The sequence below is a fragment of the Xenopus laevis genome, chromosome 7L (genome assembly GCF_017654675.1).
Source record: "Xenopus laevis strain J_2021 chromosome 7L, Xenopus_laevis_v10.1, whole genome shotgun sequence".
NCBI lineage: Eukaryota > Metazoa > Chordata > Amphibia > Anura > Pipidae > Xenopus > Xenopus laevis.
Window position 1 is genome coordinate 91694163 of NC_054383.1, and position 72089 is coordinate 91766251.

Here is a 72089-nt window from a genome sequence, read left to right on the forward strand (position 1 = left end):
TTCTAATACATCTATACATTAAACCATGGATTCCTCAAGGTGTTCCGAATTACAGCCATCAAGGGCAGTAAGCTTAGGGTTCAAGGATCTGCAGTAAACCACACTTATTGGACAACTGCGCAACATTCTTGATCAAAAACCTTTAGAATGAACACACACTCCATGCAGACATTAGGCTTGCTCAGGCCATTCTGCCAAGACAGCTTTATTTATTTGCGACAAATAATAATTCTGTGCTTGACATGGATCAGTCTCTGAGCTATTACTTTGAAATGACCTGATATAGAAATAAAGTATATACTTTAGACAATGTATAGTAACATGTTAAAGTGAAGGTGTACATCTGCAGCATATGTGTATGTACATTGTAGGATGTATGTGTAAATATGCTGGTACAGGCTTATAGGGGGGATTCTCAAAAATAAAACTGGAGATTGATTTCCCACCATATTAACAAACCTTTACTGCTGTGAATTTTAAACAGAGAGTTTTTTAGATTAGTTTTTTTTATATGACATTTAAGTTGTCTCTCGCTCCTCCCAGTGTAGGACTGGCTCACAGGGATACCAGGAAAACTCCTGGTGGGCCCAGGGGTCAGTGGGCCTCTTACTTCTAACCATTTGGCCTATTTCATGGTCATTCCCTATTTCTTTATGGGAACAAAGAGGCTTAATAATGGAATAATAGAGTATAGTATGTAGAGAAAAGAGACTAGCAGAATAAAGAGGTTGAGTGAGAAGAGTAGGTATAGTAGTTTGGAAAGTGGGCCCTCAGTCTAAGGTTTTCTGGTGGGCCCCTGGCATCCCAGTCCAACACTGGCTCCTCCTCTAAGGGTCAGGGCACACAGGCAGATTCAGGGAGATTAGTCGCCCGGGGACAAATCTCTTCTACAGGGCGACTAATCTCCCCGAACTGCCTCCCCGACGGTAAAATGTAAAAAAAAATGTGGGATGGCACTCGGGAGTGATTTGTTTTCCGAAGTCGTCTGACGAGGAAACTTCTAAAATTAGAGACACAAATGATGAATTCCTGGAATATGTTTACTAATGGGCTGGCCATAGACGCAAAGACGAAGTCGTACGAAATCAAGGTTCGATCGTCGTTTAATAGATAGGACAGGTTAGATAATATCTCTGCATTTGCTGCCAATCTGACAATATGAGTGGGTGACTGTCGCTACTATTTGTCAGTTATAACTTTTGTGCGATTGTGGTCTTTGAATAAGTGAACAGAACATGGTCTGATTTGTGCGTTGTACAGGTATGGGATCTGTTATCCTGAATACTCGGGACCTGGGGTTTTCCGGATAATGGATCTTTCCTCAATTTGGATCTTCATGTCCTAAATCTACTAAAAAAATCATGTAAACATTAAATAAGCCCAATAGGCTGGTTTTACTTTCAATAAGGATTAATTATACAAGGTCCTATTTTATTATTAGAGAAAATCATTAAAAAAAAACTGGATAACGGATTTTCTGATAATGTATCCCATACCTGTACTACTTTATTTAATCTGAATGGTTTAGCTGTAGGTCGGGAGATTGCAATGTCTATGGCCAGTTTAATGCCAGTGAACAAATTCTCTAAAGGGGTTGTTCATCTTTAAATGAATATGTTTGTGAAGATTCTCATTCATCCAGGTCATGGTATATTTTTAGAAATAAATCAATTCAACTGGACTTGCTGTGTTTTTTCCTTGAAGACGTTACCGATCTTGCTAATACAATCAACACCTAACTTAATGACATCATTGTGGATTATGATAAACAGATTATGCTGATTGGAGCAACATTCCAGAGGAGAGAGAGTGTGTGTGTGTGTGTGTGTGTGTGTACACACATCTATAATATGGAGGATTATATATATATATATATATATATATATATATATATATGTGTAATATATATATATATATATATATATATATATATATATAGTGCAGAAATGACCAGCAACTCCAGGGTTCAGTGAAAAAGCAATATATTCACATGTGCATATGTAGCCAACGTGACGTTTCAGTGCCGTCAGGGACCTTTCTTAAGGCAACCACACCTCTCATTAGAACAAGTTTAAATAGCCAATGGTGAATGACCAATTAGGGAAGTGACATCACCTTATCATATATATATATATATATAATATATATATATATATATATTTATATGCCTTTTTTTACGCTTTCCAGCTTTCAAATGGGGGTCACTGACCCCATCTAAAAAAAGTTTGATTACTTATCTTTCTATTAATACTTCAGTCTCTTATTCAAACCAATGCATGCTTGCTAGGGTCATTTGGACCCTAGCAACTAGACTGCTGCAATCGCAAACTGGAGAGCTGCTGAATAAAAAGCGAAATAACTCAAAAACCACAAATAATGAAAAATGAAAACCAATTGCAAATTGACTCAGAATATCACTCTCTACGTCATACTATGAGTTAACTCAAAAATGAACAACCCCTTTAAAAACAACAAAGTGTTCTGTAGACAGCCTTTTTTTCACCAAAAAATAAAAAAAAGTGGAGGTTGAGTAGGAATTTTGAAGGATGTGAATACACATATATACGACAGTTTTAGCACCACTTTAGTCCAAAACATGCAATCTCCATGTTTGTAATTTCCCCTTGTAGTGTTGTACATATGCACCATTATTTAAGACAACAGAGAACAGCTGAAGAATCTGGTCACAGAGAACATCCAATGACTTTCTTGGTAACAAAAAGAATATTTGCTTTATGGGGTTCACAGATTGGTCAAGTACTTCGCTGCTCTCCTGACGTGGGTCTATATGGTGTTACACCCAATTGCCATGACAATTCTATACTATGCAGGTATGGGACCAATTATCCAGAATGCTTGGGACCTGAGGTTTTCTGGATAAGAGATCTTTCTGTAATTTGCATCACCCTACTTTGAGTCTACAAAAATAATCATTTAAACCTCAAATAAGGATTAGTTGGGATCAAGTATAAGGAACTATTTTATTATTACAGAGAAAAAGGAAATAATTTTGGAAAAAGCGTGATTTGATTCAAATGGAGTCAACGGGAGATGGCCTTCCTGTAATTTGGAGCTTTCTGGATATGGGTTTCCAGATAACAGATCTCAAGTGATTTGTCTTCAAGGCAACCATGTCTGTGTTCCAATCACATACATATACTTTAATACTGTTTTATATTTAAAACAGAACAAATTTATGCCTTAAGCACTAGTCAGTTTATAGCATACGTCACTTTAATTATGTCACAAATGATAATCACACATGTTGATGATGCCACTGTTCACGGATTGGTTTACTTAAAGTATATGTATGTGATTGAAATACAGACATGGTTGCCGTGAGAAAGGTCCCTGTAGGGACCAAAACGTCACGTCGGTTGATTTGAAAAATCCCGGTGTTGCTGGTCTGATACTATATCTTGGAACATTTTTACCTTGCACCCGGGGACAAGGTGAGAAACAACAGCCTTTCAGATACAATACACGCCGCTACAGGGAACGTCGACAGCGTCCACGCTCTCTGCAAACAGTTGATTCAAGTTCGGGAGAATCGGATCCCGATGAGAATCTTCAAAGCACCTTAAACAATCCAGCTGGTGGAGCGCCGAGTGATTCTTCACAGATATCGCAACCAGCCCCTTCTTCTTTTTTAGAGGACGAGCCGGTCACTGCACGCCCTCCGATTCCTCCAAAGGCAACCCGAGGAAAAGATATCCCACACGGCGAGGCAGATCACGCCGGCAATGACAACGCTGATTTTCAACCTGTCGTCGCACACTTTGACGGAACCTGAATCGTCACTATTACAAAAAGATTTGTCTTTCGTGAACGCTTTGATCAGTTCAAATGGGAAATTGATCTTTTCAGGTTTATACGTTTACTAAACCTTAAGGATCATTTTGGATCAACTATAAAAGATACCTCATATAATGTGGGGGAGTTGAAACTTAAGAGCAATTTTTGCCCACCTACTCAGAATTTGGCCATTAAATTATTTAAAACAGCCATGGAAAGAGATGTAAACGCCCTGTGTCAAATACAAACCCGTAAGCAAAATAACTTAACCCATGCTGAACTACATGCAATTGAGACTCTTCAGGACGATCCATCGTTGATTATACGCCCCGCTGACAAGGGGGTGGGATTGTATTACTTCATTATTGCGATTATAGGACTGAGATTTTGTCACAACTTGCTGAACGTCTGGTGTATAAAAAATTGGATGGTGATCCAGTTTGGATATTTAAGCGACAAATTGATAAATTATTACAAGCGGCATTGCATAATGATTGGATTACTAAAACATTATTTGATTATTTAAACAGGACCACCGAAAGTGTCCAATTCTTTATACACTCCCCAAAGTTCACAAGAGTTTGGTATCACCCCCAGGCAGACCGATAGTGTCTGCCAGAGACGGTCTGTTACATCCATTAGGTATCTATATTGTATATCGTATTTTACAACCTGTGGTTAGTTACACTACAACATATTTAAGAGATACACCTCATTTTATAGACACCATTAAGAGGATAAATTTACTGGATGGAGAATCATATTTATTGGCTACAATAGATGTTGTTAGCCTATATACCAGTATTCCCCACCAAGATGGTTTGTCAGCTGTTGAGAGGTCCCTTTTGAGCTTTAATGAATATGATGGCCCACTGGTAAGTTTTGTAGTGGAATTGTTACAGATGTGTTTGCAATTTAATTATTTTCGGTTTGAGGATGATTTCTATCAACAAATATCTGGTACCGCCATGGGGGCGCCCTCTTATGCGAATCTTTTTATGTATCAGTTTGAGATGCAACACATTCTGTCCCAATATTCACAAAACATAATTCTCTATAAACGGTTCATCGATGATGTCATCCTGGTCTGGTGCGGGGATGAAATAAGCTTTACGAATATGATGGGGTCATTAAATCAATGTTCTGATCATATCAAGTTTACCTTTAACTGTGGCATTGAAATTGATTTTTTGGACCTTCATCTTAAATTGAATAACACAAAACTAGATTTTTCTGTATATCGTAAGACGACTGATCGCAATACATTGCTACATGCAAATAGTTGCCATGCTCCGACGTTAAAAAGTTCTCTTCCAATGTCACAGTTCTGCAGGGTGTTGAGGAACAACTTAGACATATCTATCAGTGAAGTACAATTGTCACAAATGAGGGAACGCTTTTTACAGAGAGGTTACAATGCTGATTTACTTGACGCTGCATTAGAGAAAGCTAAACAGAAGGTTCGATCCCCTAATATAGTGGATCGATCCACGAACCCCCTCATTTTATCTACCTGCTTTAATAGTCTTTCAAAACCTATTAGTAGAGCCCTTAGATCTAATTGGATTATAATTATGGCAGATGACCGTTTGAGACAGTTATGCCCTAGACCTGCAATGGTTGGGTATCGAAGGGGCTCTAATCTTAGAGATCTCCTTGTTCACACTGACCCTGTTAAAGAAAGAAAAACAAGAGACGTCTTGGCTATCTGCAACTAAAAAGTTGGGATGCTTCAAATGTCCATCTTGTCTGTCATGCCGATACATGATACCCACTGATAGTTTTGTACATCTGTGTGCTATTAACTCAGCACACAGAGAGCTAAAGAGTACTAAACCTGTTGCAAAACACTTTTTGGAAGCTTGACATAGGTTACCTATGTTCAAATACGTAGCTATTGATCATATTCCAATGCCCAAACGAGGCGGTGATAGATCACGTCTTCTACTACAGCGTGAAAGTTTTTGGATAAAAACTTTAGGCACTTTGACACCTGCAGGATTAAATGAACACTGCTCTTACAGTTGTTTCCTTGAACCGCAGTAGACTGCTACTTTTGTTTTATATGTATCTTTTTTATCTTTAATTTGGTTTGCAATTTTTGTTACTTTCTATATTGCCACTACGATACAATGTGTATATGTATAGATACATTTTTTTGTAGCATATGAGTTCTAATCTGCTCATCTCATACTGTGTAATTTGAACCAATTCACCTGTGTGAGTTTGGTAAACGTAGAGGTGGTGATGTCATTGATTGGGCAGGGCTTCACAGTCTTTAAATTTTACTGCTCATTTTAAACTATACATTGATTAAGTAACACATCTTGATAAAGGTTATAGAGCACAACCGAAACGTCTATGTAAATCCGATGTAAATGCTTTTTGTATTCTAATAAATCCTTTGGAGCAAAGAAGATACGGTGTGTGTGCTTACTCTCTGGTCCTGTACAACGTTCAACTACAGCACAGCACCCGATACTTATTCAATACCAGATAGCGTGTGCGGATATTGGAGTCTTATATATATATATATATATATTTTTTTTTTTTACTTTTATGCACTGTACAGCGATGCGGCTCCTTAACAGCGCTTTACAAATAAAGTTATACATACATACCTGTATAGAATACACACATTATTATACTTACTTGGAATTTCAGAGAAAACCACCCAAGAAAAAAGGCTGTGGTGTAGCTTGCTTTATTGTTTATGTCCACAAATATTTCCAAAAAAATTACAAAATACTCAAAATGGAGAAAACACAGAAGTCACGAATTTCTGGGTTTCTACCCCCATGGCAAACTACTCCTATATACATTAAAATCTTCAAGATATATATAGAAATGGAGCAGTCTGAATGTACATTCTGCTTAATGGTGCCATGAAACAAGTAGCCTTACATTTTTTTTAATTTTAACACGCTGAACGAGGTACGTCAGAGGTTACAAAAGGAAATAAAAAGAAACGTAACAAAGGAAGCTGGGGAAAAAACTGAATGAAACAGAACTACTAAACATATACTCTGCCATAAGGATGTGCTGATCTCTCTAGCAGAGAACATATGCCTGTCCACACGGGAGACGCCTGGATCCCAAACCCTTGCAGGCCTCATCACCAGAACAGGCTTTACACAAACAGCCATCGCAGATCAAGAAACCAAGCACCCCTAAACTCAAAAAAAAAAAAAACATACAAAAATGATGTGTATATATACTGCAGAAATGCATACAGTCTTGCTTGATACTGAGAACATGTAAAGTGATAAAATGAGGTTGCCCGTAGCATCAGAAGACTTCAACTGTTGTTCCCGATCTCAGTGTAATGTAGGTTAAGTGACATATGAATAATAATAAAATAATAATAATAATAAAATATAGCATTGCCATTATGTTGCTACAGGTGAACAAAGGCGACATTATTATTAAAAATAAAGGTTTGGCAAAAGACATATCAGCAGTGGAGCAAACTTCCCCTAATATCTGCCACCAATAGGCGTTGTCTACTTGTTGAAGAGTGAAGGGGTGCTTGAGCCTTTATCCCGCGTGCCAGAAATAACAGTCAGAACAGCAGGGACAGTGCCCTGATTGGGGGTTGCTAGGAGACCGTGTGAAAGAGGATTCTTCAGCATCCGGACAACTGTTCTCATGCATGAAGCTTCTAGAAGCAGCTCCCAGGCCTTGCCTTTTACTTCAACCTCTGCCTGCCCTTATAGACCTCAGTTGCTAAATGTGCCTTTATATTTGTCAGCTGCACAGCTAAATCATTTCACCTGTGTCAAAACCTGCTATTGTAATTTTGGAAGAGAAGTGTGGGGGGGGGAAACAATTAGATAAACAGACAACAGGAAAAAAAAATGACGTGAAATAAAAAAATAATAGCCCAGGTTAAATAGAATCTGTACAAATAAAACCCTTGGCATTAGGTATAGCAGGCCCGAAACACTAAAATATAGGACGTTTTCCTTATAAATTAAATAATAAAAGTTCTAACCCTGCAGAAACTTCAATGCTATAAAGTGAAGATACGCACAAGCCTGTGTGCATTTTGCATCTACAACTTAAAACGCTGTAGCCCCTTATCTACAAGTGACGTACAATAACTTGTAAGGAGAATCGTTTGGGAGTAAAACAATTAGAATAAAACAAAAAAAAAAACAAAAAACCCAAAATCTGTCTCTCCACGGATCAAACACAGTCTGGAGAAGGGGAGAGCAGTGAAGTGGTGGAAGTTGGAAAGAGGTGGGAATAGGAATCACTTAGGTTTATACAGGAAGAAGCAGTTAACCGAATAATAACGCAATAGCATGGATTTAGGATCATACCATTACCACTGCATTCTTGGTAATGTCTAAAGTCTTTCCTCTTCTGTGTATCTTAACCACCAAGCTGGCACAGGATAGTGCTGGCAGGCAGTGAAGTGATTAAACAATGGTGGCCTCCAGTTGGTTGAGCTCACAGCTGGTAACTGCAATACAGGGACACGTTTTTGAGAACGTTCCACCAGCCCTTGCTCTCAGAATGATTGTAGTCAGTGGACAGACAGGAGCAACTTTGTACAATGATCGCAGTCTCCTGACAATGTAATAAAAAATGGAATTATCTGTATCACAGCACTAGAGACCCCTGGGTGCGGTTGGAGGGTAAGAAGTCTGTCGCATCAATCACACACAGTAAGTGAATATATGGGTCTTTGTACCTCCAGAATGTGAGGAGAAAAAGTCTAAACTGTTCCCATTGTCCATCGACTGCCCTCCCTCTCCCCCAAACCTGCTCCCTCCCGAGGCTGGGGAAGAATGTGTGTCATGCAGGGAACTTCCAGGACGGCTTTGAGGTGTCTTCTCTACAGATGAAGGAAAGGGTGTAGCGAGTCTTAAATACAGAAGAAATCTGCGCAGCCTCTGGGGACCCGTTGTATGGAGCCTGACTCTCCTAAGGAGGGATGGAGGGGAGGGAAGGATCCATGGTCACGTTGTTACAACTGTTTGTCCCCTTCTTTCTTCAGTCGACTGAAAAAAAGGACAACATTTCAGGATTTGCTTGGGCCTTGATGTAAAAACTGTAAAAACAAGTATAAAGTGGGCTGATCTTTCATTTATTCACACCTCAGAGAGCAAAGCACACGGGACAACTAATGTGTGCATAAAATATTTGGCATATTTACCTTTGTACAGCCTGCGGGAGTTACTATATTGCAAATGCTACAGGTACAATACCACTAAAGGTCAGTGATTTGGGGAGATTTAGTTGTGCAGTGACTAATCGCCTCTTTATTGGGGCGACTAATCTCCCCAAAATGCTTCCCTGTGTCTTCCGTCTGCTTCAATAAAAAAACGCCTGCGCCAGTGCACTCACGGCTCTTCGATTTCCGGAGTCACCTAAAGTTTACTCGTGAGGAAACTTCAGGCGACATTCGTAAATCGAAGTGTCGCAAGTGCATTGGCACAGGTGTTTTCTCACTGAAGCAGTTCAGGGAGATTAGTCGCCCCAAAGTAGAGGCAATTAGTAGCCGGGCGACTAAATCTACCCGAATCTCCAGGTATGCCCTTACCCTAAAGAGAAAGTACAAAATCAACTTCTCTATAGGGCGCATGATTAAAGGGGGGTGTTCACCTTTAAATTAACTTTTAGTATGATGTAGAGCAGGGATCCCCAACCTTTTTTACTTGTGAGCCACATTTAAATATAAAAAGAGTTGGAGAGCAACACAAGCATGAACAAGTCCATGAGAATGTCAAATAAGGGCTGTGATTGGCTGTTTGGTAGCCCCTATGTGGACTGGTAGCCTACATGAGGCTTTGTTTGGCAGTACACTTGGTTTTTATGAAACCAAAACTTGCCCCTAAGCCTGGAATTCAAAAATAAGCACCTGCTTTGAGGTCACTGGGAGCAACATCCAAGGGGCTCCTGATCAAGATGCTCGCGAGCTACTGGTTGGGGACCACTGATGTAGAGAGTGATATTGTGAGACAATTTGAAATTGATTTAGATTTTTTATTATTTAAGGTTTTTGAGTTATTTAGCTCTTTATTCAGCAGCTCTTCAGTTTGCATTTTAAAGCAGTCTGGTAACTAAGGACCAAATTACTCTAGCAACCATGCACTGATTTGAATAAGATACTGGAATATGAATGGGAGAGAGTCTGAATAGAAAGAGAAGTAATAAAAAGTAATATGACAATACATTGGTAACATTACAGAGCGTTTGTTTTTTAGATGGGGTCAGTGACCCCTATTTGAAAGTGTCAGAAGAAGAAGGCAAATAATTAAAAAAAAAAAACTATAAAATATAAATAATGAAGACTAATTGAAAAGTTGCTTAGAATTAGCATTCTATAGAATACTAACAATTAACTTAAAGTTGAACTACCCCTTTAAAGTTGTGTGAACATGAGTTGCAGACTTGAGCTATGTACCCTGACATATACTGTGAAATTGGGCCGAACCACACAGAGCAGATTGTCAGTATTCTGTTTCAGGTATACTAATCGTAGTACGATTGTGGTGGTGGGTCATTTCATTTTGGGTGATTCAGAATATATACAGCAGCTAGCATGTTGGCAGAGACTTGCTGGAATGAAATCTTACCTGTAATAATCTTCTTGGCTGGGTAAGTGCCCTCCGTGCATGTGAGGGTGCCCGTGTAACCATTGCTGCTCCATTGCTAACCTCTGTAACTCATGAGACTGAGCATGCATAGCTTGAAGCTGGTGGGCAGCAGACATTGGAGGTGGGAGACCTGCAGGCAGGTCCCGAGGGTAAGGGGTACCTGTGAAAGAATGTAAAGAAATGAGAGTCAATAGACACCTACTTAAAGGGATTCTGTCATGATTTTTATGATGTAGTTTTTATTTCTAAATTACACTGTTTACAGTGCAAATAATTCACTCTACAATATAAAATTTCATTCTTGAACCACAAGTGTATTTTTTTTTAGTTGTAATATTGGTATGTAGGCAGCCATCAAGTCATTTTGTCTGGTCATGAGCTTTCAGAAAGAGCCTGCACTGCTTTCTGACAGGCTGTTGTTTCTCCTACTAATTGCAACTGAATGTGCAGTGGGACCTGGATTTTACTATTGAGTGCTGTTCTCATATCTACCAGCACTCCATTGTGTTAGGGAGCATTTATCGGATTACCTTCCCATTGTTCTGATGATGGGCTGCTGGGGGGGTGGGGGAAGGCGGTAATATCCCACCAACTTGCAGTAAAGCAGTAAAGACTGACTGAAGTTTATCAGAGCTCGTCACATGACTGAGGGCAGCTGGGAAACCGACAATATGTCTAGCCCCATGCCAGATTTCAAAATTAAATATACAAAAATGTATGGAAATGGATTTCAGTGCAGAATTCTGCTGGAGCAGCACTATTAACTGATGCGTTTTGATTTTTCCCCATGACAGTATCCCTTTTAAGTGTCTGCTATAGGGTATTTTGAAAACTATGGTAAGAAAGTCTAAAAATGAACAGTATTGGGAGATAAGATACACCATATATGCACAGAGTGCTTGCAGCCCATGTTCTTTGAGCTGTCAGATAAGCTATTTCTGTTTATTGCCTAATAAGGATAACATTTTCCGACTCTTCACAAAGACTTTGCATGTGTTGCTTTGCATAAGCATTTGTTACTGACCAAAAACAGGGTGTCGAAGCATTTCATGCTCATGGGGAGGTTGTCCCAGCAATGGGTTGGGAATGGTACCAGGTGGGTATGGGAAGCGTGCCAGATGAGGCCCAGCAACCAAGGGATCCACCAATGGGTGAACAGGACCTGCAGACCCTGGAAAAACAAAACACAATTAGGCATTTGTAACATCAAGCAGAATCAGGCACGAACAATACAAATTAGAGAGATCTGGACTGGGAGATTGGGTTTGCGAGCGTCAGATCGGATCTGCCCTCACTAACCAACTAGTAGCAGCAGACTTGGTTAGTGCAAATAAAGCTTTATTACAGGCACATATCTCAAGTCACACACACACACTTACCTGATTAAAGAAGCAAATAAAAAAATGGACATGATTTCTAATGGCAGAAGCTGTAAGGACTACTAATTCAATGTTATTTAGAGGGCAGGTGTCATAACGCGGTGCTGTCTCACACCTGAGCAGTGTATAGCTGCCATATTTATTTGTAGCTGCCAGGGAGCAGCTTTGCTGAAAGGGAAGGCTGTAGTTTTCAGACACATAAAAGTCTGCCCCACTAATCACCTACCCCTGCAGCAAAACTGTTTTCTTTGCATTGCACTCCTTTACAAAAAATAAAATTGTTGATATAAAGTGACCCCGACAGCTATAGTGCACAAGCCGGAGGGTGCAAATCTCCCATCAGGTCAATCTGTTTGCTGCCCTCCAGTTGTTAGTTAACAGTTATTAGTGAGCTGAAAAATGAGGAGTGGAGCAGCTGGCAGTTTCGGCAGAAGTCGTCACTTGCATTCAGTCGATTACTGGAACCTCTAGACTGACTGGACTTTATTTCATTCAATATATTACAACACAACATATATTTAAAGGGGAACGCCGGCTTCCAAACAAAAATTTTATAAAGAGGCCCACATAACACAGAAACCCCTAATATACCCATCACAGTTACATGTTTCTTCAAAAAAGTATAAATAAATGCCATTTTCTATGCTGCAATCCAGCTGTAACAGGTCTTCTCTTTCTGCATCATTTGAAATCCTAACAGGGAAGGAGGGACTAAACACCGACGTTACTTACAGAGCTTACAGACAGCATGCAGGAACTACATAACCCACAATGCATTGCACTGCGAGGACAGCTGGCTGTTGATACAAAGTAACAGTAGTCTGCCAGCTCAGCAAAGTAGTCAGACAGATCAGTAGGAGAGCAGGGGGCTAGGCTTAGGGAACTGTTCCAAACCATTAAAAATCATGATATGTCTGCATATTTTATAATTGATGTATATTGCAAAGTTGCTTGAAATTATGTTTACTTTTCAAAAAGCTTAAAGGAAAACTATACCCCCAAAACAATGTAGGTCTCTATAAAACAGCTCATATGTAAAACCCTGCTTCATGTAAATAAAGAATTTTCATAATAATATACTTTTCTAGTAGTATGTGCCATTGGGTAATCATAAATAGAAAACTGCCATTTTAAAGAATAAGGGCCGTCCCCTGGGATCATACGGTTCACTGTGCACACAAACATACCAGCAAACTATACTTGTTAGGTCACATGAGCCCCTTAACAGACAGAGTTGTGGCTTTTGCTTCCACACTTCTTCCTGTTACAGTTAGAGTTGTAGTATTTCTGGTCAGGTGATCTCTGAGGCAGCACACAGACCATCACAAAATGGTGGCTCAAGGCAAGAGATGTAGGGCAATATTTACTTAAATATTTAGACCAGTTTGCTAAGATTCTTTAAAATGCCACTTCATATGATGTAAATTATCTGTTGCTTAAGTATTCATTTTGCAGAGCAGCAGAAAAAAAAAATCAGAATAACCTATAGGTAGTTTCAGCACCCTCGGTCTGCTGGTGGCATCATTGATACAGTTGGCATGGACACTAACTGGAACTTGGAAAAGCTGCAAAAAAACCCCGCTTGGAATTTGTGCTTTAGGGCCCGATTAGGTTTCATTTGTATGTAAATAACGATGATTTTGCCTGTCCTACCCCACTTAATGATCAGTAGAGGTCACTATGGAATAGAAATGAAGTCAATGCCCCATTTTTGGAAACAGGAAAAAATAAAACACAGAAATAACCTGCCACCACTAATAGGTATCTAATAAACTAATAGGAACAAACATCAGACTGGTGTGACTGTCCGCTTACTTAGCTAGTAATAGTAGCCCATTAATTTGACCCCTACAGACTAATATAAATGGCGCCCAGCTTATAAATAGTGTAAGATAAACACTAAACCACAACACTGTATAAACAACATAAAACCAGTAATATCCATATGAAAAAAACATTTGATTTAAAAATATCAATCTGTTCAAATCCACTAAATGCAATATTTCCTGGCCCCTACCTTTATCCTATAGTTGCTATATGGGTAATGGGGGCCCTGCTAATATCCATACAAGTTGTTCAGAATACAATAGTCTTAGTGCTTACCTTTAGAAGCAAACAACAAATAATATATTAAGTTAAAAGGCATAGAAACCCTTTCATTTTGGGCATAACTAGCTCTTTAAGTAAGATAAAAACTACTCATATACAAGGCATCTCTTTACTTTAAAGAGCCATGTAATGAAACAGGAATTGACAGGCGTAAAACAAAATGTATACAACAAAATGAAAAGAAGTATGATATATAAAATGGTCCAGGGTAAAAGTACAGATGTTTCCGCTATAAAGAGATGTAATCTGAATATCCAAGTACTAATTATAGGGCAATAAATACACAGCAGACCCTACACACACATGAATGCTAAAGCGTCATTCTGGCAACAAGGGCTGCAACTTGCCCAATACAATTACATAGACATTATTTTATAATAATTTGGTCTCCAAAGAGTGGCTAACTGGCTCATAGAATGGGAAATCTTTATACTATATTATAGTATACACACAAGCACAAAGTCCTTACTTTATCAAGTCACCATTGTGGTGCAGCAGCAAAATAGCCCTGGATTTGTTTTAGCACATCGAATAACAAAACCAATCTTGTTGAGTAAATTGCACAAGCTTCCCCTAAAAAGAAACCAAGGATAAGTCCAAACAATCCTGTAGCCTGTGCCTATAGAGGACTCTACATAAAGGTGCCAAACTTAATTTCATTATCTGTATAGTCTGACATGACCTAAACAACACTAACATTACCAACCACTGCCATCATATGTTCTTTGGCTCATACAGAACATATTTACTGCAAACACATTTATTTTTGGATGTTGTCACCAGCACCCACATTGACAAAACATCACCTCTTGTCAATACCTTAAATAATCCATAATCACCAATTGAATTTTATCATTTTATATACATTTATTTACAAACAAAGCTACAGAGTATTTAATCTCTAATATATATATATATATATATATATATATATATATATATATATATATATATATATATATATATATATATCTATATCTATATACACATACATACATATACATACACACACACATAGAACAACGTCACAATTATATTGATGCTGGTGTGTTATTAAACATAATAATAATAATAATGTGTCTGTAGCTTTTATGGTGCTGACCCGATCAACACCTTCCTTATAAGAGCATCATTTAACTCAATCTATTTTAACCACTGAAGCCAGATTCATTTTATCCAAATATTCTCTTTTCCATCTTCAGTCCTTAAACTGGTCCAATGCCTGACTGGCAACTAATCAACAAGCAAAGCTAATTGGCCCGGGCCATGGGTTAATTGACTTGATCATTGTTTTATTTACACTAGAGTTCAAAAGTTTGGAACCAATAAAAAATGTCATGTTTTTGATAGGAACTGATATTTTTGTTCACCAAGGTAGCATTAAATTAGCCAATGCATTGACGTGATAACATTGTTTTTATTTCATCCGGTGGTTGGATTCACGAATCTTCAATGTCCATCTTTGTGAGTCTTACTTTATAGCCAAAAGTTTCATGAAAAGCAAGACAAATATGGCAGTTTTCCTTTTAGTATGGTCGTTGTTTTATAACTAATCATTAGACTGGAATTTTTTAATGCATGTAAACAGTAATGCTATGCCTTTTGTGTTTTAATATCTTCTACAACGAAAATTAATTGAAGATTAGATTATAATTTCAGAAAATCATAAATCAGCATTTGAAATAATTTTTGGGAACCAAGAGCGACTTGCACTGCTCTTTCCTACTGGAATCGTAAGCGTTTGGTCATCAAAACCTCCAAGCCAGCCATTCACATGAATCATAGAGTGACATGTCACACAGATTGTTCTAGGCATCTACCCTAAAAAAAACTTTAATCCATGATCATAGATCAGCTCCCATGGTGTGTAGTAAATTATAACACAGGTAATCTAAAATACAGAAAGACAACATATCCAGAAAGCTCAGGTTCTGGATAATAGATCCTATAACAAACTATTCATCAACTAAATGAAAGTACCTTATTCGCATATTTAAGGACGCTCTGCCATGTTAAACGAGAAACACACTACGGGCTATTATCGTCTATATTATAAATCAAATTTCATCCCAGCTTGTACAAAATAAAAGCAGTCATTTATGATTAGAATTGTTAGTTCAGTTGATAGAGGACACATACACTTCTTGTATAACAAGGATTATCACTAACACAGATGCAACATGCACCTATAAGAAGAGCTTATTTGCCATGCAGCATGAGATTTTGTATAACCAGCTTTAAAGTCATGCTATTTTTTTTCTAGCAATGGGTACAGAAAGTGACTACAACTGCATTGGGTACCAAGCATCAGTAAATGAATAAACAACAAAAGTGTAGGTAACAGACTTCGCTGGCACTATATGAAGATATATACTAGCTTTCCCATCAAAGCTGCAATGACGTGGTTAAGCTCATGGATTTTGTCATCAACAATCCCAACTTGTTTCCTCACTGATCATTTATCCCAATCTTTTTTTACCCATGAGCCACATTCATTGGGGAGCAAAACAAGCATGCAAACATTTCTTTGGGTACCAAATAAGGACTGTGATTGGCTATTTGATCACCTTCATGTGGACTGGCAGCCTACAGGAGGCTCTGTTTGACAATACATACGGTCTTTATGCCTACAGAACTTGCCTCTATGCACATGGTTTAAAGGAGAATTAAACCCTAAAAATGAATAAGGCTAAAAATGAATAAGGCTAAAAATGAATAAGGCTAAAAATGCCATATTTTATATACTGAACTTATTACACCAGCCTAAAATTTCAGCTTCTAAATAGCAGCAATGATCCAGGACTTCAAACTTGTCACAGGGGGGTCACCATCTTGGAAAGTGTCTGTGACACTCACATGCTCAGTCTACTCTGAGCAGCTGTTGAGAAACTAAGTTTCGGGGTTGTTGCAAATTATCAAGCAGAAAATGAGGTTTGTCTGTAATATAAACTGATGCTACAGGGCTGATTATTACATTCTGATGCTAATTGCACTGGGTGCTGCCATGTAGTAATTATCTGTATTAATTACTAATCAGCCTTATATTGTGACATTTATATTCTATGTGTACTGTATATTTTGTGTGGGTCCCTAAGCTCAGTAAGTGACATCAGCACAGAGCATGTGCACTGAATCAACAGAAAAGAAGTTGGGGAGCTACTGAGGCATCTTTGGAGACACTGATCTTCCAAGCTAAAGGGCCATGGTTGCCTTGGGCTGGTACAGAATCTCAAAACATAATGTACAACATTTCTGCCCACTTCTTTAGTTAAACTTTAATTCCCCTTTAAGGCCACTGGAAGCAATATCCATGGGGTTGGTGAGCCGCACCTCAAGCTCACTCACAAACGACTACCAATATCCCATGGGTGTGAAACGTTTACCCAAGTTGAATATAAGGGTGTGTTCCCTACAAAGTAAAACCCAGGCAAGGAAAGAGTTTCTTTGATGAATGCATGATCTATAAAAATATACTGGCGAGAGCTCTTTAGAACATGTCGTCTCTGGGAGGTGATAAGAATAATGCCAATGGAAAATGCTGGTGTCAATACCAATGTACTACAAAGATCCCAGGCAATGCCATTCTGAAAGCTTTATGTATAATTAGCCAGGGCAGATCCCAAAATTCTCAACCAACAAAGCTCTAGCCACAGGGAAGCACAATGGTGAACAGTTCTATATTGCTGCAAGCATCTACTGTACTCTACCAGCCCACTCTGTATTATACAGCTGCATGTGTTGTTAATAATTCAGATGCACAGCAAATCATTCATTGTGTCTTGTTGTCCCCAGTAAACACAGCAGGTATTACCTTGCCTTTCATAAAAGGGAAATGAGCATTTACTGAGGCTCAAGCCAAGCGAGCGGTGTTTAGTCAACAACTGGCCAACACGAGTCAGCTGCTTAAACTATGGGTCACCCTGCTATCATCTCTCACATTTAAAATTTAGGCTCGCTTCTCACTTTGGAGTGTTCTCCCGGTCTCCCAAGTCCTTATCCTCAATAGAAATCATTGTATTCATTTACCAGGAAAGTGGACTGGAACACATGTCCCGTTTTCAGCCACGCCCGGCCAAGACTTAGAGTTACAGCAGCAGTCTATTAAAAACACATAATATCATAAGATGTGTCTTTACAAAGTCACACAGATGCATCAACACAAAGGCTTTTTGGATTCTTAAAGAACAGGCTGGTTTGGCCAGAATGGGAATTGAACAACCCTACGTTTGATCTGTCAGTGTGGGTTTATTGGGGTTTGGCACTGTGAAAATTCAGGCTTTGTGATTCTAATTGAAGGTTTATAAATAACATGACACATTTGTTTCTAACATAAAATGTGAATTATTTAAGGAGAGAGAATGTTAACATTCAGGTACTGTAAACTATCTTAAACATGCTTCATTTGGAATGGTTTTACATATAAAACATGTTGTAGTATACACTCAATAAATCTGTGTCGTTTTCACTATAATGGTTCAGAGCAAAATATTTTTCTCCTGGTGCAGCCAAAAGATTGAAATGTATAAGTCTATCTTTTCTCTTTCCCTTTTTTTATATGGACACCAGATACTTACAAAGCTATAGTTGCTATTTTCCGTCTATCCAATACATGTTGAAAAGTAGCGATGCACCGAATCCACTATTTGGGATTTGGCTAAATCCCTGAATAATCAAACAGAAACCTTTACGAAGCATGGATATTAGGAATAAAAGCACAAGCTTACCGCTTTTCACGATGGGTCCGGGTGCTCATGCCCCAGACCTTCAGCAAAGGGGAGGAACACACAGAAAACTTGAGTAGCGGGCAGGCACCCCTCTGGAACACCAAAGATCAGTCAATCAGTAAAATCCAGGAGCTAAAATTTTTGAAATAGTACAAAAAGTCTTAATTTACATCATGATCATAAATGACTGATTTTTGGTGTTCCGGAGTGGTGCCTGCCCACTACTCATTTCTGTGTGCAAATCTCCGAATACTTCATGAAAGTTTCGGCGAATACAGAAGCAAATCCTGATTTGCATATGCAAATTAGGGACAGAAAGGGAAAAAGGGGGAAACTTTTTTCTTCCTTGTTTTGTAACAAAAAGTTACATGTTTTCCATACCCACCCCTAATTTGTATAGTCAAATTAGGATTTGGTTGGGCCAAATCCTGCTGAAAAAGGCCAAATCCCGAACTGAATACTGGATTTGGTGCATCCCTATTGAAAAGGCAAATAAAAATCAATGAAAAGAAATGTACAAGTCAATTGATTGCACAACGCAGGTTTGAGTCCTTACACATGGATGATACACACTACCATTACTCCTTGTAAAAACATATTACACTATTGGGGCTCTTGGTGTTCCTTTTTGTCTCCATGGATGATACACAGCACAACTTCTGAACAATCATCAAAGTTTTAATACTTATCAAGCCTTCAAATCATTAAATACATTTTGTTGATCATTCAAAAAGTCCTTGTGCGTGGGTGATCCCTGTGTGTGTGTGTGAGATCTATCTATCTATCTATCTATATATTAGGGATGCACTAAATCCACTATTTTGGATTTGGCCGAACCCTTCGTGAAACATTCAGCCGAATACCGAACCGAAATCCTACTTTGCATATGCAAATAAGGGTTGGGAAAGGGAAACATTTTTTTACTTCCTTGTTTTGTGACAAAAAGTCACGCAGTTTTTCTCCCCGTCCCTAATTTGCTTATGCAAATTCCGTTCGGCCGGGCAGAAGGATTCGCCTTAATCCTGCTGAAAAAGGCAGAATACTTTCTGAATCCTGAACGATTCGTGTAATAAATAATAAATAAATAATATTATATATAAAATATATTAATATGTGTGTATATATGTATATATAAGTGTGCTTGGTATGTGCCTTGTGGACTAAAAGTGAGTGCAAGTGTGTGTTTTCACACATGTTATTGCAAGAAAAAACAACAAATGAAAATGATCTCTGGGATTTCTATTCGGACATGTCTTAATCCACTATGAAGTTTCAGAATAGCTGGAAACATTACCATACTTCTAAGTGAAAACTTTAGCGGGTTACAAATAAAAACAAAATTCTCCAGCAAAGAATTAATCCCTTAATATAAATTATATCTTAGTTGCATGGAAGGCAGCCCAAAGGATACTGCTAAAGCCAAAAAAAGGCACTAAAGTTGCAGCAATATGACATAAAGAATAAACAAAAACTCAGATTTACAGAGTCTACTAAATTTAGGCAATGACCTGGTTAGAAATTCACACAACAAAAATGCAACTGCCTGCATACATTGTATAAATATCAATTATGTTAGCAAAAAAAACCATGGCCATCTGTATTCTGTATAAAAATCTAGGAAACCACAAAATACCCACTGAAGTGAACTAAAACACAATAACTGCCTTTTAAAAAATTAATTTATAGGATGTTGTTTTTTGCTGGTGGAAGGTCAAGATAGGGAAATAAACCAAATCCTTTGGAAGAACAATGTTGCCTCTGCCCCATCAAAAAAATAATTTTCAGTTTCAGTATTTTTCAGATCTCAAATAGCTCAAGTTCTGTAAAGGCATGAAACTACCTACATATTTATGAAATATTGCATTACCATGCTTGGCCCTTGGAGGACACTAATTGCTATAGTTATATCTGTATCAAGCAATAAAACCGTTTCCAGTATAACTCCCTAGAAAGGCTTGTTTTGTGAGAACCCCTGTGACCCAGGCTTTTAAGTACTTGAGCCCATCTCTCTCCTCTGTACAGATAAAAGTAATACCTTTTATAATGAATTACTGACAGGTCAGACAGGGAAATCCGGGACACTTTGATAGATCCAGCCTGTGCTCAGAAAACATTGCAGGTTGATTAAATTGCTAACTAGGGATGCACCGAATCCAGGATTCTGTTCGGGATGACTAAATCCAAGGGACTTTTTGTCACAAAAACAAGCTGTGATTTTTTAACCCTTACTTGCTCTGATTTGGCCAAATTCTCTATAAAATATTTGTGATTCAGCCAAATCCCAAAATAGTGGATTTGGTGCACCCCTGCTGATAACATAAGCAGAGTAAAATTGTATGTATTATGTATAATAAACAACGGCAGACATCGAACAATGCCCCTTGCTCCATTTTCCCAGGTCCTTTCCTAGCTCACCTTGATGTAAAGGGTCCTGCTGATGGAGATGGAGGTGTGAATGTATGTGCGAGTGTTGGTGGTGATGAGGAGTGACGTTGAACATCTGGAGTCTGGCCAAAGGGTCATTAGAAAGTGCTGCCATGCGCTCTGCGTGTATCCTCTCAGCTGCCAGTCTCTCAGGATAGCTCATTTCTGGCCGTAGTTGTGGTCCTGCCAGAGCCAGTCTCTCTCTCTCTAGTGGATTTAGGCCAGGATGGAAAGAAGCAAATGGATGAGGTCCTGCTGTTGAGGGGATTGTTAGTGCGCCATGCCTTGCAAAATGTTCCATTGGGTTAGCTGCAGGGTGTAGTTGGTCTAACTCAGGGGGTTTCAACTCGAAGCCAGGCTTCATCCTTTCCCGCAGTTCTCTCTCCCGGATTTCACGTTCTCGCAGCTCACGCTCACGAAATTCCCGTTCCCTCATGGTAGGATCAATGTTATACAATCCTGGCATATGGTAAGCCAATAGTGGATCGTTGGGGTTAAGATGGACAAAGAATGGATGATTGCGATTGGTGGGGGACATAACATGCGGCCGAGCGTATTCACTTAGGGTTCGTAGGGCAGGTGTGTCTGGCCCAATATAAGGGGGTACAGCAGCTATGGTAGTAGGAGGTGGTTCAAAAGAAGCTCTGATGTGAGTTGCAGCACTCAGCTGATTTTCTTCAAGGCGTCTTTCGTGTGAACTGCAAGCTTTCTGCTTAAAAACAGAAAAATTCATGTTAATTTTATTTCAGAAGTGCTATCAACATCATACAGCTGGAGTGAGCAAATAAGGAGACTGAGCAACCTTATTTTTGACTTGTGCATGGTTCCTTTTTTTAATGGTGCATACAAAACAGATCAACCTAACGTATAAACTATGTTTACGCAACAGAGTGGGTCTCTGGGTGGGGTGACCAATATTAGCAAAATTAGAACAAATTGACAAGTTTACCTCTAGAGATATTTAAGCCATTAATAATTGGCCATGTGGAAGCATACAAATTAAAAAAAACCCCCAAAAACAGAAAATACGGTAAATTTATCAAAATATACTGCTATAAAACAAAACACCTAGAATAGCCTGGGCCAAACTATGCGCTTCACATGAAGGAGGAGGATTGGCCTTCCCCAATTTCTACCTATAATACCTAGCTTCACAGTATATTACCTCCATTGGTGTTTCAACCCAGACCGCTGTAATTCCAACTCACAACTCCAGGCACTCTTGGGAGGGACTGTGCCACTTCCCATACCGTTCCCCTCAAGAGGCAGAACCTCTACCTACAACTCGTACCACACCTCATAAAACCTGGTTGTTAGCTCTTACACTCCTAGGGCACTCCCCACCCATATTATCCCCGCGCCTCCCTCTGTGACGGAATTCATACTTACCCCCCTCCTGGAACTTGCAAGACTTTACCCTCTGGCCTAACCAGAATGTCCAATGCTTGGGGGATCTCTTAAACAATTTGACCTTTCCAACATATCCCATACAGGAGCAAATGGTGATCTGAATATTAGTGCACAAAGATGACTTCTTGTTGTGTCCAATTAACCCCCCCCCCCCACATGTATTGAAGTGTTACACTACTTTATGTGTCAACTTGTATTTCATATCTGACTTTATGTAAAGCATATGGGTTGTTTTGTTGTGTGTTGTTTGTTTTATATGTTTAAAACAATAAAACTTACCTTTCAAAAAAATATACTACTATAAATGGAAAAAGAATAGATTATGTGTGTGTGTGTGTGTGTGTATATATATATATATATATATATATATATATATATATATATATATATATATATATATATATATATATATATATATATATATATATATATATCTCGCTCTCATACTGGTTTATTTGAGGCAACTTGTTTAGTTCCATGATGCCATTTCTAAATTACCTATTGTGTATAGCAACTTGACCCCCCCCCCCACACCTGTCTGCTGCAGTCAGCGTTCCAGTCTCACACATCGGAAGAGTCTGACTCAAGGGAGATTGCATTTGTTTTCAGTAATAACCAATATCTAGCCATTCATTTATTCAAGGCAGAAAAAGGGAACATTCATAAAAAATACAAGATGTACTAGACAAAAAATAATGAAGACAACCCATAAACTTAAATGGTGATTGCTCGATTGCTAAATACTCCAATTCAAATATGATGCAGTAAATTAATATGACATTTATTCTAATTTTTCCTCAGAGTTCTATGCTGAATCAAGGAATTTATCTCCACTTATATAGAAATAACTAAAAATTTAAATGTGATGACACAGCAAAGGAAATGTTTTGGTTATATGCAGTGTCGGCAAAGGCAAGCATGTAAATGAAACAGGGGCTGTCACTTTGCCTTCTGAAATGCAGAGGTCCCATTTCGTCTTTGCATTTTAAACCCTGTCATAAATAAGATTGAGAGTCCATTTGGTTACTTTGTCTTATTTGCTGTGCTCAGAATTAAAATGGCTTTTAACTTTCTTGTTTGTTGCAGGCTATGACTGCAACCAAAATATCAAGTTTAAGAAATTATCAGCATACTTGAAATAAGAAATGAACAGGTAAACATTGTAATTAACAAACACAACATACAAACACAAACATACCGCAGCTCTTTCTGCTTCTCTCTCTCGCTCCCTCTCCTTCTCTTTTTCCTTCTCCTTTTCACGTTCTCTTTCTTCTCTGACTTTTTGTTCCGCTTCCCTCTTGGCCTTTTCGGCAGCTTCCTCCCTCTTCTTAGCCAGCTTTGATCCAGCCAGAGGAATAAAGTAGAGGTCTGTTCTTGCACACGAGTTGTAGCCTCGATCCCAATGCTTGTAAAACCTGTGTGAAAACATCTTTAATGTTACTACTCTGAGATACATGAACAAAATTAGACAGCAAATTCATTTACTGATGTTACCTTGCAGACTGGCTGGCATGGCTTGGCGCATCTACCACTGTGGGCTCCGGAGATGGGCTTCGAGGAGGAAGTGGAGGACTTTCAGGTTCTTCAATTTCATCAGGGGCCTCTTCTTTGATCTGTATTGGGGGCAATGGTGGTGGATTTGGGGAGGGAGATACCCCCGGGATACAAACGCCAGAAGAAGCTGTGGCATTTGATACAGGTGGAGGTGGTTGAAGACCCGGAGATGCAGCAGGCAATGCTAATGCTGTAGATGTAGAAGCACATGATGGTGGTGTGATTGAAGGAGGCCCACCAGGAATAAATGTGTGTTGTGGAAAAGCAGGTTGGGGTGGTATGGAATGGAGTCCTGATTGAGGGTGTCCAGAAGTCTGGGGAAGGCTTTGGCTCTGAGTCAGGACTGGTGGCTGGGCTGCAGAAGACTGAAGTTGCTGGCTTTGTGGCATAAGTTGCAAAGGAGGAGGATGAGCGGAAGGAGGGTGATGGGTGGGTAATGAACTTAGGGGCTTAAGAGCAGGAGGTGGCGGCAAATTGGAATTCATGGAGAAGGGTGAGGGTCCCTGTAAATGAGGAGGATGTTTGTGGGACTGTGAAGGATTCTGAGGAATAGGTGTGGTAGGAGGTGGTTTTATATGAGGCATGGCCATGGCCGCAGAAGGCAAAGGCTGCTCACGTGGTGTTTGAGAGGGGGTCTGCAGAGGAGGCTGAGGAGTTTGTTGTCCCTGAGAAGTATGAGGGAAAACATGGGAGGGTGTTTGTGGCACCGGAGAGACCTGAGAGGCACATGGTTGAGGTGGGGAGGAACCTGGATATTGTAGAATAGGTTGTGCCTGCATATTAAGTGGCATTGAGGGTAATGGCCCATGGTGCGGAGACTGTGGGTGGATTAGGGTGGGAGTAGGTGGTTGCGGCTCTCCTTGTGACCCAACAAGGGGCTGGATGGCTGGATGTGGCGAGGGAAGCCTTTGAGGGTGAAGAACTGGAGCTTGAACAAGTGAAAGCGATGGAGGCTGAGGCAGTTGGGAAGGAGGCAGTGAAGAACACGGTGATATCTGTGCTGGAGCAATACTATGGGAAGGAGGTATTGAAGGTGGTAGAGGTCCTGGAGACACAGCAGGTGGCACCATTGTTGGAGCTCCATTTTGTGGCTGCGACACTTGCTGCTGAGCTGAAGAATCCGAGTCACTCTCATTATCCTGAGGACTGGGAATACTGGGGGATGTGCTGCGATTATCCTGATCAATGTCCTTTGGATCGCTGCTTCCCTCATCATTAACACTTCGGCTATCTGAGCTCTCCCCTTCTCCTTCACCTTCACCCTCGCCTTCTCCTTCAGATGGAGAGTTTGGTCCACTGATTTCCTGAGGAAAGAGGTTAAAAAAAAAAAAAAGAAAAAAAAAAAGGAGAGAAATATTAATATAATTTGGAGGAACATAAGTTCCAGAATCATCTTTGAAAACAGTGTCAGACTGGGCCTCCAAAGGGGCATCACTGAACCTAATATCAGCCCATTCTGTGAAATCAGTGTATGAAATGTGATAGGTGTCAAACAGACCTATGGTAGGAATAGGAAATCTGTGGCAGGTACGGTCAATTACTGGAGCCCACTAGGGCGGTGGCCCGCTAGGAGATCCACTGTTATTCTGGCCAGCCAATCACACTCAGCTTGAAAAATTATACTTGTATCACTGTCATACTGTAGATGCAATTATTTCTGAACTATATGTAGTTGTCTAAACAAAAGTACGCTGTGGTCTTTTAATAAATACATTCACAGTTTCAGGCACTGCTTTTAATAGTGAGCTAGATATTTTGTGAGCTCATATTTACATATTTGTAGGTATCAGCATGTGGAAAAAAATATTAGAGATACTGACACCATTAAAATAACCTTTTTTTATATCTATCTTAACATTATCTTTAAATGCAATTTATAATTTAAAAAAATTATTTGCCTGATGTTTTTATTTAAACTTTCTTCCCCCTGTGTTTCTGTATGAGAGTGCTGCCATATTTGTGCAGCAGGAGTCCGTTTGCATTAGAAACTTTAACTGACAGGCTGAGAAGGGACAGTCCGGTTGGCAAAACAGTCAGGTTTAGGAACTTCAAGTAACAATTACTTACAAAAGCAAAAGTAACTTTTAATGCAGATTAATATTTTGAAAAGAACATTTTTAGTGTCATTATCACTTTAATGACGAAGTGTTTATTACATTATGTCTCAGGCCATAATGTTTCAACAAGACCCAAACGAATCAAGAACTGATACAATCTGGTCTGGAACAGTTAAGACAGGCTCCAAAAGCCCCCAAAGATCTGCACCTTGCCAACAAGCAGGCATCGGAAAAGTCGTGTGTGACTCATCAAGATCATGCCTTTTGCTAAACACATAAAGGTGATTTGTCCTGCAAGAGGACCAATTATATGTAGATTGGTACCTCTGACTTTAGCCCCCAATTACATGACTCTGCACCAACTTACCCTTCATGAAGCTGGGTCATTATCTCTTGAATAGGAACATTGGCAAAAAAAATGAGCCAGTACTTATAACTTTAAAAATGATTTACTATTGGATGTGGTATAACTCTTTGTATAAATTTCAAATGTTATCTTTTTGAGTATATAAACCTATAGAAGGGAAATTATTTCGTCCGAATATAGACATAGTATCAGAAATCCTAAGACATTACAGTGTTAATTTGAAGAAGAAAATTTTACTTGTGTTTTAGATTTCTTTGCACTGGCCCTGTCAGTCTCTTCAGCATCAGACACTGGCTTCTCTCTTGCACGTTTGGCACTCTTTAGTGGGGACGAGGCCTCCTCTTTGATTTTCTGTAATCACAAAATATTCATTATTACTTAGAGGGGGGCGACCAACAAAAAATGCAGTAAAACCAAAGACACTACCTATCATCCAACCCATGAAGAGCCAATCATACGTACCTTAGGAGGTTTCTTCAAAGACTCTGCTTTGCTATCATTACTGGATGTACTAGCAGCACTAGGAGAGTTTCGACCACTGGACCGTATATCTTCATTTATAGGCGATACTCTGCCATCTGGGCTAGTAGTTTGCTTTTTACGGCCACTTCGTAGAGTTGACATCTATGTAGCAGAACAAGAATGCATTGGATATAAAAGTAAAAACAAATAGCAATACAAACTTCTATAAAATACAGAACCCTTATTCACTGCATAGAAAATTTTTAAGCAGATCGCACAGATAAAAATTACCAGGCCATCATTCTGTATGTCCCTATACACTAAGCATGAAAAGCCAATGAAATTTGTCCACAATTGTGACGCCCCCCCTTCCTCAAAAAAAAACAAAAACAGGGCATATGCAAGTTTTTGAATGGCACCATATGTCAGGAACAAAGTTAAGATTGACTAGTCAGGTTATTTAGAAGAGAAACCAAGGAGGGAAAATTCTAGCAGCCTAGAAAAGTTATATACCAGAGGAATAAAGTAGAGGTCTGTTCTTGCACATGAGTTGTAACCTTGATCCCAATGCATACAGACTAAACTAGATTGAGGTGCATACCGAGCCTCTGTTCCGCCTGGTCCTCATACTGTGTTTCCCATTAAGTCCATCCTCTTCCTCCTTGACAGGTTTGAACATAAATGTTGGTGGATCCACAGGCTTTTCAATAGGTGGTAATTCACCGTATTTCTTGAAGTGAAGTCTGCAATCTGTACACAGAAGAATGTTCTCTCTCCCTCCGTGGTGCCAGTCCTTAGATGCTACAGGGATACAGTAAGCTTTATTGGACCATACAAACAGATAGTTCCCACTGAAATAAAATTACTTCTTTTCATTATCTTCTATTTACAGAAACCATAAGAAAGGCCAAGAATAACATGTCTCGTGGCATCTTTTAATAAACATATATGGGTACACTTTCTGCTTATTCTCACATAAAATTACAACACATTTCCCAAAATGCAGTAGTTCTCTATGAAGCAGGCACCACATAGTTGACAAGTATGGAACACAGCTTCTCCTGCAGTACTCCACTGGAAAAGATTTTTATGAAACTAAGGCTGCAGGAAGCAATTTAAAGGAAAAGTAACACCAACATTTTTTAATACTTAATTCCCTCCCAAACTACTATAGTAGTACGTTAGGCTTACTCTAATTTTTTTTATTTATTTTTTTTTAAATCTTGATTCTTGAAACCTTCCAAAGTGCCTCATAGCAGAAAGGCGAAGAGGCGATGACAGGCTGAATTCCTCTATGCACAGAACCAGAGATCAGCTTCACATCGATAAACTAAAGCACCTAAGCTTTTCAGCATCTGCAGTTAATATTTATGCTCACAACATTACCCCCAAAGCTGTCTGAAGGAAAAAAACTAATTTAAACTGCAGACGCTTAAAAAAAAAAAAAAAAAAAGTTTAGGTGCTCTAGGTCATTGGTGTGAAGCCGACGTCAGGTTCTGCGCACTGAGGAATTCAAATTACAGTGGGTGTAATTTTTATACTGTGGCCATATACGGACTGAGTCGGCAGCTTATCAGACCCTGTATGAGGCCCACTGATGGCCCTGCCCAACCAACATCTGGACAGGGCTGATTTTTTTCTGTCTGACAAGGACCACATTGGTGTGATAATGATGTCCCCATCCGACAAGCCTGTTGGCTCCTCTGTAGGATACAACTTTGCTAAACAAGTGGATCTGAATTTGTATGGGCAGCTTTACACACAAAGGTAAACAGGTGTCAGATGTCCTTGCTTTTTACAGGACTATAGACAAATAGTCTCTTGCATAAAAAAAGAACTTTTTTTTGCCAAGAAATAGTTGATTTGTAAATGTTTGATCATCGGATACAAATTTTAATTGTCAAATTTTAGAAATGACTGGTCCTATAATGCAACACAAGAAAAGCAAGAGATTATCCTACTGGATTACGTACTAGTAGAGAAGCAATGTCGGCATGCATAGCCTTTCAGCTCCTGTTCACTGTCCTCGCTGTCAAAGTCATCCTCACTGGCTGAGCTTAAATCCACTGGAACAAAGGGAAAAAAAAGTCATACAGCTGTTAAGCAACTTTTCAAATGATCTTTTTTTTAACTACCAGCCATTCTCTAACTTTCGAGTCTACACCTGAAATGCTATCTGGAGAGCAGGGTCACTGGCACAGCAAAGAATAAACAAACTAAATATATATAGCATTGGGTCCTCGGTTTTATGTTTATCTTCCTTTATGAATTCAAAACACTTTCTCATTGCAAGCTTAAAGAAACCTTAGCAACCAGAGAGCAGTTTAAATACCAAGGATGTGAGCCCAACTACCAACACCTCACTACTAACACTATGAAAAGATAGTTCACTAAAGATTATGACAGCACACTCACCTAGAGCTCAGAAAGGGATAAAACAAATCAGGCACCTTTCACACTATGATTTAGAATATGCTTGAATAAACGTGGGTCATTGAAAAACTGCTAACGGAGCAATCCAAGTATGTGAGAGATGTTCTGGAATTTCTTGGGTGCCATTTTCCTTTGCATTTTTGCCCAAGAACTGTCCAGGACAAGTCATGCATACAATGTAGAGAATGAGAAATTCTGAATTGCAGATGGATACAAAGGTTAATGGAGGATAAAAAGTATGGAGAGAAAGATGCAGTCAAGAAATCTGGAAAGCGCTTAGCTGGCTAAATGTATTATTATACTATAATTAACACATTTATAAATGTAAAAAAACTAATTTTGCAGGAAATTATGAGTATATATGGCGTTGTTTTTACATATCTTTAAAAATAGCCCCTTTATTGGAGCTCCCTATAGATGTTCACTGGTCCCTGTTTCAAATGAGGAGTGGGCGTGTCCTACAGAAGCACAGTAGGGTCAGACAGGCTTCAGTTCCCCATCAGGTCCTGCTAGCTACTGAGGGTTTTTGCAGAAATATTCAATAAATCAACCTGAAACACTACTTTTTAAAGCACAATTCTTCTATATCTAAATGAGTTTAATGCACTGGTACGTTCTTATTTCTTTTACACAAAATGTCTCCTTTAAAAAGGTACTTACAGAATTCGCTGGACGGTGGGCGTGAGGGAGTGTTCACAGGAGTGGTAGCGGTGCGTGTTTTAATTCTGCGGAAGACTGCCTGACGGCGGTGTCTGCGGTGTGCTCGGGAGCTAGCTGCTTCAGGGGTTTTCTTCCAGTAGTAATAAAAAGTTATGAGCTCACCCTAGCAAGTGGGAGAAATGGGAGAGGCATTAAAATCCAGCAAAGCACCCAGTGAAAAATAAAGATTACATTTGTTTGAAAAGGGCAGAGTCTTTCCTAAGAACCTGTGATAGCTGTTGGTTTCTAGCCCTAACAATGTGCCACTTAGATAAGAAAGCACAGAAAATGTGTCGCCAGATATTCGCAGAAAACAAATCACAAAAGCTTATAATAAAAAAGAGGCAGATGATTTTAAGGGGATGTAAAGCAAAAATTAAAATGTTTTATTAATTCAACATAAAGATTTTACCTTGTTTTTTTTTATCAATGCTGTTAAAAGTTACCTGTAAATGTAGTGGATTAAAAAAAAAAAAAAAAAACATCTATCCTTTGCTGAACGCTTTGTTCTGACTCTTAAACAATAAAGCAGAATCCAGGCAACACGTCTTAAGATTTTCAAGAAATGTATACTGGAAAGTTGCATTTCCTTTCATAAGGCACATTTTTTTGACATCCCCTTTAACGGCTGTGTATCAAAAGGAAAATGAATCAATAGATTCACTAGAGAGCAAGAATAACCAGCTGTCTGAGGATGACCTTGTCAAGTCCCTGAAGTTATGGGGGCTTTATACTGACTCGCCAACAAAGGAATTGATCAGGGGGATAACACAAACCAGCACCCCAGAAAGTGAAAGGACTTGTTCCCTGAAGTGCCACTCTGGAATAACACTCATGAGGAGAAAACAATTAATAGTGCCTTGTTCTTCTTCTCTTGGTTTAATGACCCCTTAATGCTCAGCATGCAAGTTGGGAGGTACCACAAATGTGTTAAGTCTAGAACACACTAATTCATGCCAATCTAGAGAAACTACAAGCTGCTCTCTCTGTTTATGTTTTTACAGTCTGTTTCAGCTTACCTAAATAAATACAAAAAGTAATTAAAGATCCACACCTGACTTTGTCCAAAGTACTGCTCATGGCACCAGGTAGAGCATTTCAATGGATACAATGCAGCACTACTTTTCATTGAAATATAAGTGGCAGGTGCCAGGCCACCCTGTGCTTCAGGGAGCTAATCATAATGTCACACCTATATCGCAGAGCATGTGGTACCAGGCTGGACTTGGTGAAAGTAAAAGAAATCTAGCTGTTCGCCCTCATGTGTAACTGCTATGCTTCTAGACAGAAAAGAGAGCTACATCTAGCTTCATGCTTCCCCTCATGGACTAAGTTGATGTCCATAAGCCCATGGTCCGTAAACTAAGCCACTACAGTGAAAATAAGTGGATAGATCACACAGGCATTGTGTTTGCCTTACAAACAAATAGCCGCCACCCTTTGGCCAGCACTGTAAACTGCCTAACTATACTAACAAGTAAGAAACCAATCTTACGAGTCAAGCAGAAATATTAGATATTAATGGCAAGATGCCCAGACACCTGAAATAGCTAAACAGAAAAAGGATTGCAAGATGCATATAAAAGCCAAGAGCAGACCCAAATCTGAAGTAATTTCACAGCGACTGATAGTCTGGCTTGCCCCTTGCTATTTTTTGCTACTGTTTTTGCATAATTGCTTCTGGACAACCTGACCTGGACCTAAATTATTGCCATCATCATCATCCTCTGAGGGCAGATGAATGAGAGAGGTTATTGTTGCAGTCATGCTCATGACACTATGAAGGTGACAGTGTTATTATTAACAAATATTTGATAACCTATACTTTGCACACTGGCATGAGTTAAAAACAAGTCATGCTTTTGCTGCCCTATTTATAAAAATAGCTCAACTCTGTCATCAGTATAAACTCCAGTCCCAAATCCGTGTGCAGGATGATTCATTATTAATAAATATGCTGCCTTCCCTGGAGGACAAAGAAGCAAAATAATCTTATGGAAATTACAGAGATGTGTTGCTGGCCGATATGATTATCTGGAACACTTAGAAAAGATAGGATCAAATGATTCCGGGCTGGACGGCAGCATGTCTGTCATCCCAGGGCTCATGCTACTGAATCTTTTAAGTGCAGACACATATTGGGTTTCACAAAGCCAAGTAATAGGTGTACAAGCCTGCAGGGTTTACAAACATACGATCCTGATTTGCCCCCGCTGTTCTCACTTCTGATGAAATATTCATGTGGGTCCGTCACGCTCACAATCCTTGAAGCAGCTCTGTTAATTAAGGACAAATCACCTCCTGGCACTGACAGAAACCTCAGCCCTTCAAGGCCCTTCTCCTTGCCGCTTGCATCTCTTGTGCTGTGTGAAGCCAATTGTTTGCACAGTTCACTTTCCATTTGGGAAAAGCCTCGATTTGCAGTTTGGTTACAGTATTTCTGTTGAGAGCTCTTTAATACAAGCTAACTCCTAATTACAATTGTTAAAATAATATTTACTTACACTTCCCTCATGGCACCTTACCCTCCTGCTTTTATTTTAATTCTGAAATCCAGTTAGCCCAACACAAAGGCTTGAAACATGGAACTAATGTAGCTGGCCAATGATGCACACTGAGCATCATCTTGCTCTTGTGTATCTCTCAAATGTACAGCCAACTCTGCTTATACTAGATCTAAAAGCAACTTCTGAAAAATAGTGATATCTGGACAAGGCAATCTTTGCCCATGTTACTGATAAACATAGTGTTATGCAACCTGTCTATGAATTTCTCAGTGGACTATAATCAGAGGTAATGTATTCTCTTCCCCTTGATAAGGGCTGTACAGCTGGAGGCCCATGGGAGGAATGGGGCTTTTTATAGAAGATTTTTATGGCTCTTGGCCTGCCTAAGGGCTTCTTGATTTCAGGGCTCTAGTCCACAACCCTGATTAAGCTGAACGGCTTTATCCTAGAGACACATCTGTATCTATCTGTTTACACACTAAAACCAAAGAAAGACACCAACAAGGCTCCCCATGGTTGGTGATAACATCGTTTATTTGAAAAAGTAAATTAACTTGGTGGCACTGTATAAATGATACTGTTAATGATAGTGCCCTTTCTTTCAGCCTTCCATGGCAGCATTGGCTTCTCCCAAATCTTCATGCTGAGCATATCTAACCATTATCTTAATAGAATTCATTCTGCAATCCTACTCAAATGGAAGCCTCTTCTCTCAGTATAATCGGTGTTGTTGTTCTGTCACTGTTCATGTAACACAGAATAGCTGAAGACTTGTATCCTGTATTATCTTAAATGCTACAAGGATCATATATAATAAAATATAAAGGGTAAGGACACTACTCTAAAAATCAGTGCTGTAGCCAGAGCCCTTTTGCTAGAAAGGGACTAAGAGAACTATAGCTCATTGTTCACAAAAAAAAGTAATGGTGAAGCATCAGCAAATCATGGCAAAACATAGGACAAGGTAGGGGATAGAGACCAGCTTCTACAGGTAACTCATTTCATATTGAATACATAACATTTTATGACAATTTATAGCAGGGCCAGGCAATCTACATTTCCCAGCACCCCCAGCAACCTTCCCTAGCTAGTGGCAATCGAAGACGTGCAGATAAATATCTGTAGGGAATGCATGTTTCCTGAACCACCTACACTATTCACTAGGATACAAATGGGCACATTTATTTAAAAAAAATTATGTTCTTTACAAAGCTTCTTTTTGAGGGGGGGGGGGGGCTGCAAAATCCATTAAAAAAATACTAGGCACAAGTCTCCTCAGTGGCTATAAAGATGCGGTTGCTATCATTTTTTCTGGCTACAAAGAGCACAGACAACACTTCAGATAGCAGAAGCACAGAGCTGGTTAGAGATGACTGGGAGGGAGCAGTGAATAATGTGCGACATTTCTAACAGCAGCACCAGGGCACAACATCTGCTACAAGGTTGTGTGGAAAACATTCCTATCAGCTGAGCCGTCATGTCTGGTAAATAACAAAGCCTGAAGGGATGATTGCTATTAAAGTTCCAGCCAGCCGTGGATGATCCAGGAGGCCAGGCTGCTGCCTTGTTACTGGCTTTTACAGCACACGGGCCTCTGCTTAAGCATTCTCCTTGTGATTCTATTTATACAAGCAGCCACTGTAGGAATGATATGCACACAGGAGGGAAACTGCTGGCACACACTGCATTCATCTCCGACTCCCCTCTGTCCCAGAAAACTGCCTATGACTAAATATCTGCAGGAGGAGGCAGAGTGGCTCCAAAGCAATAAATGAGCCAGAGAAAAAGTTGCTCTCCAGGGGCTCCGAGCAGCCAAGGTTTTATTTTCCATGTATGTCGTTGTCTTCAATGACTGCAGGCCGTGCCATTCATAGCTCTGAAAGACCCTGCGACTCCAATCCAGTTTAAAACTGCTCCACATGCACAGTGCTGTACAAGAGAATGCTGCAATACTGACCGGCACAGAGATTAAACGGGTTAAAAACCCAAATTAACCATAATGAAAGTCATTCTAAGCAACTTTCCAATACAAATTTGCAATGACTGTAGTTATCTGTATTTGATTTTATGGGGTAGATCAATGGGTCAAACTGAAAATTCGAATTCTTAGTTTTGTTTATGGTCAAAACTGTTAAATTCGATTAGGGAGTTATTCAAATTCAATTAAGAGTTTTTCAAAAAATTTTAAAATTTTCGAGATTTATCATACACTGGCTCTTTAAGAACTCAAATTCGACTATTTGCCAACTAAAACCTGCCAAATTGCTGTTTAAGTCAATGGGAGAGGTCAGGGATCAATTTGGAGTAAAAAAACCTCAAAATTGAGTTTTTAATATACGAATCAAATTCGATTTAAGTTTTTGTGTCGATCCTATTCACCAGAGTTTAGAAAATTAGATTTTTTTTTAAAATAATTATTTTCTATTTGTCAAATTTCAAGTTTAAAAAAAAAAACTCACATGAATTTGAAATTCAACCCTTGATAAATGTGCCTCTATATGTGTGATATGGTTTTACTTAAACTTTACATGTCTGACCCTTGCTATTCCCTGCATTGCTGGTCCTGACTACATTAACTATTGAAACAACATAGCAGCTGCCAGCTCTCTAACAGTAAAGACTCCATTTCCCACAATGCTCAGCACACTCCTGTGGATCTCCCTTTCAGATCTGTTAATGAAGCACATACAAGGTCTAATTGTAACTGGAAACACAGTAGCTAAGATAATCGATGCTTGCATGATACATCTCCTATTTATAAGCCTTAGAGGCGCAAAGAGGGAAAAGTATAATCTCCCATTGTTATTCCTGTGGCGTTGCATTGGCTGGGCTAACAGTAACAAGCAGAGAGCCAAGGAATATCAAATTTTTTTTAAATAATGAAAAACATCTTTTCATGTGATATACTTGGCTTTCAGCAGTAAAAGCGGAGTCAGAAATGTTCAAAAATCACTTGCGTTTTGAGATTACACATTTAGGGGTCATATTTTAAGACCGTATAAAGGAGGGTCGGTCAGCCATATATACATACTGCAAAGGGGCACATATATTTAATAAGCTGCTTATTATTGTTAATGTATGCAATGTAAGTGTGTGACAATCAACTTTGGCACCATAAACATGTATGCTAGTAACTCGACTACTCTCCAACATGAGGCTGTCAAGGGGTGCAGGAACAGCTCAAAAGCCACAGTGTAGGTAATTGCTTGCAAACATATATTATGTATTGAAATATATTTTCTACAGATGCCTCCTTTCAGGGGTGGCAGCCACATGTACAGCTCCTGTACAGTTGCTTGCCTATGTCTATAATTTTACCTGCTGCACTTGAAAATGTACACTTAAGGTAGAATTATTTCATTTTAAATTAGGTTTACTGTGGGTGTCTGCTACTTGATATGCCTGGGTAAAAAAATCCTTCTCTCCTTATCTTTATATATTCAAAACAGTGGAAAATGGTGGATGTTGCTGCAGGGCTGCCGAGTATATAAATGAGGCACCTGTTTCCAAAATAACTTCGCTGTGCAGAAAACAGCTATTTAAATGTGCCCAGGTACCAGCAATTTCCACTTGGAGGCATCTGCTCTCAGTTTCCCCAGATGCTGTTTACCGGTCAAATTTAGAAATACTATATATCAGATGTTCTCTCTAGTGTTCCTTTCTGCTCCATGAACAAATGCAATCTCTAGATAGATAGCAACACGGTGACGGAGAGCTGTGCTGTCTATCTAACATAAGCTCTCATTTGCTGCCCTGATTAAGAGAAGAATTCAGACCATAAATCAGGGTGTATAAATAGTAAAACGGCTGTCAAACTTTTCCTGCAGGAACATAATACATGAAGGGAGCCAGAAGCTCTGTATACAGGAGCCTGGGTAGAAGACCTTGAAATACTGAGCTCTGCATGAGCTGTTTATCAGCAGGGTGACTCCTGGTCTTGTGCATGGATCTCATTTAGTGAAAATAAATAGTTCAGCCAATCAATGGCCTTTATGCCACTGCACAAGCGTCATTTTGGCTAACAATCCCAGACAGATATTAATAAGTTCAGAAACAAAGGTCATGTCTTATTTAAATCTTGAATTTTTCAGGATAAAAAAAACAATTTTATTTATTTATTATTCCCCGAAGCTGCAAAAAGCTTCAATCCGAAAATACTAAAACCTGTTGAGGTCATGTAGAAGGTCATGTTTCCTTGAACTATTTGAAGATGTTGTTAGCCTACATGATTTTCTGGGTTTTTTTTCCAGACCTTTGAAAACTCAATAAATTCGAGCTTTTTTTCGCAGACAACTTAATCAATTCACGTATTCAACGTTTTCCCTCCCAATTGCATAGATAGTTTTTTTACATTCAGGTTTTTTCATAAATAGGCAATGTTTGATCCCTCTAACAGGCAAACATTCATGTTGCGAGTTTATTCGAGGTAGACAAAACTTCACAAGTTCGATCTTTCATAATTAACCCCCTTAAATACAATTTTTCATTTAAATAGAACTGCGTCATATTTGGAAGCATTTTGAATTTGTCAAAAATACGCCTTTGAAACTATAACTTTCTGGAAGATAACGTAGGAAGCATAAAAAGCTGCAATTTTTGGAACATATTTTTATTAGTCAGGAAATGAAGCTGGCAATGTTTCCGCTACTTACTTTGATATACTGGGCTGTGCCTATATTAGATCAGCTTAAGCTTTTAGATGGTAAAATCAAATGCTTTCAAATTTCAAAGAAACACAAGCAAAAAAACAAAGTAAACAACTGGCTCTGATGGAAATCCTGTTTCTCCACATGCAGTGAGTTTGCCAACGTCTGTTATTTTGTTACCTTTTGTTTGTGCTGGAGTTGGTTATTTGAGTTATTCTGCTAAGAAAGGGAGCCCCCCTAAAAGACATATGTGACCTACCTGTCAATCAAAATCTGACCCAGACCCCAGCATAAAGAGAGCATGAAGAGTGACAGGCTGTAGAGAGCGAGATACTGAAGAGCAACTTGATTATTTCTTAAACTGTATGGATTTTTTAATTGGTTGTATTTAGAAATTGTCTTATTTCAGTGAGATGAAGCTTATATTAAATTTTCATTTTTACGATAAATCCCCTTTTACTGTCATGCCCTGACTTCCACGTAATTTACTCCCTATTCATAGCGTATATGTTGAAACCTTTAATGCTAAAGAGACTTAGGGCAAGTAAGGAATGATTTATGTTGTAAGGCCAACAAGTTGTGTGTATGTACTTTCTCATAGAAATAATGTTCCCCAGTCCCCTGCAATGAATAGGAAGCTACAATCTCACTAGACTTGTGAAACGATCTGGCTAATGCTCTAAAAGTATTTTTTTTTCGTCCACATGGAAACCAGAAATTTGTATAAAAATGTATACAGTAAACAACAACCATTACCATGTCTTAAAGGTGAAATAAATGCAAAGGTAAAATAAATGCATATCTGTAACAGGAGAGCACAGCAAAGTAGCCTGGACTTTGCAAAATATTCACAAGCATTGTACAATATATTGGGGTGTAACTATGCAGACTGATTGCAGTTTTTTAGGCAAGAGACCCATTTTACCCATTAAAACGTTACTACTGAAAAGACAATTAGGCTTGCACATGTCATGTAATTTAATACAAACTCCATATAATTTTTTTTAAAAGGGAGTGTTGGTGTAGTTATTTAAATTTATTGCAATCTTTGAATAAGGAATAACAGAATGGCAGATGTTTTATCCAACAGCAAATGCCCAAAGCTGCCTGCTAAAAATAAGAACGGATTTGTAAACTATTGAAGAAGAATTCTCTCCCCAGAACAAAAGTACAAGTAACAACAGTTACATAGAATAGATTTTAATTACCGTACTATTTTTTTTTAGAGTATATTTTTTGACTTACTGTTTCTTTGTTTGGAAGCAGTTCTTTCCTGATCCTGAAGAAGTTCTTGCCATATTGTCTCAAACCCTTTATGAACCTCTTCTGCATAAGAAACATTACAAAGCAAAGTATTTATATGAAATGCACATTGTATTTCTTCACACTTAGCTGTCTATTCAGAGGAAGGCTAAATAATAACAGGAATGCTAAAATGAAAATAAAATATACGCAAAGACATTCCCTGCAATACAGAAGACGAGTAGTGCAATTTGAACCCATCTCTGCTAGGCACAGGTAGCACACTTGTATACAGTTCCATTAATAATAAAGAGTGAAATAGTGAGGATGGGCATCAGGCATAAATCGTAACTAAATACAGCAATGTACCATCCCAACAGGTTTTGTGGCCTGACAACATGGCACCTATGGTGGAGTTACTGTTCTGTGGTGTCGCTTTATTATCAGGTGATGGTTCAAGTATGTTTAGTGCTGAACACAATGCACCTTTGGTAAGTAGCTAGGTCAGGAGTGCCCATACTTTACTAATACGGAGTCTACTTTTAGTGATGTTGTCCCATTACGGTCTACATCCATAAAAGCATTGTTGGCATTCTGTTCATTGGAAAATATTACCTAAACATTATATTGATTAATGAGAGAGTTTATATTGTTATATTTAACAAACAACTATTGAATCTGAATGAAAAGCATGAAATAGGAGGGTGATATAGACAAGTTGTTTGTTGACAGAGTCTTGAGATCTACTGATCACCGCTGGCGATTTTTCATTATAGCCGGCTGGAGGGTAGAGGAAGGCAGTTAAGGGAGATTGTCTCCCTGAGACAATCTCCCCGAATCGGCCGGTGTGCCATTCACCAAAATTCTTCTGGTAGATAATGATCTACCTTTTGGGCACCCCTGAGCTAGGTGCAATAGGTGAAACTGCCCAGACACAACATGTAAGGGAACAAAGCTTCCATCCCCCAACCTCTGTCCCAGATATTAGAGAACGGATCGGTATGTACACATGGCTAGCGAGTTAGCAGTCATTTTAATACTAGATCAAACTATGTTCTGCTGTGAAAATTGAGCAGAGATGGATGCCGACAGGTTTGCATAAACATCTCTATAAACAGGAAGCAGCTGCTACCAAACATTCCTCTTAAAAGATCAAATGTGAGAAGAGGCACCTGACGGGCACAGTTTTGCACGCAACTCGCTTACAGAAGGCAGGAGAGAAAAAGCACCAACAGAAAAGCCTGATATATTTCTGTATCTCTTACCACTTCATCTTCTGTCCAGCATTTCTCAATCAATTTGGGAACTGGCTTTTTCACCAAGCGCTGCAACGCCTTCCCAGCGTCGTAATTGCTTTCATGTAGCTGTAAGACACAAGATAAATTATTATTATTACCGTTCAGCTAGTTATAGAAGACCATGTGTACACAATAGAAAGAAATGTGGTGTTTCTTTTGTCAGAGGACTCAGATCAGCATTACTTTGTTGGGTTTACTAGTCTTCAATATAGACCTTTTAACCTTTTCTTCTCCTTTAAGTGTGGTTTTTCCATGGTTCTTGGGGTAAGCACTTGTAGGAGTTAACGAACAGCAAGTAACTAGCAAGTGCTGCTAAGTTCTTGGATGCTTGGCAACAGACACCTCAGCAATAAAACATTTTCACATTCACTAAGATTTAGGCCATTACAAGCCATTAAATAACAATAACATGAACCAATAACTTCAAAAATCATTTTTGTATGTTGGAAAGTTGCTTAAAATTAAATTTGCTTTTATTATGTAAAAACTGTTTTTGGGTACATGTCAAAATTGCCAATACACTCCAAGACTCTGGACAATCTGCCACACACAGATTACACTGGACTGTGTGCTGATCAGATGGATTACAAGTTTTCTCCTTACCCTTTTTCAAAATGGGAGCCATAAACTGAACACAATAGCCATTATCGTTTGTGTAAAATTTCTAGGGATTCACCGAATCTAGGATTTGGCCGAATCCGAGTGCCTGGCCAAACTAATCCAAAAAATCACGAGACAAGGAAATCAAAATTTTTTACTCTCTTCCCCCCTCTTTTCCCAAATTTACACATACAAATTTAGGGTTCCGATTAGGCTGAATCTTTTACATAGGATTCCTAAAATTGTGGATTCGGTGCTTCCTAAAAATTTTCTTTATAAATTTGGCACATTGCATACAATTTCACTGCCTCTCTTTGCTGAATACTATGGGTAGGAACATAAACTCAGCAATTTTCCGTTTTATTCATTTGCATTTTTTTCACTGTAAGGACACACAAACAGCACATTCAAAAGGTGAGAGAGCACAGTTTACCATCAGCACAATAGAAATCCATAGTTCTCTTTAGTGACCCAGCTGGAAGGCTTCCTGGCATCATAATGAATTCCATTTCTAAGCTCTCACATTCACATAAAATGTTTCCATTCTATTTTATGTCACACAGAGCATATTCTACTGCTAGTGGTGAGGGAAAAGGTGCTTTGACAACCTGTACTTCTGCAATGAACGCCTGAAAATGGGCATTTTTTTGGCAAAAATCAAGGACTTGGGATAACCTCCAGCTCGTGGTAGTCTTGGAATAAACTAGTGGCTAATGATCTCTGATTCAGATTCTTGAAACATAGTAGCAATGACAATTCTTCTCTAATCTTAATTTAGCTCAGGCAAAAACATAATAGGACATGTACAGTATATGTACAGTATATGTATATATGAGTATACAACACCCTCCACACAGTTCTTTAAAAAGAACAAATTAATTAATCATCAAGATCTAAGTATATAACTACGTTCCCTTTCCTACCTACCCACCATCACCCTTTTGCTGCAGGATGCAAGCCTTTAACAAAAACAGTTCCCTTTATACATCTCCATTCCTTTAAGCTGCCTTATTACCTGTCTAGCTCTACACCCGTGAATGCTTTATGAGTAACAATAAATGCTTTAATTATTTAAGAGCACAAAAGGGAGAAGGTCTGTCACAACAGTCGTTAAAGGGACATGAATGACAAATACCACATACCAATGATTGAAATGGAATATATGTAGAACTATGGATTTATAGAAGGCGGCAAACTGAAGGAGGCCCCTGCTCTAGCAGAATGCCTTGCTTTTATAGCCAGCAACTGTTATTTTTAGAAGTGTTCATTTTACATATTGGCAGGCCTCATGTCTAAAGTCTCATGCAAAGAGACACATACATTTCTCCTAACAGCCAGGGAAGCTTACCCTTCAAATCCCTGCAACTTACGGGCTAGTGCAAACCCTCGGTGCTGTTCTGCACCCCAATTAAAGAACATTTGTTTTTGTTAAACGGACATTAAGATGATCAGTGTTGGATATTTAAAAAAAAAAATCATGTTGTGTATATTTTAATTTTGACAAAATAAACTCCTATGCTTGAGAACCAATTATCACAGATGTTTTGTAAAGTTGACTCACACATCAAAAAACAGCCAAGACTTACTGTATTGAGAGCATTGAGCGTAGTGTCATCTCGAGAAGCAGCAACACAACCATCTTCTGTCGATCCCCCATCACACATCCCTGCAAAGGCTGCCATGCTCCTACAAAAATAAAACAAAGAAGATCCAGTCAATTAAAAAAAAATTAAAAGTACACAATTGCTAGCTTAGCCATGCTTATCTAGCAATCAGTTTCTGGTATTGTGAATGTATGGCTGGCCAGCAATTTATTTCTACATTTGTCAGAAGGGAAGCACAGTCTGTTCTCAGGCTATTTTTGGGCTAACAGTAAAAAGTACAAATGCTCTTAAGACACTGCTAGGATCAAAACTGCCGTTTGCATGAAGGTTATTAATGAGAAATGGATAATATTGGCCGGGCAATTTCACATTGCTTTTCAGCATCAAACATTACCTATAATAGGGACATTGCGGACGTTCTCTTCTGCAAAGATTTACAGTGTCCCTTAAAGTACTCCCCTTGATCTTTCTCTTAACAGCTAAATTGTGGTGCTGAAAATGCAGACATTTAATGTCAGGGTGAGATCTACACATGTGCTGTTTATTAGCTGCCTACCTTGGCTGCACCTTATACATAACCGTGTAGACAACAAATGTTGTTATAACTAACATGCAAGTGAATCTGAGTAAGAAGTGATCAATTTAGGCTGCTTGTAAGCAGCACAGTATGATACGGATCTGTTGGAATAAGTAGCATTTTCAGTAGCACCGATTAAGCCTGTGAGAAACGGGGAAATAATAGCTAAGAATGATGTGATAATACATCTAATAGAAGCTAGGCAGAACTGAAAATGGCGATATGGATTACTCAGATTCTGGATCTCAAATCCTTTAGGCCACTATGGACCACAATAACATTACTATTTAATCTATTAAAATATCTCTCTGGTTACCTGGCCGCACGCAGGTACATCAGCAAGTCACAGTCATTAATACCCGGCATCCACACCAACTCTTCATGCTGAGTAATGGCATCACGATCTGGAGATGGGAAAGGCTGTAAATCAGGAAGCTTGGCCTGTAAAGAACAAAAACAGTCATCTAAGTCAGTTCTAAACAAATAAATAAGCATACACAAGACTTTCTGTGGCTAAAAAGTACAGAAATAATCTTTCAGTTGATAGGGATTCTGATAAGAGCATTAGGCACAGAAACCACTTTCAGCCTTAAGAGCAGATTCGGGGAGATTTAGTCGCCTGGCGACTAATTGCCTCTTTTGCGGGGCAACAATCTCCCCGAACTGCCTTCCGCCTGCTTGAATGAAGAATCGCCTGCGCTAATGCACTCGTGGTGCTTAGATTTCCAAAGTCGCCCGAAGTTTCCTTGTTAGGCAACTTCGGGCGTCTTCGGAAATCGAATGAAATCTCCCCGAATATGCCCCAACCCTAAAGGAGAAGGAAACCCTTTTGCAAAAATACCCGTACCCCCAGCCCAGGCAGACCCCCCCCTCCCTCCATCATCTATGGCCAGCATCTGGCAAAATAAATGGGTTGGTGGCCCTAGTAGCAATTATATGCATAACCTATTAACAGAGCAATTACTTCCACACCCATTCCAGGAAACAAATGAGGAAACATTGAAAGCCATGGGCACAGCAATTGCTTCCTGGGGTGTTTGGTGCTACCAAACTTGACAATCTTCAATGCTAGTCCAGCTGCTGCAACCTTACTACTCTGAGCTGAGCAAATCTGCGAGTGCATTTAGGTTATATATGCCCATCCTCCACTGGATTTACATGACATGCTTCTGTGCAGAGGGCTAAGTGGGTTACCCTCAAAGACACACAGGAAAAAATAGATAAAACTGGGGTACCTGTACTTATCACTGCTATATGTAATGGAAAAAAAATTGCTGGGCTGCTGAAGCCTAGTGAAAAAGTGCTTTTTATTTTATTGTTAAAGAAACAGTGTAAATATATATATATTTTTTTACCGATACAGGTCTTTCATAAATCTTTACATGGAGCTTTTAGACAATATTTGTGCCAGGGTGCCATATACAGAGGGGATAATCACCGATAGAAGAAGTTTGCAACATATAACCATTTTTTTCTGTGAATGTAATTTAAAAACATCATGTGTGATGTTCCATGTGTATTTTTCAATCTACCTAATGAGACAGGCTTTTAGACCAATCATGGACATTATTTAAAGAAAGTTAAGAGAAGTAATGCTCTGGCCAGTTCACACAGACGTCTAATTCTCTCCATAGGCTTGGGGCAAAACTTCAGGCTTTAGGGTCTCTACTTCTCAAATGAAAGCCAACAAATTTAACAAAATGAGAACTGTTGAAGCATACAGAGCTTGAGGGAGAAGATGCTTTCATTAAACAGATATTTCATTGTGTCAGGAGACCTAATTAGAAGCTTTAGTCATCGGCAGTTATATTAGCAGCAAGGATGGAGAGCACTTCATGAGGAACAGCTCCCAGCCCCTGTAATTACTTCTTATGGAAGCAATACAAATCATACTTAAAAAGGCAATATTTATCTGGAAGCAGCCAATTACGAGTCAGAGGTGCAGATGCCTTTGCCAATGATTTAACACCTACATTTAATAGAAGACTTTCTGTATGATAATATGTGATGATGACCCAGAAAATCTATAATATATTGCTTGTGGCTGGGAAGACCAAAAGAATGAGATACTAAATAATAGTAAAACTATTACTTAGTACAGCTACAAGCCTATTCTAAAATAAAATGGTGGATAAGATTGCTACCATTGAAGAAGCCCTTACCCTACAAAATTATCAATATGAGGCTTTATACAGATAGCAATATCTTCTGTTTAAACAGAAAAGTAAATGATCAAACAGATTAAACGGGAAATTAATTAGAAGTCTGGATAATGTGATAAAATGAAACAATTAGGCCATGGGCACACAGAGCATAGGGTCTGCATATTTTTGCGTGGATCCATTCCGTGCCCCAACTCATATATCTGAGCCACTTCAGCCTGTGGAGCGGAGGTTGGCCTTAATATGACTCTTTTTGTACATTTGGGCTGATCTTCATTGTGTGTAAGTGCACACAGGCAGATTTAACACAAATTCACAGAGATGGGGCATGAAGCGGATCCAAATCTCAGCCTACAAAAAATCTGCAGGCTGAAAGTAGCGCAGACTATGTTTCTGTGTACCCTTGCTCTTATTCACATTAGTGAGGTGAGGTGCTTCAAACTGTTATTCAATAAATCAAGGGAACCAACAAATAATTACAACAGGACTAATCAAATTAGAATTTTAATGCAGCTTGTAAGCTGTGTAACCATGGGCCATATTTATAAACACGTGTGAATAGTGATGTGAATGTTAAAGGGATTCTGTGAAGTTCATAATGTTGTCGTTTCTAAATTACACTGTTTACACTGCAAATAATTCACTCTACCATATAAATTGTCATTCCTAAACAAACAAGTGTATTTTTTTTAGTTGTAATACGGGTGTGTAGGCAGCCATCTCAGAGCATTGTGCCTGACCCAGTGCATTCAGAAGGAGCCAGCACTTCATGAAGGAACTGGTTTCAGACAGACTATTTCTCTTACTCAATGTAACTGAATGTGTCGCAGTGGGACATGGATTTTTACTATCGAGTGCTATTCTCATATCTACCAGGGAGCTGTTATCTTGTGTCAGAGAGCAGTTTTCCAGTTACTTTCCTATTGTTCTATTGATAAGCTCCTGTTGGGGGGGGGTTGGGGAGCGGGTGACATCACTCCAACATGCAGTGCAGCAGTAAATTGTGACTGAAGTTTATCAGAGCACAAGTCACATGACTGAGGACACCTGGGAAACTAACATGTCTAGCCCCATATAAGAGATCAAAATTAAATATAAAAAAATAATTTTTCTCTTTTGAAAATGGATTTCAGTGCAGCATTCTACTGGAGCAGAACTATTAACGGATGTGTTTTGAATAAAACATGTTTTCCCGTGAAAGTAACCCTTTAAAAGTCTGGGAAGCTCATGTATTAACAGTTTGGAAATTTGCACTTGGGCAGTAACCTATGACAACTAACCAAAATTTTGTTTTCATTGCTCTACCTGTAGCGGATTAAAAAAACCACGGATAGGTTGCTATGGGTTACTGCCCAGGTGCAAGTTCACCCAGTTTTGTTAAATGAGTTCCCTTGTATTTAAAAAGTATTGAAGCTTATGTGAATCCTTGAATAAAAAACGTGTGGAACACTAGCTACATTTTATAGAAATCAACATCACTAGTATAACCACATTAGATCATACCTAGACTCGTATGCAGCTTTACTACTACTACAATGACTTCTGTTCTACTTTATTAGACTTATGCCAGTATTGCCCCCCCCCCATAAACTTCAATGGATTTTGTAAAAGTCCATTCAAGTGTACTATTCTGGTGTAAATACAGGCAATTTGGCAAGCTAGTTAATATGTTAATATGAATAGCACAACCTTATCATTATTATGAACATGTATTTATAAAGCTCCAACATATTCCACAGTGCTATACAAGTGGGTGTATAAATTTCAAACAAAAACATCCAGTAACAAGAGAAAGTGGGTATACTCAAGTATTTAATTTTATGTCAAGTTTTACACTTTTTTGTGAAACGTAAACACATCCATTCATAAATATGGCCCCATGTCTTGACTCTATACTTCCTTTAATCTGGGATTTAAATGATTATTTGGTTGCTATTATCATGTAGTATAGCAACCAGAAAACTGGCCTTGTAAAAAAAAAAAAAAAAAAAAAAACTTCCAGGCAATGGCTGAACAGCATCTTCTTATCTGTCACAAGGCTATTCATAGCATTTGAGTTTCACACAACTCTATTAAATATTAAAGTCAAAAGGTTTGTACCTGATGGCTGGGTCCAACTCTTATTTCACCCTGGGTGCTATTTAGCCTCCTGAAAAACAATTGGATTAAAGTTATAGCATTGTTGATTAAATAAAAGAGAGAAAAAACAACATGTGCCCAACAGGGGGGAGACACAAGGATACACATTTCACGAGAACTACATACATTTGTAGCATACGCATGGATATGAAATTGTGCATGCTAGAGCTAGGGTTACCCCCTTTTCTGTCCTTCCTATATTTCGTCTTTCCTCCATATTAAATGGCATCAAAAATTATTTTCACTGGCCAAGGCAGTAAAACACTGGCAAGGTGGCAACTCTTGCTAGAACACTGGGTGTGACTGTCGAGTGATAGATTAAATTAAGTCAGACCAGAATTACACACAACATAGTTGGAGAAGTGGATGGTTGGATGATTTTTACATTACACTAAGAATTTAGCCATTCTGTAATATACTAAAAAAAATTAACGTAAAGGTGAACCATTGCTGCTAATGTTCAATTTTGTTTTAAACGCAGCTATTTTATTGTAAAGTCTGCAATTGCCTTCTCTATACTTGTGATCCCACCTGGTTCGAGTACAGGACAGGGTAGCAGAGAGGATGAAGAGGGGCCACCACAGATAGAAGGAGGGCCATTTCACACATCAGCTGTTCCTGCCATAATAGATTACCAATAATATATATGATGTTCATGAATTCGGAGTAGCCACTGTAGGTTCCATTCCCTGGCAGTGATCTTGCAATATGATGAGCAATGTAAGAACAACCTATCCATGTATTCAGCAGGGTACGTAGAAAATTAAATCATATTTCACTGTTTAAATACATTTATCTGAAGGAGACAAGTCACATGTATATCCTGCAAGAGTTCTTGCACTCTCCCCACTTAATCGTGTGCTCAAATCTAACATATTGCCAATAGAAAGAGTTAATTCCAGAAGCGGGTACACCATCATATCTGCTTTAAAAAAAAAGGCACAAAAGGAAAGTGATCTATCAAAGCAGTTACCATAGAAACAACGTAATATTTCGGCCCTCTTCAGCTGCGGCGAATTACATAAAATGACAAGATCTTCCCTTTGAAAAGAAGCCGGTTACTATGGAAACGCAGTGCTCATTGAGGTAAACAGGCACTGGACAGCGAGGCTAGGAAAGTGAATGTGAAATGGCAGGGAAAGAGGAAGGCAGATATTATGATACTGCCATTAGAACACAAAGGGAATGAAACAGCACCTCCATCATTCTGGATACTTTATACAGTTACATAGTCTTATAAATTAAATATCTGTAGTCCCTAAATATACAATACCTCTAACATATGCAAAGAAAATCAGAACACTACTATTGGTCAGTCTATTGTCACATGGCTTATTTTCTTCGAACAAATTCACTGCAAGCTGATTGGTCTCTAGCAGACAAGCCTCTCCAGCATCTGATACCAGGCTTAACACAAAAGCACCGATGTATTCAGACATTTTTAAATGCCCTACATAAATAATAATACGGATGCCCCAATTCCAGAATTCGGTCTTTTTCAGCAGGATTCGGCCGAATCCTTATGCCTGGCCGAATCAAATCCTAATTTGCATATGTAGATTAGGGGAGGGGAGGGAAATCATGTGACTTTTTGTTACAAAAGAAGGATTTTTTTTTTCACTTTTTCCTTTCCTGCCCCTAATTTGCGTATGCAAATTAGGATTCAGTTCGGTATTCAGCCGAATCTTCCAGCGTGGATTCGGAGATTCCACCAAATCCCAAATAGTGGATTTGGTGCAACCCTAAATAATCATATAAAATGAGAAAAAATAATTGCCAGCCTATATACACATTATTACTATTAACACATATTTATAAAGCGCTAACATATTCAGCAGCACTGTGCAATAAAAGTGTGTATACACTGAACATGCAGATTTATAAAAAACAAAACAACCAATTAACTATACTAGAGGTACAAAGGGCCCTGCCCATAAGAGGTTCCAATATAAAACATATATAAATGCAAAATAAATAAATAAATAGTTGACAAGTACCACAATTTGAGTAAAATATGTGTTCCTGTGTGCCACATCAAGGTACAGGTATGGGATCCGGAAACTTGTTGCAGAAAACTCCAGATTATGGTGAAGGCTGTCTCCCGTAAACTCAGTTTTATTCAATAATTAAACAGTAGTTGTACTTGATCCAAATGAAGATATAATTAATCCTTATTGGAGGCAAAACCAGCCTATTTGATTTATTTAATGTTTCAACTATTTTCTAGTAGGATTAAGGTATGAAGATCCTATTAACAGAAAGATCAGTTATCCTGAAAACCCCAGGTCCCAAGAATTCTGGATAACAGGTCCCATAGCTCTAACTCATATTATAGATAGTCCTACACTGCCTATTGATGGACTTAATTCTATAATGCATTTAAAATCATAGATCCCACAACAACTATGTACACTAATGTGTTGCCGAGTATAGTCCACCAATAGACTGTACCATGGGGGCTTCAGGACCATCTCAACTGGAACAGCAGATCGGATTGCTAGCACTCATTTTGAGGAGCAAAAATTTACATAGAACAACTTTCAAGGACCACCAATGCCATTCATCCATCCATCGTTATTTATCCATTTCCTTTTATAGCAACCAAACTGTTCAGTAAAGTGAGGTCCCAAGAGAGGACAAATACTTTTCTTTTGAACAATTGATAATAAAAGTTAACAGGAGAATTTTGATAAAGGTCCTAGATGGGGATGTTGTAAAATGCCATAGACAGTCACTAAGCCTGTTTGGAACTGTTTCGGCCTCTGTGTGACTTGTGCTTCCATGAGTGTTACGTCTTCAGTTAGCCAATAAAAGGTATCACCAAACTTTACATTTTCTGCATTTTTTCAATGGCTAACATGGTACAAAATCTTAAAACTATGAGTGGTTAAGGAAGCAGCTTCATTTTTTTTTTTGCAAAACCATATTTATATGATCACAAAAGTTTAAACAAAGAGAACCAAAAGCAATGAACACTACAACATCTGCAGCTAAACTATTTTACTGAAGGAAAAGTGTAGGATTAATGTCTCCTTTCCCACCCCCAAAGTTTTCACGTAGGCAGACCCAATCAAATGGGCTCGGTATATTTTATACTGGGGAAAAATAAAGATATAAGGTGTACTAAATAAAGATGCTCCAAATCAAGAATTCAGTTCAGGATTTGGCTAAATTCCAACCAAATTTCAACCAAACTAATTCCAAACCATGAAAACCGCGTGACTTTTAAGCTGTACACAAACGAAGGCTACATTATTTCCACAGACTATGTACATCTTAATTTCTCAAATGGGAGTATGAAAATTAGGGTTCAGATTTGGTTGAACTATTATCAAGGCTGTAGAAGGGGCACGAAAAACCTGCAACTCAAGACAAAACTTTCATAAGAGGAAAACTACTATTTTTGGATTAAGTGCGTGTCTAGCAGAAACTGATTATACAGACAAGGGATCCCTTTGCCAGAACCCCATTATCCAAAAACCTCTGAATTACAGGAAGGCTAAGTCCCCATAATGCTCATTTAAAACAATTATTTAAAATATAAAAATTATTTCCTTTTTCTCTGTAATAAAACAGCCCCTTGTAGTTGAGCTTAACTAAGCTGCATATACTGTATCTACACTGGTATCAAAATAATCTGCATTTATTTCATGTGTTTTAGCAGACAAAAAATGTCTTAAACCCCCATTATCCAGAATGCTGCAGGTTCCAAACATTCTGCATAATAGATCCTATACCTGTGCTACAGTTCAGCAGCAGGTGAAACCCAAGTATGAGATCCCAGCAATATCCCAATAAGGAACACAAACAAGCTAAATAAGTGACATGGTACATGGTACTAGCAACATGAAGTCACACATCCGATCTGACTAGCAACACGCAGTTCCAACAGATATAGTTTCTATGCATAAAGGAATAGAGGTGCAATTGCCACACTGACTCAACAGCTGAATATCAAGAATTCTTTCCTACATTCAATGTGAATCAGCATACTACTAGTCAATATCATCGATCATTGTTCTACAGGTATGGGATCCATTATCCAGAAAGATCTGAATTACAGAAAGGCTATCTCCCATAGATTTCATTTTATACAAATAATCAAAAATGTTAAAAATGATTTCCTTTTTCTCTATAATAATAATAATAATAATAATAATAATAATAATAATAATAATAATAAAACAGTACCTTGTACTGGATCTGAACCAAGATATAATTAATCCTTATTGGAAACAACACTAGCCCATTGGGTTTATTTAATGTTTACATGATTTTCTAATAGACATAAGGTGTGACGATCCAAATTACGGAAAGATCCGTTATTCCCAAAACTTCAGGTCCCGAGCATACTGGATAACAGGTCCCATACCTGTATTTTATAGATGCACCAATAAGCATTAAGAATTATTTAGCTTTAGGTCAGCAAGAAGAATATGGCCCAATTACCAACTTGTTTCAATGTTAGAAATGTTGGCACTAAAACAAACTTCTGATTTATTTCTCACTGTAGTCAAACCTTTTTCATTACAACCTGCTATAAAATAAAATAGGAAAAAAGCAATTACAGGTATGGGTTCTATTATGTCAAAAACTATACGGGAGCACCATTTTCCATATTCCTATAAGTAATTTAAAGTATTTAAGTCATTTACATTGTTTTTATGGTAATCTTTTTCTCTGTAAGAAGATATAAGATATAAAGTATAACTCCATCTTAGTGGCAAAATAATTCAGTTGGGTTTTGTATCCTTAATATGATTTTAGTAGCCTGAATTATGAAGCATGCATTTTGAAATAACATATTTCGTGCATGTACACAGAATTACTTGCATTCACTTTGCATATCTCAAGAAGCAACTTTTATTTTTTAATTCAGAGCAACATTTTTGTCATTCTAATACAAAAATGTAGCTATCCAGCACATAAGAATCTATAGAAATCAATACATAATCAAAATAAAAAAGGGCAGCCCAGAAATGCTTGTACATCAATACCATCATGCATAATAACATCTTCTACTCTGCAGCACAAGATAGACCGTCTTTAGAGACTTACAAACTACATCTCCCAGGACCCTCAACCAGTGATACAGATATAGTCTCCAGAAATACCATTTAGGTATTATTTTCCTATACATGTTTTTGATATTTTAGAAACACATGAAAAACACCATGACAGTAATTGAGAAAGATGCTTTAACTTACAAACGTAAAAATGAATTACATAGTGTAAATAGAAATGCATAATATATGCGCCTTCATTTTCTCAAAAACACAGACAAATAGACTGCAAAAAACACCATGCAGAACAATAAATTATATAGCTGCTAAATTCTGTGTTTGGAGTTATTATTGAATTCAGGAAAAATACCCTATATTAATAAATGAGTACATTTGTTGAGGATGATGCCCTGGGACAGAGAGAGAAACGTCAGGCCCACTGACAGACAGAATCACGGAGTTTAACAGCAGTTATAGGACTCCGGAATGACTTGTTTCCACCACATTATCAGAGTAACTCACATCATTAGCCCCGGGGACGTAGGCTTCTCAATCAAAACAAAAGTTCCACCCACAGAACTAAGCAGCCAATGGCTTCCCAACTCCAGCCCTCCTGAAAACATTATCTAAACAGTCACTGCAGGCCCAAAACATTAAGCCAAGGAGCCACATCACTAGCCGTGTTGGCTTCAGAAGAGACCGAGCTTACTTTTAAGACAAATGCATTTTATTAAGTTTTGCATAGAGTAAGAACCACAAAGTGGCAGATGCCTCAGGAGGCCCCAATGCTAGAGGTTAACACAGCGTTATACAGGGAGAAATGGTGGAGTGAGGGAGGAGTGAGAGAGACAGCAGAGCGCAGAGATAGAAGCGTAGCTGCCAGTGCTGCTGAAAGGTAAGCATGCATAAGAGCTGCACACACGGCTCGGCATCGACATGCAATACTAATTGAACAGGAGGAAAATATAGTCCATGAGTAAATATGTGACAAGCTTGCAGCAGCAGTGCGAGAGGCCATATGTCAGTTCCTACCTGCAGGGGCTGAAGAGGTCATCCATCACTAGCACAGACGCTGCTGGCTCTGCCTGGATCCCTCAGCCTGCAGTTCCTGCTCTAAACTCTCCCCTTTCCTTACTCTAACTACTCAAAATGGTGGCACATGCAGTCAGAAACCTCAGAGAGCTTTCACTGAGCTTGTGCTATGACCTCAGCCTCCACGCACAGCGCTGAAAACTTCCCCCCTCAGACTAAAGGTACTGAGCATGTGCTGTGACCCCCTCCTGCTTATTTCTCATCCACTCCCCTCACCCCCTCCTTCCTCGTCTTAGCCACAGACCTTCCTACAACGCAATCAATCTCAACCCTGCTGTTTCCGTAAATAAAGCAGAGTACACAGCCTCTGCTAGCACCTCTCTCTCTCTCTCTCTGGCATACTAAGCTTGTGTGCAGCAAAGAGCAGGGGCCCCAGCCAGGGATTCTCTGAGCAACGATGCCTGGGGCTGCCGCCTGCTGAGACTTAAATGGCAATGTCAGCGACACAGACACATGAACACGGCTCTGTGGCAAACACACCATCACTAGAGGCAAGCAAATCAGCTGGGATCCCATCCCCAGTAATTCCCCGCCTCATACTCCTTGTTAATAAGCCACGGAAATAAGGCACGGCAGGGATCCACATTACCAAAAGTGCTTAAGTATTATGCAAATAAGACATCTTTTCCAGACTCTTAGCGCAAGTCACTCTGTAGACATGGAATCCAAAAAAAGAAACTTTAGCCACAGTTTCTGAATTCCATTTCATGTAGAGTGTGCAATTCAACCCAAATTTCAAATATCATACTTTTTTTTCCCCACATGTAGCAACGTACACTGCGGGGGTTGTTTATTAAAGTCCAATTTTTTTTTACTAATGTATTTAGAATTATGAATTAGAATAATCAATTAATGAAAATTGGATTTTTTCAGGATTTATTATACCCCGAGGATGTAAAAAGTCGAAACCAAAAATCCTGCATATATATATATATATAGGCTGTATATAAATCAATAGAACATATCCTGATCTTCGCTGGGTTTCGTGCAATAATCCAAAGAGTTTGTGGGTTTCGGACAAATATCCGAAAAATCTGAGTATTCCGTTGGAAAATTCGCATGATTTGAATATTCGTACAATTTTTTCAAGTTTTTTCCCGCACTGTTTTTTTTTTGGGAAAATGTATTGATAAATAAGGGGAAATAACCAGTGATGATTTGATCAGAGTATATTTGAGAAAGTTTATTTTGGATTTTGGTAAATAACCCCCTGTATGTATCGATTCACATTGTATTTATCAATGCGTTACATGGAGATTATAAATAACTAAAACAAACATTGGACCCACCACAATGCAGAAGAAGCCTAATGGAGAGAGCAGCGGCCCATGTAAAACATGCCAATTAAATATTAAAATAAAAGAATATTAACAACTTAATCAGCGTAAATGGTTGGGCCAGCAACCTTCCCCTTTTATTTGAGCATGACTGGTGCTTAGCAGGTGAGTGATGTATGGGGAATATATTTCTTGCTGGACACTGTGCAGGTTGAACGTTGGACCTGCTGCAGAGGGATCCAATGGTGTTTTGCTCTGATTGCTGCAGCCTGGCACAGTGCTTAATATAAAGTGCATGGCACCTAGCAGAAGCTTCTAATAAAATGACATACCTTGAACCAGTCTCTTGTTAGATACATGAGCAAATGAGCAGGATTAATATGCTGCAGCCAAAATCCCAAAGCACAACTTTTACCTTAGTTCACGAATACCATAAAATCAAATGTTTAATATGGGTGTGACACAAATTCTGGCTTAATAAGTCTTTAATCACATTGTCCGCAAGTTTTTATGGCCCATAAACCACATACAGAAAGCCATGTTTTGGTGGTGTCAAGCAGATGGCCACCTGCTTTTTCTGAAAGTGGGGTTATGTAAAATGGCCAGTAACATTCCAGTAACTTGAAGAAATAAATACAGCAATTAGATGTTACTGCAAGGATCCTGCAAGTGCTGGGCATCTAAGGCAAGGTTGGCAATGTGTTTGCTTAACCATCCCCCAACAACAGTTTGCTTATATACATATAATACACAAAAGCCATGAATATCCTGTAAATTATATCCTTATAAACGGTGAGTAGTGATGTCATCAGTTATAAACGGTGAGTAGTGATGTCATTTCTGTCACATGACTCACTAAAATTTGTGTATTATAATAAATAAAGTACCCCCAGTTGTAAAATATGAGGATATTAGAAGTTACCTCGGAGTTTCATGACCTGTATAAAAACACTCGGCCTTCGGCCTCGTGTTTTTATATGGTCATGAAACTCCTCGGTAACTAATAATATCCTTATATTTTACAAGAGGGGGTACTTTTTTCACTATATAATACACAAAAGCCATGAATATCCTGTAAATTATATCCTTATAAACGGTGAGTAGTGATGTCATCAGTTATAAACGGTGAGTAGTGATGTCATTTCTCTCACATGACTCACTGAAACTTGTGTATTATAATAAATAAAGTACCCCCAGTTGTAAAATATGAGGATATTAGAAGTTACCTCGGAGTTCCATGACCTGTATAAAAACACTCGGCCTTCGGCCTCGTGTTTTTATATGGTCATGAAACTCCTCGGTAACTAATAATATCCTTATATTTTACAAGAGGGGCTACTTTATTCACTATATAATACACAAAAACCATGAATATCCTGTAAATAATATCCTTATAAATGGTGCTTGGTGTCACTGGCTATAATCAGAGCTTATTGATGTCGTTTGTGTCATATGACTATGAAGCTTGTGTATTATAATTAATAAAGTACCCCCTGTTGCAAAATATGAGGATATTAGAAGTCACTTTGGGGTTCCATGACCTGTATAAAAACACTTGGCCTTCAGTATTGGGTACTTTATTCACTATATTACTGGGTTCTGAATGCAGCATTTTAGGTCAAACAAAACTTATAAATAGGACACATTTTTAAGTTTAAAGACAAGCACAAAGTCAAGTCCTGCACCGGAACCAATTTCTAAGACCCGGACCCGACCCCGCAACCAGAACTGCATTTTACCCACTTTGATCCTCTACCTGGCCCGGAACCACAACTGTCTTCAACCCACCGACCTCCATTAAAAAGGAAGTGATGGTGCTGAAAACCGGAAGTGCCGTCATCAAAAGTGGGCGGGCAGAATCAACTATTGTAAAACTTTAAAAGGAGTAAAATATAGACAATATTACATAAGATAAGAAATTTAGATGAGACCCGCAACCCAACCCGCGGACTGGCAGGCACCTGAAAATCCTCCCCTCGTTCCGCAGGGTGCCCACTTTTTTTGCAAGTACCCGACCCGCTGCAGGACTCTAGCACAAAGACTAAGGCAACTATCACATTAAAGGTTGATATATATTAGCCACTCACAAGTGGCATCAGACAAGCTCTAGTGCCCAATCAGTTTCCTTTCCACATCAAAAAGTGTGCACTGGAGAGCTGTGTGGGGTGTTTAGAAAGCTAAGGGAACCAGTTAGTGCTTCTTACCTGCTCATGAGTCTAATGATTTGGGAGTATAGCAGCAAAGTGCTTTTCACTGCACACACATTGAAAATGTAAGTATATGCTCTCCAGCACTAAACACTTAATTGCTTTTATCCAGTTCCAATAACTGGCCTGTAAGATGCACGATCTAGACAACACTAATGATTATTTTGCCACAATACAAGAAGATGCGAGGCTAATGTAACGCTGGAAAAGTTCCCAGGGCTGATTAAACTGTCTACCACTGTACAGCACTTGATCATGTCTACAAGCAAGTGGTTAATGCTATTTCACAAGCAGTAAGGGAGGGGGAACCCAAAGGATGCTGGTACCGAACACCACCATTTTCAATGAAACAGGATGCTCAGAGCAGTTATCATTCATTTATGTGCAATATTGTGATTACCCAACATGCTCAGATGAATCTGAATGAGCATACTTATAACACATAAATCAAATAAAAGAAACATAGAAGAAAAACAGCACACAAACACATTTAAGTGTAACTGCAAGGGTTAAGGGGAATAATGGGGAAGAGCATCATGACTACCAATATTGAATTTCAGTATGGGCCAAAAGTTAAAAGTATTTTCTGAAGCAGAAGCTCTCCAAAGTACATGAAGTCTAAGGGTTAGGTTAGGACTAAAGTATAGCGTGCATACGACAACAAGTGTCATGGTGTGACTACAGGAAATTTTGGGGGGGGGGTCTAAAGCTGGCCATAGATGTGAAGATTTTTAAAAGATCTTTTTGTTATCGTGAGACCACGATTATCTCGAAACGATCGTTTAAATGTAAGATTTGTCCATCAACTAAAAAGACCATTTCAGGTGATATTGCCAGCAAAACGGAGGGTCGCTGCCTGCTTGGCCATGCAAACATAGATAGATTCCACTGGGACCGATACATTTTTTTTTAACCTGGCCGATTAATTTTCTGACAGTTGTTGGATAAAAAAAAAAAAAAAATTGCAAGATGTATGATCGTTTGATTCCCACTAACTTCATGATAATTTGACGGATTGGTCGGATTTTGCTAAAATCGGTCGTTCACCAAAGAAAAATCTTTGCGTCTATGGGGACGTCAATAAGTTTGTGACCTGTTAAATCATTAGCAAATCATTATCACCTACACAAAACATGTCATTTCTAGAGAAGCAGATATATGTAAACATCCGGTATGCAAATTGGTAAGCCAACTCCAGCCGCACATGTAGATATTGGGCATGAACAAAAACATTGAACAGTTTGTCCCCAAACTCGTTTGGCTAAAATAACGGATAGATTCACTTCAGAACTGCTACTCAAAGTGAGACTTTGCAACTTTGCCCTGGGCATGCGCCGCCAAACGCTGGGCAATCCTGAAAGAAGACTGCACAGGAGAAGATGGCGCCTGTGAACCCTGTGGACAGGACCTGCGCCGAGGGGTAAGTAGCAATTTAGGGGCATTTGCCCAGGGGGAAGGTAGGCCAAGGGGGAGGAGGGAGCAACACAGGGGAAGGGGAGGGATTTTAGCGCCGAAGGGGTTTAGTTCTCCTTTAAAGGGGTCGTTCACCTTCCAAGCTATTTTTTTTTTCAGTTGAGTTGGTTTCAGATTGTCCACCTGAAATAAAGACTTTTTTCAATTGCTCTCCACTTTTTAAATTTTTCCAAAATTGAGGTTTAATGTCGTGTTTTTGAAGTTTAATGTCTTGTGTTTCAGTCTGACAACTTGGTAATCCAGGTGCAGTTTCCAAAACGGTTACAATTTTGCAACATTTAGTTGATACATTTCCAGCAGCATCTGTGGAGTATAAGCAACTATTGTATCAATTCTAACAGCTGCCTTTAATGAAATTTAGGGATTCTGCTTAGCGGGCAAAAGATAAGAAATGTGCCAATTTAGAACAGTTACAGAATAAACCTTCTAACTAGAATAATGAAGAATAATGTAGAATTATACTTCGTTGACTTTAAGTATGTTATAGAATGGCCAATTTTAAGCAACTTTTCAATTGGACTTATTTAACAATATGTGGACATTATTTATAGTTTTTGAATTAATGGCCTTCTTCTGCTGGCCCTCTCCAGCTTTCAAATGGGGACCACTGACCCTATTTAAACAACAAATGTTCTAAAAGGCTACAAACATTTTGTTACTGCTAATTTGTATTACTCGTCTTTCAATTCTGGCCCTCTCCTATTCATATTCCAGTCTCATTTAAATCAATGCATGGTTGCTAAAATTATTTGGATCCTAGCAACCAGATAGCTGAAATTGCAAACTGGAGAGCTGCTGAATAAAAAACTAAAAGCAAAAGCAACAGATAATAAAAAAATTAAATTAATTGCAAATTGTCTCAGAATATCACTCTCAATATGCACACTGAACAATACTATTAAAGGGGTTGTTCATCTTCCAAACAGGTTTTAGATTATTCCCCAGAAATAAAGTCTATTTTTAATTACTTTCCATTATTTATTTATTTTTTTACTGTTTTTCCAAAATCAAAGTTTAAAGTTGAATGTTCGTGTCTCTGGTGTTTCAGTCTGGCAGCTCAGTAATTCAGAAGCAGACTGTAAACTGTTACAATTTTGCAACATTGAGTTGATACATTTCTCAGCAACATCGCCACATTATTAGCAACTATTGTATCAATTCTAACAGCTGCCTGTAATGAAACCCAGAGATTCTGCTCAGCAGGGACAAAAGAAATGTATCAAGTAAATGTATCAATTTAGAATAGTTTACAGGGTCGGTGACCCTTTCTCCCAGAGCTGCTTCAGAAGGTGAAAAATTACACTTTAATCTTCAATATTAGAAAAACGGTGACACCTAGAAAATGTCATTGGAAAAAGTTATTCCTGGTAATCTATCTGACACCAACTAGTTGTTTGAAGGTGAACCACCCCTTTATGAAGTATTTGGTACAGGACTTGCCCTTCTTGGACATTTTAATATATGCTAGTTTTATGCTTGGCTGTAACCAGGGAAGACTTGGCATGGGGAACAATTGCCATTTCAAATAAGGCTGCTGCAGAACTAGAATGAGGCATTGCTATTTACTAAATGTGGAAATCATCATGTAAGATACTGCATGGTTCTGAAAAGTTACGTCAATTGATGGGCCAGTGTTACAGAGCGAGGGTCGCTGTATTCTGAGCCCTAAAGTCAAAAGCTGGCAGCTGTACACGCTATAAAGACCCTTTTGATTTTGTCATTTATTTAGTTGCTGAAGAGTTCTACACATTCCCCAGAAGTCTGTATCTGCACTAACAAACAAGGTGTTCACCTTATCTTTAACTGGCACCAATCATCCTTAGAAGTATTACTACCTCTCCCATGAACCAAAAAGCCTCAAGGGGGGCATGATTAATTATACAGAAGGAAGAAGAGAGAATGTACTGGGACAACAAGCGAGTGGCTGGGTATAACCAGCAGAAAAGACAAGGGCAGAGCTTGTGTGAAAGTGAGAAATCACAGGTTCTGTTCATTCTGACACCATGATGTACACACACATTTGTGGAGGATTCAAGATGAATTAAATGAGTAAGGAGAATAAGAGAAACATATCCCAGAATGCTGTGCAATAGAATAGTGTAAACATTAAACATAAAATACAGACATCAACTGATACAGAAGCTTACAATCTACAATTGCAGCTCCTCCTGCTCAAAGTACAAGTCAAGCACATAAGCTCCAAACTTAAGAACAGAGTAAGAACAGTCCTCACAATTACAGAATTGTTTGTCACATTTGGAGATGCAATGTTAGATCACTGTCAAAGTTTTTACAGTATATATACATTAAAAACATGTCAGTAAAACCACGGTTCAATAAATGTACACTGTAGCCATATTATTCTTCAGGAATCTATACAAAGCAAAAATCTATGGAATTTTTTCTCATGGGAAAGCAAAGTTCAGCTGAACCACCGAGAATGAAACAAAATCAGAACTGTGATGCACACCAGTCCATGATAAAACCATAAAAACCTTTTATTTTGTACATTATAGCTAAACAATCTGGAGATCTCCAGTGTAAACAGGGCCCAAATAATAGGTTTATTGGAGACACAAATGCTTATAGTGATATGATCAGTTTACCACGCTGAACATATTCATGGGAAAATAGGCAAGAGAGCCGTACGCTGCTTCCGAGAGAAAGGAAATTAATTCAAAGCAAAAAAAATGCTACCCCCAGGTGGTGAAAACCTGCATATGCAATTTTGGGAGGAAAAAAAAACTAACAATTTGGAATATAGATATAGATACAGGTATGTTATCTCAACTGGAATGATTAGAACCTGGGGTTTACCGTATAAGGGAAGTTTTCATAATTTGGAGCACCATACCTTAAGACTGCTATAAATTAAATGACAAACAAAGCCACACACGTTTATGCAGCTTAGTTACCATCACGTACAAGTTACAATTTTTTATTTATTAGGAAAAATAATAAGAAAACTGTTTGCCTAAATAGTACTCCATGGAAAATTACAGGTATGGGGATTTGTTATCCAAAATGCACAGGGGGGGGTTTCTGGATAAGGGATCTGTCCATAATTTGGATCTCCATACCTTAAGTCTACTAATAAATCATTTAAACTCAACAGGACTGTTTTTCCTTCATTAAGGATTCATTCTGTCTCAGCAACAAGGTTCAGTTTTCTTATTACAGAGAAAAACAAAATCATTTTTAAAAATTGATTAAATTGGAGTCTATGGGAGATGGCTTTGCCATAATCTGGAGCTTCCTGGATAACAGATATCCGGATAATGGATACCATACCTGTTCCATACGTCAGTGCTTTCTGGATAACTAGATAACAGATTTTATACCTGGAGTAGATTTACATGAGTGAATGCAGTTTGTGCTTTTATGGTCCATCACAGGGATTAACATGCTAATGTCTAAAGCAGGCAGGATAGAAACAGACAAAATACAGGCAATTACATCTCCGTGCAGTACATGTATTTCTCAAGGGAATATAAGAGCACTGGGACATGACAAAGCTCTTTCTTTCTGTCCCGAGGTGTGCTTACCTTGTCTCTGGATTGTATCCCAGAATGTAGAAGAATGAATCTATCCTGGCTTTAAACTCCCGAGCAGCAAATATATCTGAGAAGTGGGAGATGTGGCACTTCCCTCTGCCAAGAAAGATTAGAAAATCATTAGTAACTCATTGGAACCTGGGATTTTATTCTTTACAAATTACATCAGTGGAACAAACTGTATCCCCACCTGCCCAGTTCACTCCATTTATCAAGTTTACATACAGTGAATTGTGTGTGTCCTAACATCACCATATGTTTTATTCTACAATATTCAGGGTTTTATGTAAAAATACTGGGGTTTCTTAAAGAGAGAATTGACCTTTCCACGGATGACGTTTGTCAGTTCCTAAATATGATTAAAAAAGTAAATAGCTACATAAAGTACCAAGCATCATTAGCATATTTTCAATATTCTATATCAAACGGTGTTTTGTCTATGGTAATATTTTAATGTCCTGTGATTTCCCCCTATAAATGGAATATTTTCCCAGTATCTATGTAATGTCATAAGATGAATTGGGCTATAATTATAGCTCTTTTACTTTTTACATTTTTTTGTTGAACGATCCTGCCGTTTGCCAAATATGTAAATAGCAGCACTTATTATCCATTGTAATTCATATGGAAAGGCTTTTTGCAAATAGAAGATTCTTTAATTCATAACACATCTTCTGTTCTATATAGGTGGTTTGCTTTCATTGCTGTATTAGAGTCAGGTTCATGAATATGGAATAAATGTGCCTCATCTGAATAATCTATACATGGATATTATGGCTTTGGCATTATATTATTAATGGCTATACTTCAGACAGATGAGCAATGGTCATGACTGACAGCACATCTTTTGTGCCTGCCTGAATCTATTGCAAGCATGTCTGAAAGGCTTACAGAATGAATGCACCATGAATGCTTCATGCTCATATGTCCAGCTCTTTAAATACCTGGGGTTTATCACTCACCGCTGTGTGATTATTTTCTTGACTTCTTACTGAACTTGCAGTTGATTTAAAGTTGTGATATTTGTATTTTTATTCATTTTTGTAAGTCAACACACAGTTTGCTATTGGTTGAGGGGTGGAAGTAGGTGACCTAATACCCCTACTGGACAATCTGCTTTGTTACCATCCAACCCTGTAAAGGGCTTACAAAATGAAGTACAACAGCAAAGGTGCTAAGAATTGTCAGTTCAGCTCTGCAGCCTTTAAGAGGATAATAAAAATACACACATTCTCATAATCTAATTATGTAATAAAATGTGGCATGTGCATGGGCCTGTGGGGCTTGATTACAAACTGTGGGCACATTTGCAACCAGATATTTCATTTCAATTATTTAACTTGTAATACAATGATAAAAGTTGACTGCCGCTGATTAAGACGTGAGCTTATATCTTTTGTCTGACATCTTGTTCCAAATTCTATTTTATTGAATTAGGGATGCAGTATTTTAAAGGTCTTCAATGCAGTGAGTTTGCCATCTGCAGTGTTGGTGTGTAATACTGTGCAGCAGCTTGTCTGTGGGCACACAGACCGAAGACACATGGACGCTTTTGGGCTAAAATCCACCCCAGTGTGCTAGTGTTGCTTCTGACTAGTGCCAATAGCGTTAGCCAAAAATAGATTTGTCTTTAAATCTTAGTGGTAATTGCACTCCTATTCCCTGCCATACCTGGCTCCACAATACTTTTCACTAAAGTACATTGAGTACACAAAACCTAAAAATATGCCGACATAGTTATGAGTGACCTTAAACAAACTACAGTATGTCTAAAGAACCTTAAAACTAACACCCATTCTTTTTTTCTGCGGCTGGTAACTTTTTACCATTGAAAGTGCAATCCTATAGGCTGCATTCTTCATAGTGAAGAAAAGTGTCAATAACTGGGGCATGCCAAATATTTATGTGGGCGAGTATGCGCAGTAGAGTAAAAAAATAAATTAATTAAAAAAAAAACCTGTCCATTTCACTCTACTGTGCCTGCGTCGGCTTGGGAGTACCCCCAGCATGGTTTTCTGCTAACAGGAGCACTGGCCTGAGGTATCAGGCAAGTGATTACAAATAGTGTAGGGTGCAACCTTTTGGTAGCACCAAGTGAGTGACATTTTACATCTCCTTTAAAGGAGAACTTAGGCCAGGGCCAGCCCTGCTGCGCTTCCGCTTCTGGTCTGCCTGTACCCAGAAACTTTGTTTTTGCTGGGGCGCAGGCAGATGTGGCAGATTTCGGCCGAAAATCTGCCTGTAGTTAAAAGGCATGGGGCACATCAGGGCAGCGGGTTCTCCACAATGTATTACATCATCTGACCCTAGCCTTGAGGTTAACAAAGAATTTTTCTCAGCATGTTGCATCTTGTGTTTAGGATTAGACCAGAACATATCCCTTTCGGAGTAAAGATCTGTGCCTTTGAAGATGCCCACAGTAACCCCCCCCCCCATCTTCCTTTCTGCTTTAGGATGCTGTCAGTTACCTGACCTTAGGTATCAACATAATACAAAGAACAGTAACATTCACAATACAAGGTGGTTAAGTAAAGAATTCAGATTTACATTGCTTGGCACCAGCATAGGGGACCAGTGTATTTTTCATCTGAATTAATAAACAGCCTTGTAGCATCAGGTACTGTGTGAGATAGAACTTCGCTTTCTGCTAATGTTTTGCTAATTAGCAACAACCCCCTAAGCTTATTTTGTCAACAGCATGTTCCAGTGTCAATTGCATGCAAAAGACAGCCTAACAAGATCAAAGATGGTAAATTCTGTGTTCAACTTTGAAGTCATAGCTCATTATTGGCACAGAGACACAAACTCTGGGCAGTAAGTCCAGTACACAAAATACAGCATTTTTAGTCTAAAAAAAAAAATAGACAACGCAGTAAGATTTCATCAGGTTTATGCTCCCTACACAGGCTAAAAATATCAGGCAATTTTGCTTTATTCCTTGGCTGATCATTCTCATCAAGTCATACCCAATCTACCCTGAAATGACTAATAGCTTAAGCTGAATGACTGAATCAGGGCAACGTGGGGTGATCAACTGACGTGTAAAACAGTTTTAAAAAATGTGTGTGTGCACATACACAAGCCATTATAATCATTATAAGCTCCTTTTACATAGAGGGCAGTCAAATAGAAGGAAAAAAGGTAATGCATGATACTATTATACTCCAACAGTCTATGCATTTTTCAAAAGCTATAGACATATGGAAGAATGGGACAGCCTTTAATCATGGCAGGGGCTAATAAAAATGTATAGCACTTATGTAAAGCAGGGTGATAAATTAAATGAAAAGATTATCCAGATCCTTGTCTCAAAGTCTTCACACCCCAGCACAAGTTGGAGCTACTTTGCCTTGAAATCAGCAGCTCTATGTGGCTCTAAACAAAGCAAATGTCTCATGTTGACGGCATTCATAACGCAAGCTGCCAAGAGCAAAGCGCATGCTAGGAAAAGAATTTCATCTTCACCTTTATAATTCTGCCTGAGACTGACCAGAGCCCTCTATAAAGTCCCCGCTACCCTCTGAACAGCATGAAAGTAACTGTGAATAATCAGTTTCATTACCAGCCTACAACACCTCTGCTCTGAGCTGCTGTACAAGGATCACAAAGGTACGCAAAACATATATACAGAATAACTGTTTCTGTCGGATTTATTAATCTGCATACAGATAAATAAAAATAAAAAACAGCTGGAAACTTTAATGCACAAATAAGCTGTCTAAATGCATACAACCAGTTTTTAGAATCCATAGGTAGAGTTACAGCAGGACCGGCAAAACTGTGTATATGGTGAGGACATTGTTACCTATGCTCTTATAAAAGAAAAATAAATCATAGCAGTCACAGCAACTTCTATGGTTCTTTATAGGACAACAACATTTCAGCATAACGATGCCTATACAGAAGAAAGTAGAAAGCCGGTCAATAACAATAATAAATATTGGAGATTTAGAGCCAAGCGGAACTTGGAATAAAAGAGTTGTACATTCAGAGCAAGCTTGGGAGCTGCTCCATGAAAATATGGCCTGGTAATCTGGAACTGTGCATTACACTGTATGGCTGTGTGTATGCAAGTACTTTATGACTGAACCGTTCCTAAGTAGGGGGCTAGGCATGCTGTGAAGGGTATGGGACCCTTTATCCAGAATGCTCGGGACCTCGGTTTTTCTGGATAAGGGATCTTTCCGTAATTTGGATCTTCATACCTTAAAGGGCAGTGACCCACCGGGAGATTATTCGCTAGCGATAAATCGCTGCTTCTCTGGGCAACTAATCTCCTGCACTCTCCAGTAAAAAGCTTTACCATAGGCACTAATGTGAATCACTGGTGGTAAAACACGTGTTGCTCCAGTCTCCCAAAATCGCTACAAAAGGAAGCTTCAAGCGATTTTGGGAGACTGGAGCGACACGTGTTTTACCACCAGCGATTCACATTATTGCCTATGGGAAAGCTTTTTACTGGAGAGTGCAGGAGATTAGTTGCCCAGAGAAGCAGTGATTTATAGCTAGCGATTAATCTCCTGGTGTTTCACTGTCCTAAGTCTACTAGAAAATCATTAAAAACATTAAATAAACCCAATAGGCTGATTCTGCTGCCATTAAGGATTAATTATATCTTGGTTTGGATCAAGTACAAGCTACTGTTTTATTATTGCAGAGAAAAAGAAAATCATTTTTCAAGTTTTGAATTATTTGATAATAATGGAGTCTATGGGAGATGGCTTTTCCGTACTTTGGAACTTTCTGGATAACGGGTTTCCAGATAATGGATAACATACCTGTACCTGTTTAAAAACTCACCTGAGGTAAGCTGCGTGGTATGTATCAACATAATCTGAGATAAACAGCTCTCTAGTCCGAATAACTGGATCTGTGATAACCAGCTCTCGACCAGAATCTGTAAGGGGAAACAAAAAGTCAGCAAACTGCAACCCACAAGTGCTATCTTTCCACTGTTGCTGAACTCTGTGGATACCACCCCTTAACCGATCATGTACACACAAACCTATATCCCATACATCTCTCACTGAAGTGCATGTGTGATGCAAGAGGAACTATTTGAACAGCTATGAGCCTCCACATGCCCTATAAGGGTAAGGGCACACGGACAGATTCGGGGAGATTAGTCGCCCCGGCGACAAAACGTTTCTTCTTCGGGGCGAAAATCTCCCCGAACTACCTTCCCGCCGGCATAGCGAGTGCCATCCTTCTGGCGATTTTTCATTATAGCCGGCGGGAAGTTGTTCGGGGAGATTGTCGCCCAGAAGAAAGAATTATATAGGGGAAGGCAGTTCGGGGAGATTTCTAATCTCCCCAAATCAGCCCATGTGTCCTAACCCCAAATCTCCTGCTGATGAGCCCAAGGACATGTATGGAAAAAACTGAAATTCAGCTCCTTTGTGGACAGTTTTCCACTTCATGGCTCCACAAGTTTTGTCAACTACCAGGAGGTTTGAAGCTCTTGTCAGCACAGGAGACTGTAAATGCTGAGGACTCTACCATTAAAACCATCCCCTTTCCTACTTAAGAAAATACATTAACAATACAATCCAATGCTGTAATAAAGTTAATAATCAATAAATATCTGTCCAAAACACAAAATCCATAAAAGGACTATGACACAATGATAAGAGGATAGAGATTGGACCGAGAATAGAGACTGGGTGTATTTTGGAACTTACCATTTTCATTATGCCGGTCTTGTACCAAGTGCTGATAGACAGAGTCTGGCACCTCTGACTGGCGATAGTACCACTTCACATTCATCAGGAGATGGTCTCTCTTACTCTGAAAGGAGATAATGGCAATGTCAACTTAAAGAAAATAAGACCTTTCTAGGGTAAAGCAATGCGTTATTTCAATCATACGCTAATTTTGCCTATGAAATTAACATTTAAAAAAAAAAAAAAAACTTTCCTATGTACATTCTTAATATTATTTGTGATTGCTATTGAAAGTAGTATTTGTGACAACTGAAGCAATGTATCAGGTCACTTTTACTGGCGGAAGGCAGAAAAAAGGCAGTTTGTGGAGATTAGTCTCTCCGAGTGCCTACCCAACAGCAGGCAAGGGAAGGCAGTTCAGGGCGATTAGTCGCCCAAAAGAAAGGGAGATTTGTCGCAGGGCAACTAATCTCCCCGAACTATTGGCAGAGACAGTTCCTACCAAGTAGATGCAGTTGCTAACTTTCTCTCCTGCTCAAGTTAACAGTCTGACCCCATTGTGCCTCTGGGCATTCTCAAGCAGTCATATTACTATTGTAATAGAGATGGTGAATGCTTTCTTCAAGTGAATATAACAAGGATACAGAGCAGGGCAACCTGGGGGCTTAAACAATATCCTTTTGTTGGAAGTCTCGTTGAAACTATGCATGAAGGACTGGCGCACAAGAGAAAGTAATAATGAGCAGCCAATATATTTTTCGCATGTCCCAAATAGAGCAGGAAGTTGAGAAAGGCCTAGAGGGAAATTAACATTCTTGCATGGTGAGGCAAACCACAAAGTGTTTATTTATATTTCTCCTATGCAATCACATTTCTTTCTTTCTTTCTTTTTTTTTTTATAAGTAGTAAGCCTGCACGAATATTTAATCCCGCATAACGCATATTTGTGGTTTTCTAAGTGAGGAAGAAAGAAGAGGGTGGAATGTTATTGAGTGTCTAATGCTCTTTCTTTGAAAAATCTACATTGCAGTGAACAATGAACAGTGCAAGTATTGAAATGACCAGATGGTGGCAGCATTGTGCCAGACACAGGATATACTTTATAAGCAGTCTAGTATTGACATGAGACAGTGTCTTAAAGATTAAAATACATTTCTTATCTAGAAAAATAAGAAGAGGGGAGATACTGGATAACTAGTGACTTGAGTCTAAAGCTGGCCATAGACGCAAAGATCCGATCGTACAATTCTTCGTACGATCGGATTTTCCCATCTCCCGACCTGCCACTAACCATTCTGATCAAATAAAGTACAAAAGAACAGATCAGCCAATGTTCTGCCCCTGACAACAATCGTATGAAAGTTATGTCCGACCAAAGCTAGTGACAGTCTCCCTCTGAAAATCGTACGATCGGCAATACATGCAGAGATATTATCGGCAGCCGACAGAAATCTTTTAACCTGTCCGATCGACCAAACGACGATCTCCGCCAGACGAAAAATGTCTGGTCATTAACTAAAAAAAACTTTACTCCACAAAACCAACAAACAGGAACAATTTCAAAGGCACTGGTAAAACTGTTGTGTTTGCTTATGGAACACTACTATTGTTTATATAAATAAGCTGCTGTGTAGCAATGGGGTCAGCCATTTAAAGGAGAAAAGGCTTGGGGTACACAGCAGATAAGCTCTGTAGAACACAATGGTGTTATCGGTTATCCACTATTTAACCTTGTGCCTTATAGCCTTTTTTAAATTTCAGCCATTGCTACACATAAGCTTGTTTATATGAACTATAGCAGTGTTTCTGAAGCAAACAGATCAGTTTTACAAGTGCATGGCAACAGTACCTGATATTTTAATTTCTTTAAAATGCTTTCATTTTGTGGTGTAAAGGTGGCCATAGACACACAGATCGGATCGTACGAATCGAGGATTCGTACGATTTTCGGATCATGTGTGGCGTGTGCCGACATCTTTCGCCCGGCGGAGATCGGTCGTTTGGTCGATCGGTCAGGTTTGATTTTGACCCGACCGATCCCGCCGGAGCTCATGGCACATCGTAATCTGATCGTTCGGCCATACGGCCGAACAATCAGATTACCCCCGATATAGCCATGCCTGTTAATGGCATATCGGGGAAAGATCCGCTCGTTTGGCAACATCGCCAAACGAGCGGATCTTTGCATCTATGGCCACCTTTACTGTTCCTTTACAGGGGAATTGCTAATTGAACATCTATTAAATACATGCGCTGTACTTGGCCGAAAATATTTTCCAGCAATGTCAGCATCACAATGGGCCTAGTCAAATCTAAATAAGTGAGGCATTTTTTTAGGCCATTACACTGACGGGTAGGCGGGCACCGACTTGGTTAGACCTAGCCCTCACCCAAGAACTGCTTATTAATGGTCAGCTTTAGTCATGTGCCTGCGTATAAATAAAGGCCGAGAATGCGCCCCTATCTTCCGATCAGCTTTCGGATGTGCCTGCACCTGGAGCCACTGCGTTGGTGTGGGTGCAGCCACATGGAGCATATTTTGACACCAAAAGGCATGCTTGCACATTTAGGTACCAAGATCTTCTCCAGGTGCCAGCACATCAGAAAGCTGATCGGAACGTAGGGGTGGATTCTTGGTCTGCATTTATTTGCAGGCTGAAAATCAGCCTGATGTGGAAATAGTCTTGAGATGCAGATTATAATTGCACACAAATAAACACAAACTACAAAGCTACTTGTATTTGTTCCATACATAATCAGAATTAAATTGGTGCACACTGGGAGATTTGGTCGTCTGCGATAAATCTTAGCCACTGCGGGCGACTATTCTCCCTGAAGCGGCTTCCCACTGGCAAGAATGTGAATCGCTGGCAGGATGGCGTAAGTGTTGCTTCTGTTTTCCAAAGTTGCCTCACAAGGAAACTTTGGGCCAACTTCAGAAAAGGCATTTTGGGTAGAGTAAGTCGGTCAGTGTCACAGATTTATCGCAGCTACTAAATCCCCCCCCCCCCCCCGTGTATCACCACCCTAAAGGTAACTGCTACTAGGAACTATGCTTTTAAATAAGAACCGGTAACCAGTGCAATGTCCCAAAGCATCAAAAGAATGATTAGTTCCCTCTCCTTTACCCGTATATTACATATGGTACCCCAAAAGCTATTTGTTTAGCAGGAGTTTGTAGCAGATGAGAAAGAGCTTCCCACATAGTTAAATAATTAATTCTATGTGGGCAGCAGCTGTCTGGCAGATTTTCTGTAAGAGGGCTTTAAACTGCCTCATTACTTTTCCTACTTCCAGCCTGAGCACCACGTACAGGCGTTTGGTAAGCAGCTTCAATGATGTGAGCTGACAGACTCAGCCTTCCTAGGATTCCATGCTCCACTGTATAAAGGCCACATAGACACATAGCTATGAGCAACCATGGAATAAGAACCAATCACCAGCAACTCATCTTTAAAGGGACAAAGACGCGAAGGTCAGGAAGCATGTGTTGACAATCAAAGGCATATATTAAAAAGTAACTAGAGTTCAACAAAAAACCACTAGATTTCAGTGTGTATAGTTATTAACTAGAATGTATGTTCCACAGTATTTACTATTAATGCATTGTAAAACAGAACAGCGATGTGTATTACTAGCTCCATATAAGGATATTCCCCTCCACCAGGACATAAATGGGCAGGAATTTATTTTTAGGATATCCACAGCCCACTACTGATACAAGAAGAAGAGATGGCACTGCCCTAAAGAGCTTACGGTCTAAAAGATTGTACAACCTGTCACAAGGTACCGCAGTTTATCTCAATTAGAGTTGCCTATTTAAGACCCAATGAAATCCCATGAGCCGATTAAGAATCTTCATTATATTTTGGTATCCCCCCCCCCCGTCATGTCCAAGATCTTCACAACGCTAGTTAAGGACTTGTATAACTGTCTTATAACAAAATAGATTAAAACATGTAAAATAGCACATAAATGGCCCATGGCATGGAAAATCTCGGACTGCAATGGTTTTATCAATGGCAGAAGCCTTTGCAGCAATGCAGTTTTCCATGGACTTTAGTGGAACTACTGTTGGTTTACAGTGCATTCTCCAGCTAGCAACAAAGCACAGAATTCATGCATAAATAATAAAGATATGGGTCTTTAAAGGGGACCTGTCACCCTAATAAATAATTCCATTTTGTTTTCTATTGTGTTTGTTCATCAAAATAAACTTTACTTACACTAAATAAATTATTTAAAACTTTGTTGCATTCAGTCTTGGAATTCACAATCATATCAAGCAGGCAGCAGCCATTTTGTGGACACTGTTATTAAAGGGGTTGTTCACCTTTGAATTAACTTTTAGTATGATGTAGAGAGGGGCATTCTGAGACAATTTGCAATTGTTTTTCATTTCCAAATTACCCTAGCAACCATGCATTGATTTGAATGAGAGACTGGAATATGACTAGGGGGGCCTGAATAGAAAGCAGAACAACAAAAAGTAGCAATAGCAATACATCTGTAGCCTTACAGAGCATTTGTTCTTTAGATGGGGTCAGTGAAAGAGTCAGAAGACGGCAAATAATTAAAAAAACATTAAAAAAACAATGAAGACCAATTGAAAAACTGCCCAGAATTGGCCATTCTATAATATATTAAAGGTTAACATGGGGTGGACCCCCCCTTTAAGGCAAGCTTTCATGTCAACATCTTGTTTATGTGGGATCTGATGCCCATGCTACACAATTAGATGTTGAGGAGAGAGGGGGAATGTGAGGAGGACATCTAGGAAATGCAGATTGGTAAGTGGACAGAACGTCTGTCCTGCCTCTAGGAGATTTTTAAATATGTTTATAACAGGAATGGATGTTTTAATAAAAAAGAATTTGGGTTTCATGTTTAACTTAAAAAGGGCTTTTATTATACAGCTTTTTATGTCTGGATGACAGGTCCCCTTTAATCCACAAAACCATTATCCAGAATGTTCCAAAATATATTTTCTTTCACAATACAGTACGATAAAAAAATATTTATTC

General features: G+C 38.9%; 1 protein-coding gene across 1 annotated transcript; it reads right to left on the bottom strand.

The window, feature by feature from the left end:
- Window positions 1-6483: 6483 nt before the first annotated feature.
- On the bottom strand, window positions 6484-53043 carry LOC108696531 (arginine-glutamic acid dipeptide repeats protein-like). The gene is made up of 18 exons (XM_041569334.1): window positions 52832-53043; window positions 46758-46806; window positions 42812-42936; window positions 41901-42000; window positions 39682-39780; window positions 38420-38500; window positions 29983-30145; window positions 28863-28955; window positions 27491-27690; window positions 26890-27051; window positions 26665-26778; window positions 23944-25307; window positions 23648-23864; window positions 21031-21751; window positions 17918-17989; window positions 11428-11574; window positions 10383-10563; window positions 6484-8804 (listed from the first exon to the last, which is right to left on the bottom strand). Exons 1-18 carry the CDS (start codon window positions 52855-52857, stop codon window positions 8771-8773), a joined length of 3948 nt encoding a protein of 1315 aa, XP_041425268.1. The 5' UTR covers window positions 52858-53043; the 3' UTR covers window positions 6484-8770.
- Window positions 53044-72089: the final 19046 nt, after the last annotated feature.

Coding starts and splice junctions, on each gene's coding strand:
- LOC108696531 (XM_041569334.1), bottom strand. CDS start 52,857: ATGGATGACCTCTTCAGCCCCTGCAG. Junction 39,781..41,900: donor CGCTCAATGCTCTCAATACA/GTAAGTCTTGGC, acceptor TGTGTCTTACAG/CTACATGAAAGCAATTACGA. Junction 38,501..39,681: donor GCTGGACAGAAGATGAAGTG/GTAAGAGATACA, acceptor TTTCTTATGCAG/AAGAGGTTCATAAAGGGTTT.